The sequence below is a fragment of the Sciurus vulgaris genome, assembly GCF_902686455.1.
Source record: "Sciurus vulgaris genome assembly, chromosome: 4".
NCBI classification, from domain to species: domain Eukaryota; kingdom Metazoa; phylum Chordata; class Mammalia; order Rodentia; family Sciuridae; genus Sciurus; species Sciurus vulgaris.
The window spans coordinates 28,258,478-28,330,566 of NC_136464.1; positions in this window are offsets into that span (position 1 = coordinate 28,258,478).

Genomic DNA, 72,089 nt, shown 5'->3' on the forward strand with positions numbered 1-72,089 from the left:
GGAGACCAAGGCCCATGCTCACTAAAGGAGAAAGGAGGAAGCTCAGAAAGAAGCATTCTCCACCCAAAAAGGCCGCCCCTCGGCAATTTTAAAAAAGTAAAATTAAAAATAGAAGCCCTGAGCCTTTCCCAGCAGGTGTGCTGGGTGGGCAGGGCCTGTTAGCCAAGGGCACTTTCTCCCTGAGGCCTGGTTCCCACCTGCTTTCCTTGGGACCTCAGGTGCCTTGCCTGGTCAGCCCATCCAGAGCTGGGAGGTCCTGGTCACCAGGGACAGGGCCCTGCCCTTGATGTGGCTCTACCCTTGTCCAGTGAAGAATGGGTGAAAGACTTGAGGGGCTTGAAGCTGGAGATCGTGGGGACAGCAGATGTTGGGGCAAAGTGGGTAGACATGGGATCCAAGATAACTTGGTTACCCCTGGGGTGCCATGGCTATCCTAGCCCATACTGTGACTCAGTTTCCCCATATGGACAATGGGAACTCAGTCCCTGAACCTGCCCTCCACATGTTACCTGAGTGACAAACTGAAGTGTTCCAGGGAGTACAAAAGCTTAGTTGTCATACCATGGGCCTTTGTGACACTTGGGAAGTGTCACGCCTGGTTGTGTGGAAGGATTTGGAGTGTGTATGATCTTACACTTTGGTGTTCCAAGGTAAGTGCTTCATCATCCATGATGTCTGTAGCTGTGGCACCTCCTGGGGAGAATGACCAAGCAGGGGCAGGAAGCTCTCTGTCATTGGGAACCATTCTTTGCCTTCACACCTCCAACTAGAATCAGGGCTCAGTGAGGGGCCTGTGAGGGGGCAAAGGGGTTTAAGAAGTGGGGAGGTCATGGAGGGTTCAGTTGGGGACCAGTGGAGAGGTCGGTGGGAGGTCAAAGAGAGGGTCCTGGGACAGGAAGGACCCTTGGGGGAGGCAAAGTGTAGGGGTGGGTGAGGGGTCAGTGTGAACTGTTCTCATCTCCTGATTACCTCTCCCCTTGCGCCTCCCGGTCTTCCTGTGCATTTCCAGTTAAAATAAGTGGGTCATATTTCATGGTGAGGGGTGGAGAGCTCCCTGGGTTCTGGGCCAACTTGCCCAGGCTGTGGCTATGTGCCTCTGCATTCTGGTTTCACCCAGCTCCTAAGGACCACATGTCCCAGCTGGGGCTACACACCAGGGACCTCCATCAGTGTGTAACTGGGTGTAAACAACCATTCCATACTCACCAGCCCACACCACACCATAACATCTTCTAACATAGAAGCAAGACTATGAACTTGATACTACATTTGCTTGCATCCTCACATTCTTAGCCCCATACGAACCCATACTCTGAACTATGCATTCAGTGCACTCATGTGTGTACTCATTCAAACATAACCTTGCACACTCAGACAAACATCCAACATGACTCTTTTTCCCTTTTTCCCACCCTGACAATGTCCACCTCCAGTCCTCCAACTGACTCCAAGGAGAAAGGCAAAAGGGTATGTCTGTCTCTCTGGGTCACTGAGACCAGGTCCCAGTCTGGATGTAAATTTGTGTATGTGTGGGTTTTGTGTGTGACTGACAAAGAAAATGTGCATAAATTTTTGTGTCTTTGAAGGTGGACACGCACATGCATGCAAGGAAACTGTGTGTGTGTGTGTGTGTGTGTGTGTGTGTGTGTGTGTGTGTTGGAGGGTCGTGTGCCAGTGTGGTTGTGTGTGACTAAGAGTGTGTGGTGGGGGTGTGGGGGGGTGAGTGCTATTTAAATAAAAAAGAAAGGAAGTGAATCAGGGTCGTTTCCATTTTAATTGTAAAACAGATAAGCACTAAACACTTTGAAAAAGTAAATGACTTGAGAATAATTACTCTCTATTACCCAGCGTCCCAGGGGGGCAGTTGGAGGAGCCCAGATGGCTACAAAAATGGGATTTAGCAGAAAATTGAAGACATTATTCACCGTAACACATTATCAATTACCTTCATATCAATTACAATAACCTTACATTAGCGAGGGGCCCGGAGACCCTCAAGCCCCAAGACTGTAGAATCACTGCAGCCCCGTGGGGGAGGGGCAGGAGGAGGGGTAAGAGGATGGGAGGGGATTGGGAGGGTCCTGCTTCCTTCTCTCTCCTGGAGATGTTACCAGCCCAGGCCTCACACCCCATTCTGGGTCTCCACTCCCTGAATTTCTCCTGGCTCCAGCGCCCTGGACAGGGGATCCAATGGAAGAGGAATTGTGGGAACCGGAAGTGAGCTGAGGAGGTGAAGGGCTGAGTAACTGAGGGACAGAGTGAGGTGGAAGTGATGAGAGGCTAAGGCGGAGAGAGGTAAAGGGATGGGGTGAAAATGGAAGTCAGTCTAGATGGGTCCCAGAAATCTGAGGCTAAGGAGACTGAAGTTTGGAAGGATAAGGGGGCCAACATGCTGAAAAGTCACCTTCTAGAAATTCTGCCTTTAGTGGACATGATGGCGCATGCGCATAAACCCAGCAACACAGGAGGCATGTTTGAGGCCAGCCTCAGTCACTTAGCAGGACCCTGTCTCAAAATAGAAAATAAAAAGGGGGTTTGGGGATGAGGCTCAGTGGTTAAAAAAAGAAGAAGAAAAGAAAAGAAAGGGAGAGAGAGCACGAGCGCAGTGACTTCCTAGTCCACCTGCCCCCTCCAAACCCTCCCTGTCCCTCCTGAGCACTAGGGCTAGGACTCTTCTAGCCCTTCTCTCCCACTGGCCTTTCCCCCATCTCTCCCACTCCCCTGTCCACTTGAGTTTCTACATGATTCTCTGTTCCCACACCAAAGTCTCCTAGGTGAAGCGGGTGGGGGCCACTGATGAGAATAAATTGCCTACTAACTGGAGGGAAGAGCTGTCATCTGCAGTAGGAAACAAAGAAGTGAGACAATGGGAAGAACTTTCCAGAGTAATACTCCAAAACTGAATCCATATGTCTAGGCTGTGACAGTTGGGATGGGTGGTCAGTGGGGAAAGGAGCCTGAAGACTCTGTAAGGGCCAGATCTAAGATGGAGTGAGAACACAGAGTGCACAAAGTTCAACCTGAACTCCTCACCAATCTTGCTCCCCACCAACCTCTACTGACACTGCTTTGTGGGGGAACCATCCAGGCCATGTTCTAGATCTATCCTGCCTCATATGGTAGCCACTAGCCACATAAGACTCAAGCACTTGACATGTGGCTAGTCCAAGCAGAGATAGTGGGTAAATGAAATATGCACACTACTATTTACAGATAAATATGGAAAAAGAATGCAAAATGTCTCAATAATACTTTAAAAATATTGATTACTTGTTAACATGGTGTTATCTTGACTATATTGGTTTGAATAGAATAAATTATTAAAATTATTTTTACCTATTTCATTTTCCCTTTTCATACAAATTGCAGCCACTATAAAATTTTAAAGTGCATTCGTGGCTCACATTGTATTTCTACTGGACAGTGCTGGGCTAAAGTGCCTGGGAAGGAAAGGGTTGGGGGAGGAGGAGAAAATTATGAGTGATCTCCCTCCCCCAGGATTCACCCCAATGGGGTCCTAGTTTTCTATACCACAGAAGCGAGCTGGCTCCCCAAAGAACAGACCTCCTGAGATGGAACTCCAGGATCTGCCTGTTTCTTTTCTCTCTTGAAACCCAGCCCCTCTGTCCTCCATCTGGGCCAGGAGGTACCTGGACACTGGAGCCTCTGAGGAGAAGCCAGGTTCCTACACGCGGCTCGTCCCCACCCCGTGCCAACACGGGCACACATTTTCTAATGTTCACATACTCATTTATTCATTCACACATTCTCCCCCAGGGCATGCTTATAAACAGACCCCCTACAAGTGCACATACATGTCTTGCTCACTTGCACAATCTCACATTCCCAGGTGCATGCACACTTTTTGCCCTGTGACGTCTTCATGTCATTCATGAATCCACGTAGACTCATGCCTCCCACTCCATGCACAGAGCAGGGCTAGGAGGGCAGGCTTGGGCAAAGTTGTCAGCTTGATTCATTGTGTGTGGTGTGTGTCCAGGGGAGTGAGAGCTAATAGTGCCCCCTCCCCCAGGCTGGGCCCAGAGGACTAATTGCCAGTAATGAGCTAAAAGGAGCTCAGAGTTGGCCTGAGGCACCGGATGAAGATGTTTCCAGAGACCAGCCAGAATCTGTCCTGCTGTTTTGTTGATAGAAAATCCTTCTCCCCTGGTGTCCCCTCTCTGTCTCTGTCTCTCCTCCCATGGCTCCCTCTGGTTCCTGAAACCTCTGAGGAGTCCAGCCTTACTTCACCCTCTGTTCTCCCATCAGCCTCTCTTCCTCCTCTTCCCAATCGTCCTATCTCACCAAAGCATTTGTTTTCCCTCCTATCTTGTCTCTGCCTCCTGATGAGGACCTATGCTAAGCATGAGGCAGATACCGAGTGACTCCAGAGGCAACTCCAGGGTTGTTGGGGAAGGTTACAAGGAAGTTGGTTGAAACCGGATTTAAGAAAACCTTTCACTTGAGGACATGGACCCAATAATGGAATGGGACAGAGTTGAGCTCCCTACCACTGACATTTTCAAGCAGCACCATTGAGAAAGTTGTAGAAAAGATTGCCCCACGGGAAGAGAAGTTGCACAGGATCACCCATGAGGCCTCTTCCTGGGGTCATCATTATAGTTACTCATAAATTATTAATACAAGCATTTATTAGTATTAATTATTATAGCTACCACAGGTCAAGCACCTATAAAATGCCAGGTACTTTGCATTTTTAGTTATTTCCCTTCATCCTCACAGAACCCCTGCATAGTAGACATTATTTTCTGCATTTTACAGTTGAATAAACCAAGGCTCAGAGAGATTAAACCAGTTGCCATGTCACATAGCTAGTCAGTCACAGAGCCGAGATTTGAACCAAGTCTGACTATAATACCCATGCTGCCTTCATTAAAACTCATTCATTCATGCTCTCAACAAACATAAATTCATCAAATTGAGATCCTATGATATTGCAAGTAAAAACTCAAAGGGACAAGAGTCCTTAAACCTAAAGGAATTTAGAGGAAGTGTGGCAGAGGGAGTCAGTGTCTCAGTTTAGAGTAGGGAAAATCCTCTCAAGATCCTTCTGCCATCCACTGAGAGGCCCTGAATATCTGGTGGACACACTTGTGCATGTGTCTATGCAGGCAGGCCATGTGTATATGCATCTACTTGGGAACATTAAAAAGTCAGAGGGTTCTGGGGGAGACTTATGGGACATGAGAGCCTGCAGCCACTCCTTGGTGGTCAGTGGAAAAACCCTGTCTCTAGGGAAGCTCCCCACCTACATTTGTACTTTACAGTCATTTATCTTTAGGGCCAGGGCCAGGCCCAGGCTGGAGGAACTTTGGGAGCAGCAGGATTTGAGGGTCCTGAATGTACACCTTAGTTCCTTTACTCCACCTCATCCCTACATTTGGAGCTGGGAGTGGGTAGAAGGGAAGAATGGAAGGTGGGAGAGAAAAGGAAGCTAGGGTGGGTCAGGGCAGGGGTGGCACCCAGAGATTTGGAACTGTTTATGATGCAAATACGTATAAAAGCCCTGCATTGCCTCCCCAGGGAAAGGAGCCTAAAATTGAAGTCTAATTATAACGAATGATTGTTAATGAGTTGTCTAAACATAATAGATGGAAAGAATTAAACGCCCAGAAGAAACAGAGTTTCATTAACACACAATAAAGAAACCACAAGTGGGGTGTACAGATCTTTCCCCTGTCGTGGAAGACATCCCCTCTTTCCCATATATGGGCCTGGTCTTTGGGAACAAAGTAAGGCCCCACCAACAGGGAAACTTGGAATTTTCAGGTGACTGAATGTAGGGAGTATCCTTGGCAAGGGTGGGCATTGCCCAGGCCAACACCTGGTTGGGTGCCTCTGCAAGGGTGTCCACCTTAAGCACACACATCTGGCCCTGCAGGATTTTTGCCACAGTAAGCTAGTGTGGATATGAGTGGGTGTGTCTCTTGTAGTGGACTATCACGGATGGTGGTTTGGGGAATTTTATAAAGGCCTCCTCTTGTGAGTCATCTAGGTTAGAAGCAGCCTCTGGTCTTTGGAGGTGTTGTTACAGATAGTCACCTGCCTCCACACCTTGGTTTTCTGGGAGGGAAAAAAGCTGGAAGAGAACACACACATCCTCGTACACACGTGTACAATTCTGAAGTTCAAGAATCAGTCATGCTCACTCAGAAGGCCAAAAGGAAGGACAGCAAAAATATCTAGACCAAACCAGATCACCTAATGCAGATGAGGCCCCTGAGATCCAGTGAGGAAAAGTGACAAGTCCAAGGTCATACAACTCAGAGCCAGACCTCCTTGTACTAGTCCAGCATGCTCATTTTTAGATCACCCATTCTGCATACACACACATCTTGAAGCAAGTTTGCACACACAATAAGAAAATGTTCTACATACACACATACAACACATAGGCAACTCCAGACCATAAACCCTTCAAGGTAAAGTATGAATGTTTAGGGAGGCCACAAGAGCCATGTGTCTTTAGGCATATACTGAGCAATGCCAAGTGGCCCCAGGATGGCACAATGTACATGGGCACACACAGCAGGGGCTATTGCAGGGTAGTGCAAAAGAGCTGGAGAGAAGTAGGATTTGATTGACAGGTTAATGAAGCGCTTTATACTGGTGGAATAACTGCAGAGGTAGGCTACGAGAGAGTGCGCACACACACACACCCACAATCACATACAAACACACACACCCTGAGACACAAACGACACCCAGCAGGGCAGCAGCCAAGATGGCCAACCTCCAAAGTGGTCCCTCACACCCAGAAGGATGCCCTCTCCCCACTGCCACTCTTACTTCCCAGGCTCTTGTCCATATGATGCAATCCTGCAGTCATGATTTAGTCCACCGGTACTTGCGGTCTCTGAGCTCACTGTTGGGTGTCCTCACCCATAGAGTGAGGGAAGCCAACGCTGACTCCCTCCAAGAACAAGCCTAAACATCCAGGCAGCTTCTTTGGTAGGGATGAGGGGAGGGAGGTGAACTTGGGAATTAGATTCTGGAAAGACGTGAGGGTCTTCAGCCTATCTTGCCTTGACTCACCCCGGGGCCAGGCGGCCTACCCTCCCCCACCTTCGCCCTTCTTTTGACCCCGCCCCCCTTGGAGCCAACACTGATTGGCTGCCATGCAGGCAATACCGGCCAACCAGCCCCCGCAGCGCCAAGAAAAGTTAATTTGGAGTTCTGGTCTCCTCCCAGGATGCATTTGGGCGGCCGCCCGTAATGAGATGCATAATTGCGGAGGCCTGCCAACAAAAGCAGCCTGGATTTAATTGAGTCAACGCATAGCCATTAATAATCTGACGGCAGCCCACCCCACCCCACCCTACCCCATCCGCCATCATCTAATGTTTTGCAGCCCCCAATTTACTGGGCTCCCATCCCAGGTTGGTCTCTTGTTCCCTGGAAGCAGGTCGGAGCATTTCCCAGTCTGCCCCAGTGCACAGAGGCTGAGCAGAGAACCCAGACTACCCTAGAATGTCATAAATCTGCCCACCTTCCCTCTGTGACCATACCTTGGTGTTAACTGTACCGAAGCAACCCTTTTCTTCATTCAGTCACTACACAAATACACCCTAAGCTCCTATCATGTGCCATGCACTGAGCTTGGAACCTGGGAATACAGCAGCCCACACAGACATGTTCAGCATCTTGGAACTCCAGTGTCACCTCTCACCCATTCTCTCACACCCTTCTCACGTTCCTGATCTTCATATCTGTCCCTGTATACACACATCCACACCCACAACTCCACCTACCAGCCCTCAGGCCCCTTCTCCACTTGCCTGCCCCTACTTACATTTGTCCTCCAAAGGTTCCCACACCTATATCTTTTATATCTCATTCAGACACCTATCCACAATACACACGTCCCCATATCTATATCCCTATACACATCCCCAGCTCTTCTCCAGTCCTCTTACACAAGTCCCTTAGAGAACCCTGTCCACATCCCTTCCCCACGCTGGCTGCTCTCCAGGGAGCTCACAGTAGGAGAGACTTTCAGTGACCCTGTCTGCCTGCTTCACCACTGGTCTCTCCCTCTATCCCTCCCCTCTTCTCTACCTCACCCTCCCTTCATCAACCCAGTTACCTTCACAGGCCCACAAGCTTCACCCAAGTTCTTCAAGCAGTCTGTCTCCTGCAGCTGACCCTGTATCTGTAAAATGGGGATAATATTATTAAATACCTCATGGGGTTGTTGAATGCTAATTTTAGGAGATAGCCCAGGTAAAGGAATTGGCACAGAATCTGGCTCTCTAAGCACTCCCCAGTGCTAGCTGTTGATGTTTGCTGGGTGAGGGAAGGAAAAAAACAAAAACCAAACAAACAAACAAAAACAAAACAACAACAACAACAACAACAACAACAACAAACCCACCCCAAGCTCTGGATGCCTAAATGCCTGAGTTACCTCTTGGGATAATCTGTTTTCCATAAGATTAGCTCCAAGAGGGCCTGGTCTAACCAGGCTCAGATGATGGAAATCCAGTTTCTTTATCTCCCTGGGGAAAGTGTGCTTCTTTCCAAATCCTCATCTGTCCCACAAGTACCTGTTTGCCCATTATTCCCCTGGGGTAAGTGGAGAGACCTACCAACCCTCCAGGTGGGTATGAAGCCTAGGAGGAGGGAATGAATGGGGCGGGGCGGGGGGGGGGGGCATCATCTCCAGTCACTGGACTCCCTCCAGGAAATCCTTTGCAGGGTGGGAAGAGGTTAGTCTGACTTTAGAGTTGGGTGTGGGTGGCATCTTGGGGCACAGGGAGGCAAATTTTCTTATGGAAGGACAAGAAGGCCTCCCTCCCATTTATTCTTGTTTCTGCTGTAAAGTCAGGGGAGGCACAGAAGAAAGGAAAAGGGTCACTTGGGCAGAAGAGGTGGCACAAGGTAGAGCTGGATCCAAGCCCAAATGCCCACCCCACCCCAACCTGCCTGGTTGGGGGCGTGGGACGTCCTGGTGTGGGAGTTGGGAAAAGGAAGATGCCCTCTGCCTGTCCGATTCTTGAGCTTCTCCTTTCAAACCAGTGTCCAGCCGGCGGGCTTCCGGGAGGAGGTGTTGAGGCTGCGCTCTCTGGGGCAGACTGGCGAGCGCGCGCGGGCACGCGACTCCTCGGAGAATCCCCGTCACCGCCGAAATCGCCGAAATTGGCTGCAACTAGTAAAGATGCCAGGAATTTGCACCTTGCTCTGTGACCTAAAGCAAAAATGACATGAACATTGACAAATTTGACAAGGAAATTTGTGCAAAAAACAACTTCTATTTGGCTAGCCAAGCAGCAAATATGCCGGATGATACGCTTTATTAAGCAATCCATTTCTCAGCAATAGCGGCGCCATCTGCAAAGGTTACCGCGCATCAGGCTCGGCACAGAATTTCATCTGCGTCTGCAGTCGGGGCCGCACGCGGACACATTTTTCATGTACATGCGATTCCGGATGCAAATAGAATCCGTGATGAAGGAGGTGACCTTCCGGGCCGAGCCGCGCGCGCTAAAGTCACGCGCGGGCCCGCAGGGAGCGGGCGGGGCAGGGGAGCGCGAGGCTCAGCGTGGGACTGAGGTTGGGTCGCCAGGGGGTGAGGGAGGGGCTAGGGAGTGGGGGTCCTTGGGAGAGGAATCTCGCATCTTTGGTTCTTTGCGCTTTGGGTCTCCTTTGGGAGAGCATGATCCTCTCACTTTACAGATGTGAAAACTGAGGCCCCGACCGGCAAGGGTCTCAGCCAAGGTCATACAGTTGGTCGTGGTAGGACTGCAGCTAGGCCTTACCAGTAGTACCTTGACTCGCAGTCCATTGTTAGCACCGAGGACTCAGAGCTCCTGGGTTCAGTTCATTTCACCACTGCCAACTCTATAACTTTGAGCAAATCACTACAGTCCTCTCTGCCTCAGTTTCCTGTTCTGTAAAATGAAAATATTCTATTCTATTATCCACCTTATAACCTTGTTATAAGATTTGAATTGGATATGCAGAAAGTGCTTAGAACAGTGCCTTGCAGAGAGTAAGCTCATAAAAATATTTGTTGATTCAGTAGATTTCTTCCTCTGTCCCTCCTGGACTGAATAGAGGGTAGGGGGCAGGTACTGAATGGAAAACTCTAGTGGAGGCAGAATGGGTACAAGCAGGGAGAAATGGGTAAGCTAGCACCTTTCTCACAGCTGAGAAGGAGCAGATGCCTCATCCCTCTTAGTGGAAAGTCCCCTGTTCCCTCATCTCCTCCCTTCACCCACTCTTTCTATTGCCCTCTTTTACTGGCCTCTCCCCTCAATGCAAAGAAATAAATTTGCCTTTATTTCTTACTCCCAGTCTTGTTCAGTTATTCACATTTACCCCAATTAGGCTTGTGGTCCATTGAGATCCCCAACCCCATGGTCTGTTTGTCTTTTATGATCCCCTGTTCTACTTGGGCTCTCAGTTATTGCTCACTCCTTTTGGCTTTCTATTGGGTGAGGGGTCCCTAGGAGAGGATCTGTACTTTCACTGAAGCCACTCTGATGAAGTCCCTCTTTCCCACCATGAATGATTTTTTTTTTTTACCCCCACACCCTTGGTAGCATTTTCTTTGAGATAAAATCACTAGTGTACCTTTCTCACTTCCTATGATTTCTCCCTTTTCTGACCCCCCCTCCCTACAGGACTAATGCACTGATGGCATGAGTGAAAGCCCCCTCTATAGTTCTTACAACCCCTCCTTTGTAAGCACCAACCCTCACCCACCCCCACTCTTTTTGCAATTAATGAGGTTTACTGTCCATTAGATCTGGTTCTCTGTGCTTCTCATGCCCATTTCCCCATCTCCCTCTTTATCTGGATCTTTTACCCGCAGCAACTTCTCCCAAGGCTCCTGTGGGAGAGATTTGGAATATAACAGACCTGGCCTCAAAGCTAGGCTCCTGAACCTACCAACAGGGTAATATTAAATCAAATTTAACCTCTCGGAACCTCACTTTTCTCATCTGTATAATGGGCGACATTAATAATAACCTCCTTATGGCTTTGGAAGGATTCCATGAGATTAAGTACTTTAAATCAGTCATTAATCAATGGATTTCCTTCCTTCTCCATGTCCCTTAGGGTTCCCCCACACTCAGGGGCTGCTCAATCTCTCCATCCCTTTGCGACCCCCTCCATGAGTGTGTTTCTTCCAAAGAGCCAGATTTTTGACCAAAAGAATCCAGTCCTGTCCCAAATACTCATCCTGGGGTCTCTAAGCTTGGACTATGGAACTGAAGTTAGAAACTATGTTTGTTGGTTTGTTTAGATTTTATTGAGCACCTATGAAGCGCAAGCAGAGCTGCCTGAGGGCAGTCTGAAGAGGTTCTCATCTGTCCCCATCTCTGAGCAGCTGCAGGTACAGATCAGGCCCTCCAGGAGTGGTACTGGAATGCCCGGTTCCCCCTCAAGCTTGGTAGCCCACCCTCGTAAGAGATGATGCAGACAGGGAACCTGCATACAACATTCTCAAGGCGGGAGAGGCCCCATTCATGGCCTTTGCTCTCCTTTCCTTTCCATCTCTTCACCTCCCCTACGCGTCCCGATCTGCTGCGGGCGCTTCCCGCGCCGAGATTCCTTGATTGCCCAACACAGCCACCCCTAGGGTCAGAAGATCTAGGCTTGCCCCGCCGGGCTGGTCCTGGAGGAGGTGCCCGGCAGTGCAAAACTGCCTGTCTGAGACTCTCTTAGGTAAGAACCCTCCCCCTACCTCAGCCCCAGAACCCTACAGTTTCTTTCCAGGCCAGGAGGTCAGAGGGGCGGGGCCTGAGGGGGCGGGGTCACGTGCTCCGCCCGCCCCTCCATCCACCGCTCGGTCCCGCCCTTCTCGGCCCTGGCAGGCCGGCCCGCCCCTTCCCCAGGCCCGGGCACGCTACAGTAATCCAGAATGTGTATTTCTGCAGATGATTAAATCAATACAATCCTGACAGGACTTGTTGGAACATGCTTCTTTATTTTGCGCAATTCCTTCCCCGCGTCGCCGGCATTTATCACCCGCTCGCCTGTCAGCGCCGAGATTGTGCGGGGCGAGGGCGGGGTGGGGTGGGGGAGGGTCGCGCTGGGGGGGCCGGCCCTTCGGCAGGCGGAGCCCACGGGCCGCCACCCTACACTAACACAGACAAATAAACTTAGGGGTCGGGGTAGGCCCCCTCCCTCGCGCTCCAGTCTCCTACGGTTTGGGTTGTTGGGGGAGGGGAACCAAGATTTGGGATGAGGCCGTGAGGGAGGGGAGGCCTCAGAAACTGGGGGCGTAGGGCCGTACCCATATTTCCCTTTACACACTGAGCCCCCATTCGAGGTCACAGCCCCGGCCGACCTGGCTCCTGCGAATTCCCTCACCCTTCTCTGACCTTGGTCCTGGCAGCTGGAGACCCTCGGAGGTAGGGTGGGGGAGGGAAAAGATCAGGCTCTTCAGCCCAACAGAAAGGTGAACCTTGACATCGCTGGCCGGGAAAGAAGAATGGGGGCGAAGGGGAGGAGGAGGAGGAGGAAGAGGAGGAGGAAGGGGAGAAGGGGAGGGAGAGGGAGCCGGGAGGATGAGGAAGAGGAGGAGGGTAGGAGGGTAATGGGAGGAAGGAGAGGAGGAGGATGGGGATGAAGGCTCAGAGGCGGTGGCGGCCGGTGACAGGTGCCTCGGCGGTGGCGGCCCTCGGCAGACGTGATTGCCGCCGTGGCTGCGCGCCGGAGCGTGACTTTACAACTAATCCTGTTTGTAAGTTATTATTTATCTTCAGGAAAGTTTGTCAAACTTGGGCTTTGATTTTTCGCCCTGATTTCCCTCTTGTGGCGCGCTCTCGCACGCGCTCCCATATAATTTATGACTGCCTCTGGTCCTGATGACAGATTATTAAAAGTAGAATTAGTTTTTCGCGCAGAATTTTTCCACTGGGAATTGGGAAGGCAGCGCTCTCCGCGGAAGGTCTCCGGCGAGGTCTCCATTACTAATAGAAGTTTTTTGATGGGGTGAGGAGACTAATGATTTGAATTTACTGTGGCAGCAGTCACGTGGGCGGGAAGGCATCAGCCGAAGAGACAAGAGGTTAACTTTCTCCCTGTGGAGAGGTTTATTGGATTGTTTAGCAGCAGAAGGATAATGTTTTTGTCATAGACTGCTGGTGCCACGCTGCAGTGCGGTGGCCGCCAGCGCCGGGAGAGGGGAGAGGGGAGAGAGGGGGAGAGGGGGAGCCGGGGAGACCGCAAGAGGCGGACAGACCGACGGACGCAGCCTGGGAGAGCCAGAGAGTTAAAAAGGGGGACACACACAGTCACAGCGAGGCAGGGGAAAGCGAGAGACAGAGAAGGACTCGGGAGAGACGGAGACGCCGAATGACAGACAGAAAGACAAGGGCCCAAGAAACAAGACAGAGAAAGAGGGGAGGGATGGGGAGAGAGAACCAGGGGCCGAACCCAGCGAGACGGGAAAGAATGAGCGGCGGGAGGGGCGCCGCCTGCTCGCAGGGTCCACCCGGAAAACCCGGGAGGTGGGCGGCGTCTCGGGGGCGTCCAGTCCGGCCTCGGAGCCTGGGTGGGGGGCCACCGTGACCCCAGGGCCAAGCTGCCTCTACCCGGCGTCTATGTTTGGGTGTCTGGGAGGCTCAGGCCGCGCTGGCTTCCCCAGCCTGGCCCGGGTGGGCCTGGCGGGACCCGGGGGAGGGGGTGGGGGCGCGGCGACGGCGGCGGCGCGTTCACCTGGCCGTGCGCTCGGAACTTGTACTCCCAGCATGCCTCGACAACATGGGAACCGGAGGGGAGTCGCTGCGCAGCTGAGAGCCTCGGCTTAATCTTATGCACCATTAAGCACTCAGCAGCAAGCCCGTCCTGTTCATATACATCATCCACGCTTAATAAACATAATGATGACATAAGATGTAATTCTAGATGAATTTTCATTTTATAGGGAAATGGAGAATTCCTGTAGAAGGGAAAAAAAGTAAATTATCTGGGAAGTGCAAAATAAATGATGTTGCTCCCAGAGATGAATAGAGGTGTTAGAGGGAGAGAGGGAGAGAAGGAGGAAGGAGGGAGGGTGGGAGGGGAAGAGAGAGAGAGAGGAAGAGGGAGAGAGAGATAGGGAGACAGGGAGAGAGAGAGAGACAGGGAGAGATAGTCACACAGAGATAGAGACCGGGATTGAGAAAGCCACGCGGGCATGGGGGTGGGGCGGTCTGCTACGAGGTGGGGGAGGAACCCGAAGGGTTGGAGGCGGCGGGCTTCTGGGTGGGAGCTGTGGGGGGTCGGTGCCGGCGTTTGGTGGAGGGGCCGAGGGCTGGGGGCAGCAGCGGCCCGGGCCGAGGCGAGGGTGACGGTGACGGACGGGGCCGGGCCGGGCGGCTCATTCATCAAGGGAAGGATCAGGGGCCCGCGGAGTCACTTACGGGCGGAAATTGAATTCTGATGAAAGCGCGGAGAGGCGAGGGCGGGGGAGCGAGGACCAGGCTGGGGCCGAGTTCCCAGACTGGCTAAGGGGAGGGGGAAGGGCCCTGCGGAGACCTTCCAGATTGAAGTCCACGCCTCCTTCCTGTCTGGAACCCCCGACCCGGCACCCCGCCTGTCCTCCCGCCTCCCCAGCCTCAGGCACCTAGCTGATCTGTCCTGCTCCGCTTGGAGAAGTGGTGGGGCCTGGGGGTGTATCTAGAAATCCAGCCTGAACGCTCTCCCTCAGGTGCCCTGGTCTGGCCAGGGGCATGGGGAATGACATGACGTCAGAGTTTTCCTTTGACTTCAGTGAGAGAATCAAAGGGAAGGGGATTCAGGAAGGGTTAATGGAGATTTGGTGGTGGGACTTCAATGAGCCAAGGACTGAAAGGGTGGGCTAAATGGGGGTGGGGGTACAGAAGGTCAGGGTGGTTAATAGGGAAAATCAATGAGAGGGTCTGGAGGCTAGTGGGTTACAGTGAAGAGCTTGGCGAGGGGCTCAGGTGATCCCTGGTGGCAGGAATCTTGCACAAATACAGGCGGCAAGCCCGGGAGAGAAGTGGGGTCGTCAGCACAGTAACTGCAGAATTTCCACCCCCCTCTCCCACCGCCCCGCACTGCATGGAGGAGAGTCAGTTCCCTTCAGTCTCCTACATGGTTCTGGGTGCCTTGCAGCTGGCAGGAAGTCCCTAAGCCTCTCCTGCCAAGGGTCTTGTGGGCAGTTCCTGCTGTCCCCAACCCCAGGGGAAGGGATAGGTAAAGAAGAGAGCCAGGAGAACAGGGCTGAGGTTTGATTTTGCTGGACTGGGCCAGGGAGAGGAGCTCCAGACAGGAGTTCTACTCCCATCTCCAACACATGCACCCAAACCCACCCTAACTCTACATGATCTGCAGTCAACCATTATAAAGCCTTTGTGAGCTGCCCGCTTCCCTTGCTCTGTAGTGTTGGAAGCCTGGTGCCTGAAGAAACTGGAGTCTAGACAGTCTGGTCCCTAGAAGGCAAAGAGAGAGACGGGAAATCCCTATTGTGGAGGCAGAGAGACTGTGTTCAAGAACCACTGCTCTCACTAGTGCCAGTCATGGTGGGGACCAATGGGAAAGTCCTGGAAGAGGTGGCATCAAATCTGGCCTTGATGAACCTTAGGGCCCCAATAGTAGGAACTAGGTTGGGGTAATGCTAATGGTGGCATCTGAGTCAGGAGGGAAAATGTGGACAAAAGCCAGGGAGCAAGGAGGAGGATGGAGAAATATCTAGTTTCCCTAAGTTGCATCCAAGCACGTGGTGGGCATCATCCAGAGCCAAACCTCCAAAAGTGGGTAGAGGAGAGGGAGGGAGTGTGAAGGGTTGTCTTTGCCTGGTAGCAGAAGGAATGTGGACTTTATTCCTTGGGTAACTAGGAACCAATTTGCTTCTGTGCTTGGATGTCTCCTTTCCCTGAGGGCATGATAGAGGTGAGAGAGAAGCCCTTCCCAAGGAGGGTTCTCACTCTTAATGACTTGATCTCCTGAATTCTTTTCCTTCAAAATTTCACCTCAGAACAATTCTTCCCTGAAACCTTCAGCAAACAACTAGAAGCTCTGCCAGTTAGTTACCCTGTCAGTTTCCTGCAGTGGTGCATTGAGGAGAGGGCAGTGGCTTACTGTCTGTGGATGTGTGGATGATGGGATCGTTGTGACTTACTTGCTCCGTCCTGTCCAGGCTGCATGGTCAGCTGGAAGAGGTGGGCAGCAAGAGTGATAGATTGGTGAAGGTGGTTATATTCACAAAGACAGAAGACACCCAGCAATGCTCAAGGAAATTATACTACTGGGTCTTTTATATCTAGAACCCGAACTCTCAGAATCCTAAAACTCCAAGAGCCCTTAGTGGGGATTCCAGGGTCACGGGAGGCTCTGGTGGGTGGACCTGTCTTTCCCTGCCCTCTCCTCAACGCCACTTCACTCCATTCCCATCATTCTTCAAGCTAATCCAAATAAGGGCAATCTGCAATTATGTTCTGGGCTCTGTGCCAAAGTGACCCTCATGTAGTGGCCATTTGGCACTTGGAGAGGGTGGAGTTTTGAGGGAGTACAGCCTTGAGGGGCTCTTCTGCCAGCCCACCCAGGAGCATCTTTGTTCAAGTTCCATTTGAGGAGCTGGAGTTGTGGCAGGGTCAGTCATTCTGCAGGTCCGCTGAGGGTCAGAGGGCACGAGCAGGGATGGAGTGGTCCCTTTGCAGCTGTTGGAGAGGTACCGGGGACATGCATCCCTCAGGAAGGCATAGGTCTTACCAGTAGAGTACTGGACAACCAAGCCTACCCAAACACCTGCAGTGTCCTCTCTCCCCTTGCCCTCTTTATCCACATGGTCTATTTAACCATCCATCTTGAACATGTGTAGTATGCCCACACATCCTAGCTATGCACACAAACCCGCAGGCATACATAAAGGGACTCTTAAGTAAATACACACCCCATAGTCAATTGTGTTTGTCACTACAATGTGTGTCCGTGGGAATTGCGTTTCAGTTGTCACAGCGTATAATCATATATCATGACTTCACAAGTGTACAAATACACGAACATGTATGTAAGTGACTATAAAGGTGAATTTAAATATACCTGAACAATACTTCCTATTCCCTTTCTGCACCCCAGGGGCTCATTTAAAGAAAGGGGAAACAAAGGGGGACAAGAATATGACGGGGGCAATTGGGGGTGGACAACGCAGTGGGGGGAGCACTTGAAATTGCAAGTACTACATGGAAGTAATGAGCTGAAAAACTCGACCAGACTCCTGCCTGCCCCCACCCCTTCATGGGCCCTCTTAGATGGGTCCAATGGCGCAGTCCCCTCACCTCCCTTGGAGCCCGAGTTTTAATTTGGGCGGTGTAATTTTGGTGCGAACGGTTGGGCGCCTTTCGTTGGGAAATTGGGAGGAATGCAAACAAGATTTCACTTCATTAAACAGGGGCAAACAGTAGAGAAATTGCACTTACTTATGGAAATGACTTTTAAACATGCACAGCATTTACTGGCACTGCCCGAGCTGAAATTCTGCGAGGATTATACATGTGAATAATTCACTGCGGGCCAATTAGAGCTTGCTCTGTCCCTAACCCCCACCAGACCCCATCCCACCCTGTCTTGATTATGTGCTAGCCTCCTCCCTCCTCAGATTCCCCGCCCCATTCCTAGTCTTTCACTGTGGAACCCTGAGAAGTGGGTTATCACATTCACTTTAAGAGACACCTCAAATATGGTGTCGCCAAGTACTGTAACACCTCAAACCTGTTCACACATGCACAGACACAGTGTGCAGAGACTCAAGGGGCGAAAAAAAGGCTTCAACATGGCAACACACAAATATGCTTTGACAATCCATATGTGTTAATACACTCCACAGTTGTGACAGACTTTGTAAAACTTCCAAGCATGGCAATATACATTGTGACAACTTAAACATAATATTCACAGACATGCATTATAACACTGTAGCATAAATACAGATACATAGCTCATACATGATGATAGACACTCCTACAGTGTGACAATTGAAACACAATGATTCACCCAAGCACATATTGTAACAACATAAACATTTGATTACTCAAACATGATGGCATATATATTGTGCCAACTTGGAAAGAGATACACCATGTTAAAATGCAAATATGTTGTCACGCAAAGATAAACCCACAACAACTCAAAGTTGGAATGCCATTGTAGTTTGGGGACAATTCAAAAAAGGTGACATAGCTTACACATTGTGTCAACTCAAAATCGATTACATACTTGATATCCCTGATAATTCAAACATGGAAACATACATCCTTACATCATGACAGTGCAAATATACTCATGGTGACAGTTTGAACAAAATGACCAACTCACATTCTACCTACTGAAATGTGTGGCTCTCATGAACACACCTTGGGACCATTTAAACACAGTGAGATGACTTAGGCACACAGTATGTCAAGTGATACATCATTCCAGTGTGATGACGCATACATTTTGACAACTCAACTATGACAACACATGAAGAACACATTGTAAAATGTCCAACATGATGATATTCACGTTGTGACATGATTAAGTATTCACTTATTTGCATGTTATATGAGTTCAAACATAGGGATACACATTCTGTGACAACTCAAACATGTTGACATGCAGGGGAGGGAGAGATACATTCATAGAATATGACACACATCCAGACAATGTCAAAATAAAATATCTGGTATTAATACAGAAAGCATAAACAGAAACAGCACACAAAAACATACTCCAACTCACAGGCATGCAAATGACCCAATGACACCCAAATGAGAGGGGAAACTCTGAGACACGGTGACAGTCATGACAGGCATGTCATAACACTTACACAACAGTGCACTGTTTCTGCCACACCTCACTGGCAGACACGCCCTGACCCTGATCCCCCAATCTAACCGACTTCTAGTCCCTGTATCTACTGAACAGAACAGAAGCTGTCTCAGTAGGAATAGCTATCGCACTCCGAGCAGGAGAGGAGGGCTGAAACAGGAGTAGAGAGAATGGAGGCATCACCTGTGAATCCAAGAGAGAACTTACACAGAGAAGAAAAATAAGCAGAATCATTGGGGTGTCAGTCTGGGTGCAGTGGAGCATGTCTGTAATCCCGGCGACTTGGGAGACTGAGGTAGGAGGATTGCAAATTCTGGGCAATTTAACAAGACCCTCAGCAACTTAGTGAGACCCTGTTTCAAAATTAAAAAAAAAAATTAAAAAACTGGGGATGTAGCTCAGTGGTAAAGCATCCCTGGGTTCAATCCCCTCCCCCCAAAATCATAATGTGTATAGAGCGTTTGCCCTATACTCTTCAATAGAGTTCAGAGGATTCCTGCTGATGCTGTGGAGAAGGGACAGAACTTTCCTCTGCACCCACAGTTCAGGGAAGAGGAACCCATCTTGGTTCTGCCTAATTCCTGTGGACAGCTATCTGTGACAGCTTTAGTGGTAGGTGGGAATAGTGAAGGAAGTGAGGGTTTGTGGGGAATTGGTCCATACCTAGAGCCTTGGTGTAACTTCCTGACATGTCCCTTAGTGACTCTAACTAGCATCCAGGGCTTGAGAACAGTTATATGACCTGCGTGGTCTTTCTCATCACTTGGCTCAACTCTTCACTCTAGAGACGTCCCTTTAGGTCAGGATGTCATGATCTTTACCCTGCTCCAGACTGGATCTAAGGCAGGGCCCAATGTACAACCTGTCCAGTGAGGAGGGACAACCTTCCTGTGCCAGTGAGAAGCTTCTAGGCCACTGAGTGGTCTTCGAGAGTGAGGAAGGCTCATCAGAATCAGAGAACATACCTTGTGTATGTGCCAGTCGAGGTCAGCATGTATTTGGTCGTAAACTTCGGCATGTGTTGGGATTTAAATATAGAAAGAATCAATAGCTCTCAGGCCCAGATGTGTCCAGGTGTCTTTTTTTTTTGGGGTAGTGCAGGTCTCAAATCCAGGGTCTCACATGTCCTTGGCAAGCAAGCAGCATTTTGAATATTCATATATTGAAGAGTGCTCCTGAGTGTATCTATGTAGCCTCTTTCTTTCTTTCTTTCTTTTTTTTTTTTTTTTTAGTACTGGGGGGTTGAACCAGAAGGGTACTCTACTTCTGAGCTACATTCTTAGTCCTTTTTATTTTTTATTTTTAGGTAAAGTCTCTCTAAATTGCTCAGGCTGACCTCAAACTTGTCATCCTCCTGCCTTGGCCTCCTGAGTCTCTGGGATTCTAGGCCTGCACCACTGTGCCTGACTTGTATTTATGTAGTTTTCATTGGGTACCTGGAAAAAATGGATCCAAGTCTGATTGCCTTGCTGTGCATATTTATTCTGTTTTAACAGTAGTCATGTGGCTGTGTCATTTCAGATAAAAATACACATGTCAACATCTGTGAATTGTCGCCCTGTTAGGGTTGTCACACTATGTACCTGAGAAAGTCAGTAGATTTTTTGTTATCACATGGTATAATTCCTTTTGCTAGGACCTCAAGACATTAACAGTAAAAAAGATACCAGGCTGCATGCCTCTAATCCCGCAGCTCAGGAGGCTGAGACAAGAGGTTTGCAAATTTGAGGCCAGTCTCAGCAACTTGTCAAGGCCCTAAGTAACTTAGTGAAAAACCTGTCTCAAAATAAAAAAAAATAAAATGGGCTGGGGATGTGGCTCACTGGTAAAGTACCCCTGTCAATACCCAGTACCAAGAAGGGGGGGGGGGGAGAAAGAAAGAAAGGAAGGAAGGAAAAAAAAAAAAAAAACCCGACACCCTCTTCCCTATTGCCACGATGGGTCTCTCTGCAGTTGGGGATGAAGAGGCTTCTCCCTCAGAGGCCCAAGCTCTATCAGGAGCCTTGCTCCTTTGAGCAGTCAGCTTTCTGACCACTCCCATTTCACAGAAGGTGACATTGAGGACAAGTGGCCAACTAAGTCTTGCTGAGTTTGGGGAGAAGGAAGGAAGTAAAAGTCTGGAGGCAGAGAGGGGAGCCTGAGAAGGTAGAGGTGCCAGACTTCATCCCTTCCTACCCATGGTGGAGAGCCAGCCCCTGGGGCCACAGCTCTCTGCTGCCTTCCTCTCTCCTCAGTACCGGGTCCCAGCCCACCCCCACCCTGCTCACTCTCTTGGTCCCAGGCCTTTCCTCCCTTCTATGTCCCCTCCCCACTTTCTCCCCTGCTCTCTCTCTCTCCAACGGGCACATGTCAGAGAACATTATGTGCACCGCAGATTTGCATAATTCAAGAAGCATCAAATTAAATTTGCATAATTCCTTTGATTACACTTGTTATTAAATGTAAGTGACATTGATTTACAAAATGGCCCAATATAAGGTTAATAGCAAATGTCACCTTCCAACAGGGTGAGTGTGTGTGAGTGTGTGTGTGAGTGTGTGTGTGGCAGGGGCAGGGGATTGCAGGAAGATGGACCTGACTCCTAGCATTTCTTTTCTGCCAGGCTTAGCCACTATCAGCCTGCTCCTTCCAGTCCTTCCTCTCAGCTGCCCCAGACCCCCAGTCTCCTTTCCCCAGACTCTGAGTCCTGACATAAGGGACACGACTCACTGTACAGTCCCCTTTTTTTCTTTCTGCCAGGGCTACATCCACTGATGCTAGGTTGCAGATAGATCCTATAAATCAGGGGGAAAGGTCTTCAGAGCTGTGGGGATAATGGTTATGGGGTAGGAATCAGAAGTCATGTGGGGGTGCTTTGGAATTTGCCCCAAAGATGTTACTGCCACAGGGTGAGTCATGAAATGGATGTGGGTAGCTCCTGATCTGAGTGAGTCCCAGGAGACTCAGCAGAGGTGAGGTGGCAGAGCATGAGCGGACTGAGGCCCAGGCACAGGTCATGGAGGACCCACTGAGGGTAGTATGGACACATATCCTGAGCAAGGAGGAGGCGCAGGTTCAAGACCATGAGGACATAGAAGCCCAGGAGGGAGGGTCTCAGTACACCAAGACTAGAGATGGGGTTGGTGTCTGAGTTGCCAGGATCTGCCTGTGAGCCCAGAGAGAAGGGGAGGATGGCAGCTTCATTCAGGATCCAGAAAAAAGATGGGAATCCAGCCACCTTGACCACTATGAAGGGTAATCAGTACACGTAGCAGGACACAGGCACCCCACACCACACACACACGCCTGCACGCACATCTCCACACGGACTACCTATCCCCCGCATAAACACGTATGTAATTCACACATGGTTGCAGGCATATCCAGCTACATATGAACATGGACAGGCACAAAGACCCACCTGTACATGGATTGTGCTATACATTCAGGTATAGGGAGGCTAGTCACCAGGGCACATCACAATAGAAACTCACAAACACGGACACACAGACATGGACACACTTTTGAGTACTTGACGAATGTGGACAGGCGTGCTCTCCCACCTCAGGAAGGGCCTCTCCTTCCCAGAATCTGGAGGACTTGAAGAGGAGGAGCTGGGGAGGGCAGCTAGAGGGGGGTCATTCTGCCTGCAGGTCATACCCTTTGTGGGAACTGTTACAGTATCTGAAGGAGGGGCCCTTGTGATGGCCCTGAGGAGAGTCCTTTGGAGCTGGGCTCCTCCAGAACCCCTTGTTGAAGGGTCCCTTCTCTCATCTTTAATCTGCTGCAGTATGTGTGTGTGTGTCAGGGGCGGGGGCAGTGCCTCGCCATTCATCCTCTCCCTGGGTGAGAATATTGACAAGGCGGTAACTAATCATTAAACCCACTGGCCCCTTTAAACAAGGAAGGAGAATTATGGGCAGGACTGTGGGGGGCAGGGACCCCGTCGTGGACCCTTTGAGGGAGAGGTGGGCTTAGGGCTGAGCTCTGAACACACCTGAGAGCCAAACTCAACCATCATTGCCTCAAGCAGAGACAGATTGGAGAGCTCGGCCTTAGGTTTTGATGTGGAATAGCATCTGTACTCCCAAACCCACAAGGAGACACACTTGAATGTAGACACACTAATCACAAGGGGACACACACACAAGGATATACAAATGCATATACCTTGTGGACACTGCAAATAAAAGTATACAGAACAGACACAGATTATACCCCCTACTCTCTGTCTAGCAGCTTCACACATTATTGCAGAATAACAATGGTTAAGAAAGAACTGGACTAGGTGGCTTATGTCTCAGGGGGATCCCAAGTTCAAGGTCAGCCTGGGCAACTTAGTGAGATCCTGTCTCAAAATAAAAAAAATAAATAAATAAAAAGACTGGGATGTAGAGTTTCCCAAGTACTGCCAAAAAAAAAAAAAAAAAAAAAAAAAAAAAAAAAAAAAAGAGAGAGAGAGAGTTAGTTCTAGGGGTCATAGGGATCTGGGTTTAATTTTTACATCTATTTCTTAGCTGAGTGGTCTTGGGAAATTCAATAAATCATTCAGAACTCCTATTTCTTTATCCAAGTGGGGACAAAAATATTACCCACCCATGAAGTTTTGTATTAAATGAGATAATAAATGTAAAGTACTTGGTGTATAGCAGGTGCCAGGTGATCTTAGTTGGTGGTGGTAATGTTATTTCTGATCTTGACTGAGTACCTTTAGTCAAGGGGCCAGACATTGATTCAGGCCTGGGAGATACAATGATAAACAAGACAAGACAGTAGTGGGAACTCCATGTGAACTTAAGGGTTGAGGACAAGGGCTCACCCCTCACCCATTCCCCCGGAGAGGCAGGTGCAATAGACAGGCACCTCTGGGGCCTGAGGGCTGGTCATTGTTCTGGCACCTGCCTGGGACATTGCTGCCCTCCATCCTCCATTCTCCATGATTTGTGTGGCTCTACCAATGGCCCTCCCTTTCCCAAGCTGTCTGTCCTAGCCCTGTGCCTAGTCATTTCCCTACTTGCAATCCCTGAGTCCTGCCATGCACAGCTCCCATCCCAGCACCATGTTTTTCATTTTTGCTTTTTCTCTATTTCTCCTAGTCCATGCAGGACCACACAGGCACGGAGGGTGCAAAGTCACATGCATACACGTAGGTACACGCATTGCTTCTCTTCGTAGGTTCTTTGCCTGGAGTAGGCTCCCCTCATATCCTCCTGCCCTACCCTGGTGGGGACACTGCTGCCGGCCTCCTAATTAGCAAATCCACAGGCTCCTCTCAGTATTTCTTCTCTTCGACCTCTGAGCATTTGGCAGCAGCTCCACCCCTCCTCCTTGAAACTGTCTCCTTTCTTGATTTCCATGACATTGCACCTTCCTGCTTCCCCTCCTCCATCACCGAAGTGCCTTTTCTGGCCTCTAACCAGCTCCTGTGCTTTCTCCCACCCCTAAATGTAACTGTGCTCCAAGATTCTGCTCTCAAACCTCTTCTCCCCTCTCTGCCTTTTCACAAACTCTTATCAATCCCAACCTGACCTGTGATCACTCTGGAAATAAATAAACAATTGGAATTTCTAGCCCCAAACTCTGTCCCCCAAATAACAGGCTTGAGTTTCCACCTGCCTGTTTCAACTAGTATATGACGTTCTTCATGTGCAAAACTGAACGCATTCATTCATTTGACATTTCCCAAACACTCAGGATGTTTAGATACCATGCTATGCACAGAGCATACCATAGAGCACAGCTTTTGCCCTCAAAGAGCTTCAGGTCTAACAGATTCCCTTCCTCTTGCTCTCCCTCCTCTTTGCCTCTGGCTCCCATCCTTTTAGTGATAAAGCCTCTGAATAATCTGGACACCTTCTCCCCACGTCCCCTCATCCTATTAGTCAGAAGGTCCTAGAAAGTCTTCATCTTCCATTGCCACTGGCCCAAATCAGATCTCATTTCTTGCTTCTTGGGCAGTCTCAGTGACATCTATATCTCTAGGATGTAATTTGTCCCACTTACTCCTATTAATCAATCTATCCAAAACACAGATCTGTTTAGGGATTGAATTGTGCGCCCCTCATCACTCCCCCAAATTTGTTGAAGTCCTAGCCCTTGGCAGCTGTGAATGTGATCTTTTCTGGAAATAGTATCTTTGCAGATGTAATTAAGATATAGTTCAGGTGAGGTCACACTGGAGTAGGGTGAGCCACCTCCCTCACTGATCTTCTTCCAGAAAGTGACTCCTCTGTGATTCCTTTCTTGCCACACATAGCTCTGTTCTCTGACAGCCCCCAAACAGCTTGGCAATGCCTGGTATGTACTTGGCCAACTAGCAAGGTACTTCACAGGGATGTGGTGTTCCTTTCTTTGAAGAAATAAACATTACACATATCAAGAACATAGGCTTTGGAGTCAAACATACCTAGCTTTGGATCTATATACCCACCTGAGTTTCATCTGTTAAATGGGGGGATAACCATTCTTACCTGTGGACTTGTAAAGAATTGCCATATTGTAGTAAACATTTGTATTGTTGGCCAAGTCCCACTGAGAATGGTATTTTCCCCTTTTGGAAACCAACAGGTGGTCTCTGAGAGAGTCTCCTAATCTTACCCCAACCCTGGGGTAAGATCACCCCAGTCACCTGATTCTGAATTAACACTTCATTCATGGAGACCAATCTGGGTCCTTCTCTGTCTTCTTCACAAAGTAACTGAGAGGAGAGTTGATCTCTCCCTGGGTCTGGCGGCTGCAAGTGAAGTCCCAGAGACAGGACATCCTAGTCTCCAAACCTGTCTTGTTGCAAGTCTTCCCTGAAGCTTGGGAAGTCTGTTCTCCCCATTCTGAGCATATGAAACTATCTCCCACTGCCTGGGAATTCCCACCCCTTTCAGGAGATTCTTCTCTGCCTCAGCTAACTCAAATTATGTTCCTATTGCTCATAACAAAATGAGTTTTGAATGGTACGCAGGAAAGGATTGACACATTGTAGGTGCCCCCAAATTGCTAGTTCTTTCCCTTGAAAGAGACTGATAAGATCCTTAGTCCCAGAGAGGGTGTCCTTTGGGACAGTCCCAGTCAGGAGTCCAACCTCTGTTCAGATTTCACATCATGATTATGGTGAATAATCTGGCTGGGGCCTCCTGCTCAAAAGTCTCCAGGGCTTATGTCACCTGAAATTTAAAAAATCCCATTTATACCTTGTGATGAATAAATTACAAAAATAATTTATGGGCAAAACAACCCAAACTAAATTTTATTTTATTTTGTTGGTACTTGGGATTAAACTCAGGAGCACTTTACCACTGAGCTACGTTCTTAGTCCTTTTTATTTTCTTATTTTGAGATAGGTTCTTGCTAAGTTGTTGAGGCTGTTGCTGTCTTGGAACTTGTAATCCTCCTGCCTTAGCCTCCTGAGTTGCTGTGATTACAGGTGTGTGCTACTAGGCCCAGCTGAACTTAATTTTAAAGAGGGAGAAAATTATAAAACTAAGATTGGGCTTGGTATTAATAGGTAAAGAGAGAAGAAGATTTAAAAAAATTCTTGGAGGTGATAAACTTGGGTAGAAGGAATCATTATAGATGATCTAAAACGTGAGATCACTAGGGAGGCATTCCCCAGCTGGAACATAGTCAGGGAGGGCTGTGCTGGGGTCTCTGTCAGCTTAGCTGCCCCTCCAGGTGCTCTGCTCCAAGGAATGGGATGCCTAATATGAGCTAGCCATGGAGCTGCCTATGACTGATCCACTATGGACTCACCAAAGCGGCCTTTGCTTGAAGAATTGCCTCCAAAGAGGAAGGGGTGGAGTTGGCAACTCCAGGGGAATTTTCACATTTTACTCCACATACTTCTTTGTATAATTGTCATCTTTTACTTTGAGCCTCTATTATTGCACAATTTAAAACTATCTAGAAAAAGCAGAACGTAATCTTCCTGCATGTGTGCAAGTGAGTGCTGTGGTTGTGTGTTCCTAGCTCCGTGTCCAACTGCAGGGCGCCTTCGTGGGGATCTTGGTGAGCAGAGAGCTGCCTTTCCCCCACCCTTGTCCTGCCACAGCTCAGCGGGCTCATCTTCGTGGGTACAAGCTACCCAGGCCCAGGCTCCCAGGTTCCACTGAGAGTGCTGCCTGCTGCCGCAGGGCCCAGGACTGAGGGGGGCGGGGCGACTCCGTCTGCTTCCCATATGGGGACATTGTCTGTCCCTGCCTGAGGGCCACCTCCCTCCTGCTTCACATTGTCCCCTTGCTGTCTCCTGCTGGCCCAAGCCCAGGCCTGCATTTTCCCTTTTCATTAGCCTCCTAGTGGTAGCCCCGGGCAGGACACAGGGGGCTGGGATTCTGCTCCGTTCTTCTTCAGCCCTGGAGTCCCTGGCCAGCTCACCCTGGACTCTTCCCAGCCCTGCAGTGTCAGCCTCAGCACACACAGTGTGTATGTGGAGGGACGACATGCTGTGCAGGGCCTCCAGTTACACTGGTGCCTCTGCTGGCCCTGGCTCAGGCCCCCACCTCCACCAACCCCCCCCCCCCCCACACACTTTATGAAATGAGGCTGGGGTCCTCCATAGTCATTCTGGGGACATATTCAGGGAGCCTGATGATAAGAGGACATTCCCAGGTCTGATAAGGCTCTGATCCTACAGGGAAGGGTCACTACAGTTTGTCTTTAGAGATAAATCCCCCAAAGCCTCCCTCCAGATATTCAGAGAGAGATAATTTAACAGGGTACAGTGTCCAGGAGAGATCAAAAGACATGCACACACCAAGTGGTTCAGCTTAGCTCCCACCCCACTCCCAACCTGAAGCCTTACAGACTCCTCACTCATCTCTTCACAGGACCTTTATCCCCACTTCCTCAGTTTCTTCCTCCACCCAATATTCAAGGCCCAGGTCAAGTATGCTCTCTTATTTATTTTTTGTGGTGCTGGGGATTGAACCCAGGGCCTTGTGCATGCAAGGAAAGCACTCTACCAACTGAGCTATGTATATCCCCAGCCCCAAGCATGTTCTCTTACAGAAACTTCCCCCAGTCACCTGTTCTGAAGGTTTCCAGCACTCATTGCTGAGCCACGTCCTTACCATTTTTTGCTCAGTGGGTTAGGACAGTTTGCTTAGATACTTAAGGGGACAGGGGAAGGTGAAGGAGGGCAGAGAAACCTCCTTCGTAGACACAGCCACACACACTCAGGGTGTCTGGTGAGAAGGACATAGAACTTAAAGTTTGCAGGCCTGGGCTATCTACCACTCACTCAATAACTGCTAGGTTTGACACGAATCAGATCTCTTTCATTCTTGGTTTTCTCATCTGAAAATCCTGACCCAGAAGTTCTGGAGAAGAACCTAATAAGTACCATGCAAACTCTATGAGCTAGAATTTACTAGGTTATAGAATGTGTTTCCTACACGTCGTAGTATTTTAAGCACTTTATAAATATTTAAGTGATTTAATCTTCACAAATCCTATGAAGGAGCAACTATTATTATTATTACTCTCATTTTATGGATGGGAAAACTGAAATTAAGCAACTTGCTCGAAATCACACAGCTAGGACTGAGGTGTGGCTTGGTGGGAGAGTGCTTGCCTAGCATAACAAAGGCCCTGAGTTCCATCCCTGACACGAAAAAAAAAAAAAAAAAAAAAAAATCACACTCCTAGTAAATGGCAGAGCAGAGTTGAACTCCATCTGGCTCCAGAATGTACTTGTCGCCATCTATGCCATTTCTCTGTTTGATTATTCTTCTGTTAGTATGTACAGTTTTGCTTATGTGTGTGCACTAAGTTTATAAGAGATTCTAATCTGTGTAACTGCTTACAAGTATGTGTGCAAAGGATGAAAAATGAAATGATAATAGTAACAGAAATTAGTTACTACACACTCTATGCCAGGCACTGCCCTAACCATAGTTACCTTTGGCCTGTCACAGCCACACATGGTGGATACCATTATTGTGCTCATTTACCTGTTGAGGAATGCCAGGCAAGGTTAACTCAGCCATCCAAGGTCACACCTCATGAGGTGAGTGGAGCAGGGTGGTTTAAGTGGATGCCACCAGAGTCTTTACTTGTAAACCCTAAGCTACCCTGAATGTGTCTGTATGTCATTGTGGGAATATGTATGCAGGGGTGTGTTCGCATGTAAGCACCTGTCTGTCTCTGTCCATCTGTTTATCTATCTATCATCCCTACCTATCTACCAATGGCAACTGATGTCTCCGCCCTGGGTCAAATTTTAGGGGAACCAAGCTGTGGGGGCCTGTAGGCAAAGTAAGAGAGGAAGTCTTGGGCTCTTTCGGCTGACTCAACGTTGAGTCTAGAGGTTCTGAAAGGGGCAAAGCTCTATCCAGGTATACAGAGGGAGATCTCTCACCCTCCTCTTCCCATTCATACCACCCTAGCCCAGTGAGCAGGCACCCTGGGCATGGTGGGGTGTTATTGCTGTCCTCAGAAGGCAAAGGGGGAGCTGACTCTATGTCTGTGTTGGTGCTCACCCAGTGGGCCAGCATCGGTATGGGGATTCCAGATTCCTTCAGGTCTTCATAGGAGATTTCCCTTGTGTTTCTTCTTTATCTCTTTTGTAAGTGGAGGGCTAAATCTCGTTTTAAGCAGATAGAAAATAGGATGACTGAGCTAAGTTGATGCTTCAAGGAAGGTGAGATTGGTGGATAAAAGAATAAAAAGATTTGGGAGACGAGATGGAACAGGCCAATGTGACTAATAAGTTTCTTTTAGGAATGGGGGCAGAATTACTTGGATGTGATAGGGTAAGTATTACTTTCTATCTTGAAGAAAAATGTGTGATGTTTATACTGTCTCAGAACAAATAGGCCTGTGACTGATGGATAGTTTACCATTTATGTAGCTGGTTTCATGTACTTTTGACAGCTCAATCAGGATTCCAACAGTTATAAAAAATGATTTTTTTCTAGGAAGTTGCAGGAGGGGAGCCTGTGCCCTCACCCCTGCCCTGTGACCCCTGGGCACTGCACCTCTGCCTGAGGAAAAGATGAGGATTGCAGAGCAGGGTGGGGAGGTGGAAGAGACCCATGAGTGCCCCCTGAGTTGCCTGGGCTGGACATGGATATCTGACTTCTCAAAGGTTGCCTTGGGACTATTTGGCTGGACCGAGCCTTGGAGGGTACCTGGAAAGTCCATAAGCCCTCACTGTCCCTAGGACTGGGATAAAGGTGGGGACTGGGCATAAGGGAGAGGAGAAAAGTCCATCAGGGAGCCACACCAAGCCTGGCACGGAGACCATATGTAGGTGTTGAGGAGCATGGCTCCCCTATCCTGGATCCAGCCTGTGACCCAGTCAGTCTCTACTGACCCCCTGCCATGAGGATAAGCAGAAGAACTGTGGCCCTCAAGTGGTCACAGCAAAAATGACAGTAGCCAGAGCCGGAAGGTGGAAGGTAGGCAGTAGTATTTGGCCACCATGCATGTGCCCAGGAGCATTTTGGGCTTGGGATCATTCACTTTAAAAGTATTTCAATATAGAAAAGTCTAGATGGGTACCAAGATCAGTTAGAGACTGATGAGGTGGGAAAGCTGAAGGACAGATAGGTCTTGGCCAGTTTTGGAGGTTTTGTCCACACTGGGGCAGGTGACAGACCTGGTACTGTCCATTTGCCTGGCACAAACCTGCCACCAGAGATGTCTTCAAGACTCTGACCTATGATTTTCAGAGCATTTGGGGACCTTCAGGGTTACTTACCAGCAGGCAGCTTCCAGATTTAACTGCCTCTACCCTCTGGACACAGAAGGCCTCTTTAAGGACAAGGCTGTTCACATTTTTTTCCAGCATTACCCATAAAAGCCAAGCAGACTTTGGAGTCAGAGTACTTAGGAGTTCATATCCCATCTCCTCCACTTACTAGCTGTGTGACCTTTGGCAAGTCACTTAACTTCTCTGTGCCCCAGTTTCTTCATTTGCAAAATGGGTATATACTAGAACAACCTCATAGAATTGCTGAGAGGTTTCAATGAAATAGCATACTGTGTCTATTTAGCACAATGCTTGGCACATTGCAAACACTCAGTAAGTGGCAATTATTTCTCTTCCTCTCTCCTTTTCATAATTACCATTCTATTACTGTTGACTATGTGCTGGGCATAATATGTGTTTATTTAAAAATGTCCATCAAGGGTTGCAGTTGTAGCTCAGTGGTTCAGTGCTTGCTTGCCTCACATATGTGAGGCACTGGGTTCAATCCTCAGCACCACATAAAAATAAATAAATAAAATAAAGATATTGTGTCTACAGGGCTGGGGATATAGCTCTGTTGGTAGAGTGCTTGCCTAGCATGCACAAAGCCCTGGTTCAATTCCAGGCAACACCTCCCCTCCTCAAAAAAAGATATTGTGTCTACAACTAGAAAAATATTTTTTAGAATGTATATCAAACACCACAGTAACTGCTGAGGATAGCAGATGACAATTAAAATATTCCCTAGTATTTATTAAGCTCCTACTCTAGGCTGAAATTCTATTAAATCCTCAACATACATTATCTCATTCACAAAAATCCTTGCCTATGTGAAATTAAAAACAGCTTTACATATATTACATCAGCAGTCCTCACAAGGACCCCAAAAAAGAGATAGTGTTGTCCCCATTCTACAGATGAGGACACTAAGACTGAGAATGGTCAGATTGGAAATATTGGGGCTCTGATTCAAATTCGGCCCTGTGGTTCAAAGCCATGCTTCTTTCTGCCATGCTGCTGTCTCCTCCCCCCATTAACTGTCACCTCCATAGGTCCAGGGGCCTCTTGTCTAAGGTCCGTGAGCCTGTGTGCCTGGACGCCCAAGCCTGGATGCATTTCTATGACTGCATGCCTCCTATCATTGGTGTGGGTGATTTGTGTAATTGTACTTCTGAATCTTATGACCTTGAATGATTGTGTGGTTTGATTATGGGTCCGCGTGACTGTGCGTGGGGTCGCGCTACATCTGTTTAGATGACCGTGGGTTTGCATGGCTGCCAAAGGCTCAGGTTAGTGGTGGGTCATATTGGTATGTGGGCCTCTTCCAACTTCCCTTTCAAGGAAAGGAAGAGAGGTGCTGGGAGGTGGGAGGGGTGGCCTGCAAGATAGATGCTTCCAGGTCCAAGTGTCCACTGGGCCTGGACCCAGGTCTGGGCTTTGGCTGCCAGCTTCAGACAAGTGGGTTCAGGCTGAGATGGAGAAGCTCGTTTCCCCTTAAACACTGCAGATTAAGAGCCCGCAGTGGGCACGGGCGGGAGGGCGCAATGTCGCTCACGTTACAAATCAATTCATTACTGGCTCTTGCAGTCGCCTCCGATCTTCAAGGATCGGGGGTTTGATGAAGAGGATTCATTTCAAGAAATAAACCTTTTAAATTAACCACGAGATGAGGGAAATTTCTTTATTTAAAAAATGCTCAGGCCCGGCTGGCTTTGTTTTTTCTCTCTTATTAGCATTGTTATTAATAATCCCACCCTTTCTCTCCAGGGTATGGTCCACCCCTCCCTGGGAGGCAGAGTGAGCTGCTTGGACTTGGGACAGACCCAACACCCTCTGTACCTGTCTACTCCACCAGGTCCCCAAGACCCACAAGTGGAGCCTCACCCAGGTTCCTAGGCCTCAAACAGACTCTCAAGAAGGTGGCCACGAACCTGTCAAGTGACCTTGAGTAAGTCACTTGAACTCTCTTTCTTCAACAGCAAAATGAACATAGAATCGTCACTTTCTATAGCCAGAACTTAAAGTGAGGAGTTCAAGCCTTGAGAAGGCTTATCCAAGGTCACACAGGATCTTTTTACCAAAGGGAGTTTCAACAGCAGCTTAACTCCTGGTCTTGTCACTACTAAGACACAAAAATTTGGATTTGTGATCTATAAATTACACCTTGATATGCCTTATCCCACTGACTGTGTGTACAATAACCTGTCAGGTGTATATTATTGTCCTTGTTTTACAGATGAGGAAATTGAAGTGCTGTGGGAATGTACTTCTTAGGGTTTTGGCAAGAACATAGGATGTAGTATATTAGGTCATCTGAGAAGAATTTAATAGAGCAACTGTTTATAAAGGTATGGGTAGAAATTAAGAAAACTACAAGTGAAGTTGTGGGATCCTGGGGCTAGTAACAGTGGGAAACCGTTCCCAAGCCAGGTCTAAAGGGACAAAGATGAATGGAGAAACTATCAGAACATCTTGCCTAGGACCTCTTTTGGCCAGGTCCAAGGGAGCCACGTATGCAGACTGCGTATGCTGGCCTTCATTGCCCCAGAAGGCTGCAGAGGTGGGAAGGGGTCTAGAGGGACAGACATCAGCTCAGGGGAATGTGACCTGCCCATAAATGGCAGGGAAAGGATATACCCACAGGACTACTAAGAGTCTCCTAAGCCCAAGTCATGATATTTCCTCCCACCCTGCTCTGCCCCATTGGTACCTGGTCCCTGCCTCTCCGAAGTTTTGCACAACTCAAATGAAAGACTAGGTCTGGGGGTATAATCTAGTATGAAGAACTGCTGTTCCCCCTATAGTTGCCCAGGAAGAACCATATACTGGCATTAAGCAATGGCAATTAATAGCATCTTGCCTTCCAAGGGGTATGCCTGCATCAGAGCAAGAAACTTCTGGAAACCCAAGGCTTTTGTCCAGTAGAGGAACCCATGGGAAGATCTTGGACTTTCTTCCATGGGCCTGACATTCAGACAAAGGTCTGTCCTCAGTCTGAAGACCACAGAGTCAGCACAGGGATCAGACAGATGTCCCACCACAGACACAGGGAGGCAATCTTAGTCCATTAGGGTGGCTGTAACAAAATACCTTAGGCTGAGTAATTTATAAGCCACAGAAATTTATTGCTCACTTTGTTCTGGAGGCTGGGCAGTCTAAGATCAAGGCGCCAGTAGATTGGGTGTTTTGGCGCTTTCTCACTGAGTTCTCACATGGTGGGAATGGCTGGAGAGCTTTCAACCTAGACCACTAAGGCTTTACCACATGCTGCCATCTCTTCATATCATCACATTCAGTATTAGGTTCCAATGTGAATTTGTGGGAGGATGTCAACATTCGGGGCTTAGAAGAGGGAGAAGAGTAGGGCCTGGGGAAGACATCGCCCACCACTTCCTGTGGGGCTCACTCCCTACTTGCTGAAGGACTGTTTGGGAGAATCACAGGGGAAACCTAGACTAGGGCTTACCTTTGCTTGCTGATGTCCCCAAGGGGAATTTAGGCTGACAGACTAAGGTCACAGAGGAAACTGAGAGACAGTGGGACTCAGAAAGGTAGGGAGCAGAGCTCTAGAGCACCCAGAGCTTGGAGAACACCAGAGAATCTGGGATTTCTACATCCTGGGAGAAGAAGGGGATGAGAGTGTCAGGGGCATAACCAGCCTGTTTAAACCCACTTTCCAGGTCCCATCCTAAAATTTGATTTAGGGTCATTTCTCTGGAGGGTCTAGGGAATATCTCCAAAGCCAGGACTACATTAGTCCTCATCAGATGAGGGTTCCCTGGAAGTGGGAACTTAGGTCATCCTCTAGTGGCCTCCTAAATTCAGCCCAGGGCTGACCTCAGGTGGGGTTTCAGCTCAGACATGGCCTCCCCACCTAAGAGGATATAAACTGAAAAGGCTACCCCTGCCTTCCTAGGCCCCCTCCCAGACCCCTTGCCTGCAGATTGGGGGAAGGAAAGAGGGGAGGAGAAAAAGGCCTTTCCAGCTTAGGCGTAGACCTGCCCAGGTGTTGGGGGGGGCCCAGCTCACCATCTCATTAACGTGGAATTGTTTTTAGGTTAATAATCTTGCGTTAATTTTCCTTTAAAATATTGTCTTTGACCGTTAAATGCTCACACTGTTATAAAAAGAACGTAATAAATGATCTTGAAGCAAATTCTCCTGCCAAATGTCATAATTTATTTGCATAATTAGCTCTTAATTTTAATTCAATATGCAAATCCACGCTTCCTTTCCATTGCAGCCGCCTGTTTCCCAGCCAGGCGGCCATGAATTTACTGTGACGCTCTCTCTCCACGGTTGTCAGAGGCAGGGATGGGGAGGCAGGCCCTTCTGGGGCTGGTGCCTGGAGGAGGGGCTCAGACACACAGACTCAGATGGACAGACTCATGGGCCCCACTGTATAGATTCAGGCTACCACAGATGGACCTGTGAAGAGCCAGAATACCCACACAATGATGGGCTCATACAAAGTCACAGACACATAGACTGAGTCCCAGAGGTGAAGGCATATGAACCTGGACTTCTAGGCTGACACATTAAGAAACCCATAGGTACCCACTGAGGCACATTATACAGGCAGGAACAATCTAGAAATGGACACGTGAACACATGCTCATGAAGTTCCATGGCCTCATGGACACAGACATATGGGCTAATGTTCACAGACATGGTCATGCCCAGAGAGACTTTCAAATGCAGACAGGCACACACATGCCCAGCCAACAAGTGGAGATGCATGGACAGCCATAGATGTGGAGCAAGGCAGACCCGATCTTTCTAATAGAGATGCACGGCCTTGACAAGATGTGTAGTGCCACACTTACAGAGACACATAGCTACTGAGGCCACAAACCTAGATGTGCACATATATAAGACATGCTATCCTAAACAGAAACTTGACAACCCTCTAGAGAAGCCAGGATGCTATGTGGATATCCACACACATTGTAGGATTTGGCCTTAAGTTTCCACAGCAAGTTTTTTGAGGCATTGTAGGACTTAAGGAAAGAGTGTGAACTTAGAGTCCAGGGTTCTAGGGCCAGCTTCTCTTCTCGCTTGCTATGGAACTTCAAGTGAATCACTTCATTGTTTTTAAAAATTATAACTTTATTAGGATATAATTCACATACCATGCAATTCACCTATTTAAATTGTACAAGTCAATGGTTTGTAGTATACTCATAGGGTTGTGCAACCTTCCCCAAAAGAAACTTTACAACATCTCATTCACCCCCTAAAATCTGCTTGCCCATTAACAGTCACTCCTCTTTCTCCCGAGATCCCTCACACTGCCCCAACCCTGCACAACCCCTAATTTATTTACTGGTCTCTCACTTAACATAATGTTTCCTTCCTTCCTTCCTTCCTTCCTTCCTTCCTTCCTTCCTTCCTTCCTTCCTTCCTTCCTTCCTTCCTTCCTTCCTTCCTTCTTTCCTTCCTTCCTTCCCTTCTTCCTTCCTCCCTTCCTTTCCTTCCTTCCTTCCTTCCCCCCCTCCCTCCCTCCCTTCTTCCTTCCTTCCTTCCTCCCTCCCTCCCTCCCTCTCTCTCTCTCTCTCTCTCTCTCTCTTTCTTTCTTTCCTTTTTTTCCCTTTTAGTGGTGCTGGGAATTGGACCCAGGGACTCATGCATGCCAGAAAAGTGCTCTTCCACTGAGCTGTACCAGAAGCCCTAACATAATACTTTCAATATTCATATGTTGTAGCATAAATCAGTACTTCTCTCCTTTGTATGACCGAATAATATTCTATTGTATGGACAAAGCAAATTTTACCTGTGTTCATTGAGGACATTTGATTGGTTTCTACTTTTTTTTTTCAGTGCTGGGGATTGAACACTGGGCCTGGCACATGCTAAGCAGTGGCTTTTCCATTAACCTACACCCTCAGCCCTGTTACCACTTTTTGGCTACCATGAGCAATACTGCTATGAACTTTTTTGTACAAGTTTTTGTGTGAACCTGTTTTCACTGCTCTTGAGTTTTTTCCTAGGACTGGGATTTCATCTTAGAGTTTGGTTGTCCTGCTATAAAATATGAGGGCTCCTTCTGATGGGAACACCACAGACTTCTCTAGCTGCATTTCTTTATGATGAGCCAAGCACTCTCCAGCCGAGATCCTGGCTCTTCTCACACAGCCAGACCCACAGAGACACTCAGATACTTGGATGCATGTGCACAAACACACACACACAAAGTCACGTCTTACAGTCACACACTAAATTGCTAACATGGTCACCTGGACACATACCATAGCCCTGAAGATACAAGGCATATATACCCTAGGTGACCCAAACCCTAACAGGGACCTGAGGACAGGGACCTAGAGAAAAAGCTGGAAAAAAGAGATGGTGATAGCTACAGGGAAGAGTATCCTGACACAGGGAGGAGTTTGGGCACTGGGGAGTCAGCCAACAAGAGGGCTAAGAGTCTGGGTAAGGGGTGAGGTGTCAGAGAGGGGGCTCTCTGGGATGGAACTCTGTGGTTGGGGTCAGGGCTGGTCTGACAGTGGGTCCCCTTCCCCATCTGTGCCTGCCTTACCCTCTCCTGACCAGGGTGGCCTTTGTCTCCCTGCTCCCCCCACCAGAGGAAATGTGACCCCACCCCCACACACAAGCTAAGGAGACAAAAGGGATCCTTTTTCAGGATAATTAAGCCTCAAAGGCAGTGACTCCTCCCAGGAAACTGATCAGGTTTGCCCTAGGAGAGCCCTCAGCGTGGGAGGGGAGGGAAGGGGAGAAGGGGAGAAGCCGGGGTGACCGGGAGAGCAGAAAGTGAGCTCTGAGACTCCAGGCCTGAGATTCCTGTGATCAGACATTGCCTGTCACAAAAAAAGTTTGATCTCTGTGTCCCCTTCCTAAGAGAGGGGTTTATGAAGTTGGGGGCTTGAATAGTGACACCTTCCTCCCTTAATCACAGAGGTCCTGGGAGTGTGTGCACGTGCCGCTGCCACTGTTGTTATGGATGTGTGTGGATGTTGCCAATGCTCAGTGTGGAGTTGTGAGGGTACATGTGGCTGTCCCAAGCCTCTCTGGCCCCCACCCCCACCCAGTCCCCCCTGCAGAAGACTCACTGTGCGGCCTCAGCGGAGTTTCTAACCTGGAGTGATCGCTTTCCTGATTTGCCACTTTAGTACTCTTGTTAATGAATTTTTAATCTTCTTAATGACATTAAACACGGAAAGTAATTAAGGAAAACAAGTTTGAAACTGCTGACTTCAACCCTTTATTCACAACTATTTAATGTAGAATTAATTTGATTTTGCCCATTATTCAAATGAACGCGCTACCTTCTCCTCGGCCCCAGGCCTGTCCCCTTGCCCCCTCCCCCAAGTGCCCACAGACACCCTGTTGCGATCACCCAGTTACCACTGACCTGGGTGGGCACTGGGTGGGGGATGGTTTCTGTGTCATGTGTCCACACTAGGGGCCTGGATGTGATGCCTAAGCCAAGCCTGGGATGGTAAGGAAGGCAGAGCTGCCACTGCAAGTAGGAGAGTCCAAGGAAATCAGGAGGAAGCCGGAAGATAGAGGGACCGGAAGAGCCAGTCTCAATACACCTCCTTGTACACCCTCCTTTCACAGACACAGTCAATAACCCCAAGGTGCTCTGTCACCTGGACACTCAAATGCTAGGATGTTGAAAGTCTTGGGTGTTCAAATGTCTGGACATTTGGATTCATGGACATTTGGCATTAGACCATGTGAATTTGTAGACTGCAAAAAAATCCAGGGTTTGGGGGCTCAGATGCTAGATTGGGCACTGCAATGGTAGATTCTATGATGTCCATTTTCAGAATTGTAGACCAAGAGAAATAAGCTCTCCACACCCCAAACCTCAGGCCATTATTTGGCTGATCTGTAATGGGCAGCTCGAGTTGTTTGAAGCTGATCCAGATCCTTCCAACAGAAACTACACCCCAGGTCAGTTTTTCACTGAGCCTGAGATGTTGGTTGATACCTTCCAGAAGGGGTCCTTGGCCTGACTCTGAGCCCTGGATGAGAGGGAAACCAAAATCCAAAGAAGCCCTAGGCAGGTAGTCAGTGCCTGGCGCTGCCCCAGGACTGAGGCAGTGGGAGCAAGTCCCCAGGGCCCAACAGGTGGGACTCAGGAAACCAGCTGCAGGAGTCACCCAGTCACTGATGACACCACTCTGCTTTGGCTTTGGGCCCCCACATTTTGTTTTGTGTGAGTGCATATGTGTCTGTGCAGTGGCTAGGACAGGAGGTGTCAGGTGGATACCACCTTAGGAAGAACTAAAGGAAGAGGGACTATCTCAGCACCCGGCCCAGCACAGCCCTGCACAGCTGGGTCCCACTGAGATCCCAACTTTGAACATGTTCTTGACCTCTTGTTTCCTCTTGGCTGAAGTGGGGAGATGGACACTTGAGGAGTTGTAATGAGTAAAGGAGATGTCACAATCCTAGCGCAGTTCTGGCATGCAGCAGACCTTCCTATCAACTCCTGTCCCATTGCCCAGTCCTTCTTCACTCCATCCCCGCCCCGTGGGGAGAAAGGAGACACCAAGAATGTGCCAGAGAAAGAAATCTAGGGGCTTTGGGGGCAAGGGGCCCAAAAAGGGTGGTCTCAGCAGGAAGACATGGTCTTGCCCAGATCCCCTGAGGGTGGAGGGGGAGAGCTGCTGGAAAGGGTCAGATGGGAGAGTTTCCTCTGCTATCCTTGGACATCCCCTGAAATTTTCCTTCCTGTCATTCCCCTGAATTATTTCCTCAGGAGGGGGTTTCTCTCCCTCCTTCCCCCCACCCCGTCCCCTTTCCTCTTGCCTCTTTTCTCCAAACGAGCCTCCCCCAAGTCACTTCACTCATCTCAGCTCCTGAAAGAAAACCAGCCCTAACCCTGTGCCCCCCCTCACGCTGCACTGAGCCATGACTGGGCCTGAGCTGATGCGAGAGTCTCCCTCGCCCCTTCCTCCCATTCCAGGGACTTTATGGGCTGAGACGCGGCTGCTGGCTCTCTCACTTCTCCCTCTCTCCGCTCCTCTTCCCATCATTCTCCATGTCCCTTCCTCCCTCTTTCTTTCTTCCTGGCCATGGCCTGCCTGGCTCTTCCCTTCTGTCTTTCTCCATCCTTCTGTCTGTCTCTCCTCCTCTCAGTCTTTCTCACTCTCTTGAAAGATTATGGATTCTAGTGTGGGTTTCCAGCTACAGCTGTCCAGGTCACGTTCTCAGAAAAGGGGAAGAGGCTGCGCCCAGCAGAGAACATGGAAGAAACCCACCCTTGAGGGTCCCTGGGGGAGGGGGAGTCTTCAAACTCACTGTTCAGTCTAAGGAAGGCCAGAGCTGGCGTGACTGGAATCTCCTGACTACTGACTAGTCTACCTACTTCCCCTCCTTGCTGATATTCTGGGATGGCCAGGAGGGTTCAGAAGAAGAGGATTCGATCAATTCAGTACATCCACATTGCCCTCCACCCCTACACCCCAACTCACACTCAAAATCCTCTCACAAAGACTCACACTCAGAACAACACACATTCATGAAACAAACTTGCACCTCACACACAGACATAGCTACGCACAAGCACAGATATACAGGGTGCAGATGCGCACGCACAGATACACACAGCACTCCCCCCCCCCCCGCATCGTGCATGCACACACAGATGCAGACGCACACACACATATACACACAGAGATCCCACAGGCGCCCAAAAGCACAGGGCAATGATTAATGTCCCCTCAGAAAAAGAAATTATATCGAATAAATTAAACTACTGTGGCAGCAAATTGAAAAATAAGGATGTAAATGAGGTTTGAATACTTAATATCGAAGACAAGGGGGGAACGAGAAGGGATCGCTGGGTCCCCTGAGAGAGGAAAAGATGGTCCCTCCTGCCCCCCAGATTTGACTGGTTCCCATTCAGAGACCTCAGATCTGGAACAGGGACAGTGTAGGGACTTCAGTCAGTACCAGGACCCTCTCCCCAAAGGCCACTGCTAAGAAGGTCCCAGAACCTCTGGAAAGACTCACAGAGGGAGTACAGGAAGCGGGTGGCATGACACTTGACAGCACTCAAAAGCCACCCTGACAGTGCCCCACACACAGTGGACTCTTGCTTTCAGATCCAGCACATACTCCTTTGAAGCCCATCCTGACATACGGTGAGCTCACTACTCTTGTCTCCCTAGCCCACAACCCACACCAAGACCCTCGAAGGCATCTGCTCATACATGCTCACCCCCACAACTCAGCCCCAGAGCTATACACACCCATCTCCCCCTGCTCCCCAAATATATCCAAATCCTGACAGACCTCAACACCCTGAACACACTGTAGACATTCTGCCCATGCACCCAGACACGCGGGCCACTCAGACAGTTCCACCTCCCCCCAGTACCCCGGCTGCCCCAGCATGCACACACACACACACAAACACAGAGTCCTTCCTTGGATGACATCATCGCATGGCACACACTGGACATTCAAGCCATCACACACACATTGGGGAGCCTATGGCTGGGTCCCAGTCCCTTCAGAACTGCTGGGGGGCAGGGAGTGGCTTCTCTTCCTCCTCAAGCTGTAGTGGTGCACATGGCCCATGTGAGTCACCTCCATCTCTCTTTCTGCCTCTACCTCTGTTGCTATCTCAGTTTCCCTCACTCTGCCTGTCAACTGCTTTTCTCTGTTGCCTTTGTCTTGGGTACCCCAATATATTCCTGCCTCATCCTCTTCCCCAGTGGTCGCTGGGCTCTGGGCTGCCTCCCTGACTCCGTGCAGCCCCCCACCCTGGCCCCCTCCTCAGCTGGCTCGCTGTCGTCTCTGTTCATATATATTTAGTATTTATTTACAAGGCTGGGTTTTTTCCCTGGGCGGGAAGCCAGCCGTGCACAGAAATCCTTAAGATGCTATAAAGCTGGTGAGGTATAAAATGGAAAGTGGTTAGTGCGCTGTTTGGAGATATCTCACCGGCGGCCGGCCCGCGCCGCCCAGCCGCCCGCTGTAAATCTCCCGGAGTTTAGCGCGCTTGTTTGTATGTGGCCAGGAGGGGAGGCCGCGCAGGGAGGGGGCCGCCCCCAGCGCCCCGACCCTGCTGCACAGGCTGCTGGCCCGAGGAGTGCCACTCTCTCCTCGTAAGGCCAAGGGGCCAAGGGGGCTGGGAAGACTCCTTGCTGGGAAACAAAGGATCCTTCTCAACTTCTCCATATCTCCAAGGGGACCTAACCTTCAGCTCCATGGGTCCTCCATCAGTGTATTTATGGTTACAGGGACATTGCAGTGCTCCCTGCCCATCTGTGAATCTCCTTTGCAGGAGTCTACCCCATACCTACCTCAGTCTGGGAAGGGCTGGGGATAGGCAGAGGCAGGAGGACCCTGCCAGGAGGGCTCAGAGTGTAGAGGAGGCCTCATGTAGATTGTGCCTGCCACTGATGAGTTGGGTGTTCTTACCCAAGTCATTTTGCCTTCCTGAGTCTGGGTTTCCTCTTCCTCAATGGTGTTTTAACCGTCCCTGCTCATAGGACTGAAAGGAAGAGCAAATCAGCAGATGTGGGCAAAGGACTTGGTATGGTAGGTGCTCAATAAATGTTGGCCGGTGTTATTTGTGCCAACCTGCTCAGCACTTTGCTCATTTATTTGGTCAACTGTTCACAGCAGCCCTCTACCCATCTGGAAAGTGGTTTTAAGCTGTGTGATAGGGGCTCTGCTGTGGAGAATATGCAGAAGGCAACAGAGGAGCTCTGTCTGGAGGGGGCAGTAAGGTCTAACACCAAAGGGGTTAAAAGAGCCACTTTTGGACTAAGCAGCATTGCAGGGCAGCTGGGAGGAAAGGGCTTACCCTGTGCTTCAGCCTGCCCATCAATGACTGCCACGGTCCTTTGAGCCCCTGTGGTCTGAGAAGCACAGGAGGAGACACAGACCCTATCTTTAAGGAGCAACTAGACTGTGAACCCCCAGAGGGCAGCTCTCACCTCCACTTATAGCCCCACTCCAGCAAAACCCAGGGTTGGCACTGAGGAGCTGTCAGTAAGTGCCCTTTGATTGATGAGTGGGGAAGGCTGAACTCTGCCACGATCCCTCTTGCTCTGGAGGGATGATACACCTGTCATACAGCCTGCACACGCACATCCCAGCTCACCTGGATGCATGTCAGGAGGTCTAAGAGTAATGACAGGGAACTCTTAGGTGATCACCGTCCAAAACAGGAAGCTCAGAAGGGTCAAGTCTGTGTCATGTAGACCAATCCTAGTCAGTTTTGCTATATTGATTCATTTGTTCATTCATTCATTCATTCGTTTATTCATTCACTTATTGAACAAATGTTTACTGAGTCTCCTGGGATGGGGGCTGGGAGGGACACAAATGGACATTACTTCGTCATGGCTCTCAAGAAGTTTATAATCCAGAATAGCTGTAAGGAAGCCACACAAGTAATAATTGTGCCATGAAAGCCATGATTGGAGCCAGTAAAGCTGTAGAGAGGAGCTGTAAGTTTCCTAGGGAAGAGATACCCCTTGTGGTGATTGTTTTAGGGGAGTAACAATAACAACAACAATCATGGTGACAGTCAGCATGCACCCAGCTACAGGGAATATTCTGAGGATGACTTTAGTTGAATTGGGTCTTGCAGAGGAGTGGAATATTGACAGGCAGAGATGGGGTGTTGGAGAGGGGATCTATTCTAGAAGGAAACGTCAAAGGCAGAGGAAGAGCATGAAAGAGTACACAGAGGTGGGGAATCACTGGGTGGGGAGTATTCAGGGGAACCACTTCGAGTCTGATTTGGTTGGCAAATATGAACATGAAGGAGAGTGATGGGAAGGTTTGGAGAGAGGACTAGGCAGGGGCCAGATCACAAAGGGCCATGAATATCAGAGTAAGGAGTTTGTACTTTATTTAGTAGGCACTGGGGAGCCATTGAGGGTTTTTGAGCAGGGGAATGACATGATCAGAGCTGTGCTTTAGAAAAATTAATCTGGCAGCAGTGCGTAGAACAATTGGAAACAGTAGAACTTAAAGGCAGAGGAAGAGGTCTCACCTGGTGACTGGCACATGGGAGGTACTCAATAAGTTTTTTGGTTGAATTGAAGTGACCCAGGAAAGCTGTAATAAGGACTTTCATGGGGACAGGGTGATGGTGAGGCAAAGGCAGGTGCAGAGGACATCAGGAGCTATCTCTGAACTTGCTCATTGATTGAAGGTAGAGATCAGGAGGGAAAAGAGAGAGAGACCCCACATTTTCTGTGACAGAATGATGGTTAATACTTACAAAATTTTGTAAGTATACAAAATCAGCGAGTCACAAGCTGTGGCTAGCTTTTTTGAACAGATGAGCCATGTGCTGCATGCACCATGGGTGGTCTGGGATCTCGAGAGAAGCACCCTTGAGGGAGTGCATGGGAACCAGAAGAGCATTAGGAAGAGGGAGAGGTGGGAGGGGCGATGGCCAAGGAGTGCCTGGAGGAGTGAGTTTGAGAAGCGACAGTGTTCCCAACGGGTCCCATGGGATGGAGTCTTGGAGGGATGTATGCAGTTGGTCAGGAGGCTGGACACTGGGGTTGGGGGTGCAGACTGAGAAGGGAAGTACAGTGGAGTTGGGGCAGCTGATACCAGGTTGAAGGGAGTTCCTGAGCAGAGGGGACATCCGTGCACAGATGAGCCCCAGGGACGGTATGACAGACACCCCATTGCATGTCCACCGCTCAGACCAAGCCCCACACTTGCTGTTTCCTCCTCTTGTCCTCCTTTTAGATGGAGTGTCTGCCAAGCTGCCTGGGGAAGAAAGTGGGAATCCATGAGATGGACTGCTCCATGACCCGGCAGCCTCAAGACCCCCAGATCTCAGCACATCTGAGGGCCTGTTGGAGTCATGTTCTTTATTTGGCTGTAAACCATGACACCAAGCTGTGGTGTCTGATGTAGGCCACGCCCATGCTCAGTTGTCCCCTGGATGTGCTTGGCCAGCCTCTTCTCTGGTAATGGAGATCACTGGTCCCTAGCCTGCTGTTTCTGCCCTTGACCATACCCCATGCACTTGGGCTGGTGATGCCCAGGTCTCTCAGGACCTCCAGAACTCTGGGGTACAGGTAGTAACTGGGGACTGGGGGAGCAGAGCAGACAGGATGGGACTCAGAACCTTGCTTCCCATTTAGGAGGAGCAAGGGGAGGCGTCGTGGGCCCCCACCCTCCCGGAGGGGACCCGCAGTCCTAAATGCCCCCGCGCCTTCTCCATATTGTGGGAAAAGCTGCCGCATCCATCACTGTCAGGCACCGAGTTTGAATAAATTTGAATGCACTGAGCCGTGGGCTGCAGTTTCTATAATATCACTTTCCAGTTTGAATATTTCACTTACTTTTTTTTTTTCAAATTTCTTTTTATCCAACAGTTTCTCCTCCTTTTCATCCACCCCCACTGCAGCCAAGCTCTGGATGTAGAGAGAGGACAGTGCCTCGAGGGTGTCTGAGACAGGAAGAGGCCAGGCCTTTGCCAACTTTGGCATCTCTGTTCTCCCCCCACCAGGACCCTCACCCAGCACATGTGCTTCCTGGACCTGGAGCCTGATCCCCTGCTGCTTGTGTAGATGGGTCAGCAGCAGCCGAGCAGGAGCCACCCTCCTGCATGGGCAGACCATGTGTAGGGGGCCCTGCCTCTTCCAATAGGGGCCTGAGTCCCTCACCTACTGACCCTCCATCACATATGCCCACATAATCATCATCTGATATATTAATTTTTACCTAAATGTTAGTGGCAGATTGTAATTTCCTACTAGGGAGCTTGCTCCTAAGCAGTGCCACCTCACCCCACACCAGCCACTGTCCTGTCTTCCTCTATAAATAAGGACTCCTAGTTTGGGTCTCTCAGAGGAAAACTCCCAGCTCCCTCTGTCTCCCTGCAGTGCTTTCCTCTCCCTCTGTCAGTGTGGTTGGTACCCGGGCAGTTGTGCCTCCTGAATGAGGGCTGAAAATGGAAGAAAGAAGGACTCAAGTCCTGACCGTGCACTCCAGAAAAACTCCCTGGGCTCTGAGCCCCACGATGTGCTAGACCATGGCTGGGGCCACCTCCACTGCCCACCTGGAGTTCAGGGACCAGGAAAAGCAAGAGAGAGACAGGAAAGAAGATCATTCAGAAATAAAAGGAGTTGGGATTGCATTTGAAGTGTGATCCAGATAGGAATGGGAATGAGGAGATTGAGAAGTCTTCTGGGGACACTTTGAGTCATCTGGCCACATGCTCTTTAGCAGGTTCACCACACTGATAATTTCTAGATGGCAGTGACCATCCATAAGACTCATAATGACACTGACCATTAGTGAGGACAATGCTATACGGGGCACATGGACCAGCTATGTAGACCTTTGGTACCCCATCTAAAAAGGTCTCATGACATTGACTGTACAGGGATCATTGACCTGCCAAGGCTATCTCCCACAGAGACATTGTTCACAGACCACGTTCCCCTCCTCCTGCCAGAAGTGGTCTACACTTGTTCATAGCCACCCACACTGCCCATGTCTACCACACAGGGGTGTGTATGGTGGAGGGCAGGTGGTGAGGGGAAGCTGGAGGCAGGAAACCTTGGTGATCTGAGACTTTTCAGAGGTGATGATACAGCTTCTGCTGTGAGTCTGGTCTCCCTGTGCTCCCTGTGCTTTGCCTGTGCTCACAGTTAGGTGATAGAAAGACAGGAGGTAGGGAGGGATGGTCAGACTTGACTTTGGGGAGCTCCAGGTGTGGTTGGGGAGATGAATTTGTCAATAGGAGTAATTCTTTTCTAACACTTATTTCTGTGTAACTTTACATTTTGCTATATTCAAAGGGCTTGGGGGAGATTTAGGGAACATACACGCAAAGCAATTTAGAGAGAGAGGACAGTTGGAAGCCACTTAAAAGTGGGAAAGAGATATAAGGGCTGGGTGGCCTGATGGGAGGGCATGTGTGCAATTTGCCTGGCAGGTGCAGGCTGGACCTGTGCTGTGACTGGCCCAGCTCTCAGGGAGTTCATGCATCATGAGTTCAGGTATTCAGGGAAGGCTTTCTGGAGGAGGTGGAACCAGTCTGGGGACTTAACAGACTGTAGAGGCCCTAAGGAAGGCAGCACCCAGTGGAAGGACCAGAGTGAGCGAAGTCAGAGAAATGCAGCTGAATGTATGGCTGATACTGGGTTAGGGGACTTGGCAAAGAGAGCAGCAAGTTTGGGGTATGGTGGTAGTGGAGGGATACAGTGTTTGGGAACAGCGAAGAAACAGAAACCGTAGGCCATTGATGGAGAAGTGGCAGGGTGGTCAGTGTGCTGGGAGTATTTCGGAGGTGACTCAGGTTAGTTAGCCCCACCCCAATATCTCCTATTTTGAATTTAGGCCCATTAGGTCTGCTTCCTGCAGCCCCACCACCATGAACTCAAACTCAGCATCCTAGCAAAGACAGAGCTCACCAGGGGAGGGCGAGCCATACAAAACAGGGGGTTCCTGAAGGAGGAGGAGGCACACACCTCTGTGAGGGCGGGCCTCCCTGCCTCCCCCGTGTGCCCTGGCCAGGCCTGCGGCAGGAGGGAGCGTGGTGTGAAGGGAGGCTCGCCTGCCGCACCATGACAGATGATTGACTCGAAACAATATCTAAGGCGATCAGGATAAAGTGCTGGCCATTTCAAGGCTCAGCAGAATTCAGATTCTAATTAGACTTCTCACCACATTCCAAATAAAAATGGTTCCCCTGGTATCCTCTTTGCCTATCAGGTGTCTCTCCCTGATCGCTGGAACAAAACGCATAAAGAAAGTGATTAAAGCCATAACAAAGGCATAAAATTGGAATTATCGCTGCCACCACATCTGGGAGCATGGAGTGTCACCACACCGCCCCCTCCTCCCCAAACTCGTGCACACAGAGACGTGCTGCCCATCATGGCTCCTGGCTGGGCACCCTGCAATGACAGCCATCAGATGGGTGAGGAGTGCCTGGGTGGGGTCTTGGGCGGGGGCCTAGGATGGAACTAGGGGGTCCAGGGAACGGGACATCGGAGATTATGATCGGAGGTAAATGAGGGGGTGAGTGTATCAAGGAGTTAGGGGTGGGACCAGACATTGGTCACTGTCCTAAGTATCTAGATATTTACTAATTGGGAGGAGCCTTGGGGCTCTTGCCTTGACCTCACCACCCTGAGGACATACACACACATACACACGGTGCATCATTCACAACATGTTACAAATATTCTCACATAGTATCTGTCTCTGTTAGGAGACCCCTGTGCTGCTAATAGACAAAAGTCCCCAACTGACCCATTGCTCAGGTCACTGGACTCAGTGTTCATTTTTAATCCCCTTTCCCAGTGTACTTCCAACAGGGGGCGCCTGTCTCTGGAGACCACCAAGACCCTGTTTGTCCCCTGCCCATGCATGTACTGCCAGACCTCAGTCCCCTACAACACACATTTGCATACATGCACATACATGTATGTACACACCAGGCCTATAACAATACCCTCACACAGTGCACACCAATATAGCAAAGGTCCCCCATCTCAGGCGGGTGCCTTGACCAGAGGGGTCTTTCTGGCCTTTCCAGCTCTCCTGCTTTCCTGCTGCAACCCGCATCGGCCCCCACAGCTAGCCTGGTACCTGGTACCAGGCAGCCTTGTTCCCTGTGTGGGGTGGGTAGGCGGGCGGGAGGTCCAGAGGAGGGTGAAGGAGTGGGAGCAGGGCTCTGAGCGGGGACGATATAAAATTAAAAGGTAAAAAGCAGGAACGCAAATGGAGGGTGCTTTCAGCTTTCACATTATTAATGACTCTTCAAAAAATCGGCGAGTTTTCCAATCTTCTCTGAGAAGCGCTTGAAGGAGCTCACAGATGAAACTGACCTTCAAAATGTTCTTTGGTCTTTAGTTAAGAAATTCGCTCGCCATTATGGCATCATTAGGGAAACAAGGATAAAATTACTCCATGGTTAATGACCTATAGTATCTCCCCACCAAAATTTGTTTCAGATCTAATAAAACTGTGCTTAACACACTCGGATGAGTTATGAGGACTGTTCTGCAGGGTATTAAAATGTGGAAAATAGATTTTCCGAAGCTGGGGGGACTGGACTTTTTGAATCAGATAGCAGAATGGAATTTTCTGGGCAATAAATTCTTCCATGTCTCAATTTCATCTCGCGCTCTCTCTCTCCTGCCTGCCTCTGCCCCTCTCTCTCTTTCTCTCTCTCTCTCTCCCTCACACACACACACACTCTCTCTCTCTCTCTCTCTCTCTCTCTCTTTTTCTCTCGCCCACTCTCCCTCTTCTCTCTGTCTCCCTCTGTCTTTCTTTTCCTAACATCCTGAAACAACATAGAAACCTTCAGAATTCGAAGCCTACATAAACTTTGCAAAAAGCAGAGTGCCAAAGGCCATCTGTGTGTGACAGTGACAGGCTGCGTGTGTGCATACCCGTGTTTGTGAACCCACCTGTCTCATGAGAGTGGAGTCAAGGCAGTGACCTCCTCTCCTGCCTTACTCTGGTGACTCTGTACATACCCAATGTGGGAGTGACACCCTCCCTCTCTCTATTGCTGGCTAAGCTGGCAGGTCTCACCCTCTACCCCACAAACACAGGACACACCCATGCTAGTGACCCTTCCTAGCACATTCCTCCCATGCCTCCCATGACTTCAACACACACCCATGCCAGGTGTCAGCTTGTAGGAGAGTATACCTGTTCCTGTCCACCCCAAACTTCGTGGTGATGGGAAGTGGGCAGCTACACTGGCCTTGTGAAGGGTCAGAGCTGCCCTGTTTTGCTCACATGCATGCACATGAGCACATGCTAACGCTAGTGACGGGGCACACCCAGATGCCCCAGCCAGCCAGGCCGGAGGCTGAGACCTGAGCCCTGGGCCCAAGCAGTGGCCGGAGGTTTTCGGGGGCTGGATACTGCCGCGGAGAGAGGTGGCTGGCGAGGTAATGGCATTTTGCTCTCTTTAAACTTTAATCTTTCCTATTAATTCCCTGCAACTGGAGAATGTGTGAGAGTTAATGTTCCGTGAACGTGTTTCGCACTCGGCAGTCTCTTCGAGCTAATTACCTTCAGGTGCTAAATGGAGGGAAATTGCAATCCATTTGGATGTGAAAAAATTTCGCCTTCCCGTCCCCTGTGAGACATCCTTTTTCCTGAGTGCTGCAGAAAGAATGCTCTCTGGGTGGGAGTTTTTTTCCTAATGTTTTTTTTCTTCGGCCCTCTCCCCCGCCCCCTTTCTCCAAGAGTCTGGGTTTTGCGGGACGATGTGGTTGGAGACTGGAGGAGGCTGGGTCTGGGTACAAGGTCTGATTCTGGGTGGAGGCCAGGTGGGAAGGGGCTTGCATGTAGGGGAGACACCCCGGCTGAGAATCTGGCCCCCGCCCCTTGGAGGCCCTGGAGTGGAAGTGTATTTACACGCTTAATAACACGCTTATTACCAGTGTTTCTCAGCTGCTAGGTTTTGAATACAGATATAATAGAATTTTACAAGTCACATAAAAGCTGTCCTTCTCTTGGACCCTGATCTGGGGTGGCTGGTAGGGTAGAGGGCAAGGAATGGAGGATAGATATGAGGGGGGTCTTGAGGAGAGAAGGAACGAAACGGGCCAGAGAACGACAGGAGAGGAAGAAGATCAGGGCGGGAGGAAGACCGGTCTAGGTGTGGGGCTGTATGAAGATGACGGGGAGGTGGGTTCAGACCTCTGTCTCCATGCCACAGAACCGGAGTGCCAAGGATGAAGGGGCTAAGACTATTGGAGTCTCCTCTTGGAGTCCTTTGGGTCTCAAGAGAGTATGCCTGCCTTCCCTTCAGCCCCACCCTTGACCTCTGAAGTGGGAACCTCAACTTGAACACAGCCTCAAACAAAAGGACATCTCATCTGACCACTTCCCTCAGCCCCAGTCCGACCCACTAGCCTTTGTGAACCTATTCCTTGACCTAAATTGGCTTCTCCCACCCAACAAGGAACAGTGTGGTTTAAAAAAATATTAAATCCCTCCCAGGTAAGTGGCACTGCACTTGAAAGAGGATTTGGACCTTTATGGTGACCCTGCGTTTCACCCTCCTCTTGGTGTTTTCTCTCTGACCTTGCATGTGCCCTATTTCTGAGGGGACTGTCACACAATAAAGAGGCTTTATTATTTCCAGCAATAAAAAGGCTATTTCTAAAGAATGTATTAGGAAAATATTGAAGGGGCTTGGGTTTATTTATTTTTAAAAGTATTTTACTCTAAATTTCAAATATACATATTTTTAAAAATCCTGTTGTCCTAACACCTAACTTTAGTAATTATCAACATGTGACAGATTTTTATTTCTTCTACTAACTGTACTTCCTCTTCCAGATTTATTTGGAGGCAAATGACAGGCATTGAATCTGTTCACCAATAAATATTTAATATATTTCTAAAATTTAAGACTTTCAACCACAAATAATATCATCTTACCTAGTGAAAATTAACTATAATTCCTTACTCTCATCAAATAGCTGTTTGGGGTTCTAATTTCCCTAAATCGAGTTCTAATCAAGGTCTACCCACTGTATATGATTGATGTAGCTAAGTTTCTTTTATAAGCTAGGTTGTACCTTTCTTCTTTTCTCCTTCTTCCTTCTTCCTCCTCCTTTTTAATTTTTTTTAAATTTCAATTTAAAAATTTTTTTGACGAGGTATATTCTTGTTTTTTTGCTCAGGTTGACCTTGAATTTCTGAACTCCTGGACTCAATGCTCCTGCCCAAGCATTCCAAGCAGCTGGGGCTATAGCCCACCTTGCCCACCTCCTTTCTTTTTTCTTGGAATTTATTGAAGAAAGTGTGGGCCATTTGTCCTGTGGAATTTCCTTCATTATCAATTTTGCCAGTGGCATCCCTGTGGTATATTTAATGTTTCTCTGTCCCTTCAAATTGACAGATTCTAGAATTGCTTGGCTTTAGGTTTGATATTTTGGCAAAAATATTTTACGGTGTTGTAAGCTTCCTATTTCATCACCTCAGGACCACTGAATTTTTCGTTGTCTTTCTTTTTATCATATTAGGATTAATCAGTGATTCAGCGTGATCTATCCATTATAAAGTTCCCTTCAGTTTTTTCCCTCCATCAGCTTTTCACCTAATGATTTGAACACCCATTTACTATCATTGACTCCTAGATCTATTATTATTTCATTATGGGTTGTTGAATTTCCTTTAAAACTGTTTATTTTCCCTAACTTATTATTTTGAGAAACTTTAAGCCTACAGAACAGCTCATTGCTTAATGAACACCTGTGTACTCTGCTATGATTCACTAATTTATACCTATTGCCCATATTAGCTTTATTTCTCCTTTTCTGTTTCTGAAACATTCCTGTGTTAATTGCTGACAAAATGACATTTCACCTCTAAATACGTTAGCATTTATCTTTTAAGAACAAGGACATTCTTCTATGCTGCATAATGCAATTATCACTTTCAGGGAATTAACATTTATCAAATATAGAGTTCATATTCAAGACCCCTTGATTGTTGCAGTAATATCCTTTATAGCTACCCCAACCCTATTCCAAGATGTTACACTGCATTTAGTTATGTTGTCTCTTTAAACTCCTTTATTCTGAAATAGTTCTTTAGCTTTTTTTTTTTTTTTTTCAGTCTTTCATGAATCTGGTAATTTTAGAAAGTCCAGGCAGAATGTCCCCCAGTTTGGACTTGTCTGATATTTCCTCATGAATAAATTCAGGCTAAACATTTTGGGTAGGACTATCATCACATCAATGGTGTGTCCTTCTTAGCTATAACACTGAGGGCACATGATGTCAGTTTCTGCCACTATTGGTGAAGATAAGTTTGATAATTTTTAAGATGGTATCGACTAGATGTCTCCATTGTAAAGGTACTTTTACCCCTTTCTGGTTAACCATAAAGATGTATGGTTAATACATCTGTGGGGGCAGGATTTGAACGATGTGGGAATACCCTATTCTCTAAGCATCTTTCATCTAGTGGGTTTTAGCATCATCCATTGATGATCTTGCCTGGATGAGTTATGATTCCAGTGTTTACAAATTTTCTAATTCTATAATTGCTTCTACTTTCATTGGTTGACACTTTTTTTGTATTGGTGTTTATTTTTAATAAGGGAGACTGGTTCCATGTAGGAAGACTTGATAAGATTGGGGAAGCTGTGCTAGTAAGTCCCAGGCATAACCATGGATCGTGAGGATATCATGGCCACAGAAATAATGCCACCAACCAATAGCCGAGGTATACCTGTGGCCCCCAGGGACACCTCCCCACAAGGCCAAGTATACCTATGGTCTACAGGGGACCCCACACAATATAGCCTCATGGTTTCTGGTTTCTTGCAAAACAACTTGCAGGATTTGATATATCCAGGGCCACTGACAATACCATGCCCCCAAACAGGTAAACTCATGCTCCATACAGGTAGAATGCAGGATCAGATACACCAAAAGTACATAAGGAACACAGCTGCACAGAATTGAGTATAGCCCGTGTCCTCAGACAGCACTCACTGCCCCTGGATGCAGCTTCAGAATGTATAAAAATCATTATGCTCTTGCCCTGATTCCTCAGTTAGTTCTTTCAACATATTTTAAATCTTGAAGTGGTTACTAGTTGCCTGGCCTGATGCTATTAATGGGACACTTTGGTGAACCTACTGCCTCTGTTTAGGAGTTCAGACTGCCTACTAGGCAGGGAAAGCTCAGGTCAGAGCCTTCCTGTTTACTGCTCCTGGGATGAGGCAATATAGTCCTACTCAATGGATGATGGGAAGACTCAGTATCTGCCTTGGGGTGGGCTGTCTTGTCGCCATATTGGAGCCCTTAGTTCACAATGAACCAGAGCTTCTGAATGGTAGCTGTTTGAATCAACAGGTGAGACACTTACTGAAGAGGAGATCTCTTTTTTAATTAAGCCATGTTAATAAAACTGTAAATGGTCAAAAGTAACTTGAGCTATCTTAAGCATGAAGGGATATTTACTGACACTACCTACAAATATTTTACACATCCAGACTTGGGAAGAACAGAAACCATGACCACACCGCATCCTTAGAAACTAAGTCCCATTGACTTCTCCTTCATGATGCTGTTAATGTGACTCTGCTTGTAAGTGTCCAGGTCTCTGTCTTCATCAATTTAAATTTCCAACTCCCCAGAGTGGCAATCTGATTGGTTCACTTTGTATGAAGTATCTGACCTTGATTCAATCAACTGTGACCAGATGTGGTTCCAGGGAATCCACCTCTGTGGGTGGGGAGAGTAGTTCCCAAAGATACTGGGCAGAAACCCCAAAAGGTGCATGTCATAGAAATAAACTCACAAATTCTCCAAAGGAGTGTAGATAGAAGCTCTTGAGAAAAACAGCTCCATCAACAAGAGCAAGGCCTTGGCCCTGCTGGGGCCTAGGGTGTTTTGGCCAGAGTTGAAAGATGAGGCCAATAAGGCCATATTGCCAAGTCCCATGTACAAATCACAGGGTAATAGTCCCAGGACAAAGATATACAAAGGGAGATGTGTTCAGAAGGTACACATCTGTGTGGTTCGATAGAGGTTAGGATATAAGGTTATGATCCATCTTCACAAATAGGGGCTTTTGTGAATAGTAAGCCTCATCTGGTTCCTGCCACCTTGCTTTCCCGTCACCTGATCCAATGAAAGGTATACACTAAACTCTCCACTTTGGTTTAAATCCCAGGGATCCTTAAGTCTCTCCTACTCACAGAAGTGAGTTTGAGAAAAATACCAGACCACGTCAGTGGTATTGGAAATTTTTGAGCCCCACAGAAGATTCAGTTCTTTCCCAACCCAGGTTGTTACCTTTACCCACTATTGGGGTCCTCTGGATGGTAGTTTTAACTTCTTACCCCTAGACTTTACATAATCCAAATATTAAAGATGTGTAATAAACGTGTACTTAAACCACACAAGTACAAGCTGTACATGAGAAAAATAGCGTGTTCACTCCAGCAGTGCACTGTCTTGGTGCTCACAAGATGGGCTGGCCATGCTCTGCTCCAACAGGTACAAGCCAATGTCAATGCAATCAGGATGGAAAGCTGTCCCTCAGCTCTGCAGCCATGACAGAGGCACCTGCCCTGACAGTTCTCAAGCTACTGGGACAGGATCTCCCCATTTTGCTGACAGGTAAATCTCCTCATTGAATTGTTCCTTTTATCAATAAGAAATGTCCCACTTTATCCTTATTAATGTTTTTGCTCTTACATTGTTGCCTGATATCAATATTGCTAGTCCAACTTCCTCTATTTAACATTTGCTGAGCATATCTTGATTTTTATCTTCGTTTTGTCCTTTTCTATTATTTTATGTTTTATGCAAGCCTTTTGTGAACAGCCTAGACCTGAATTTTTAAATTCCAATTTGAAAGTCTCCTGTAATGAGAAAGTTCCATATGTCTATATTTATTATGATTAATGCATTTGGACTTAACTTCTATCATGTTTTTTTGTGTGTGTGTTTTCCATTTATCATGCTTTTTATTTTGCTTTTCTTCTTTCCCCTCTGATTTGTTTTCTGTAGCACTGATAAGATTTTCTTTATTATCTCTCTCTTTATCTTCTTGTCTACTAGTTTGAAAGTTAGGCACATTACTTCTAGAGAAATGGGTTACCTTTAACTTTTTAAAACATGCATATTTTACTTAACAAAGAATTGTCAATTTGTATTTCTGTTCTTCTTTTAAATAGTAGAAGGATCTTTCCATCTTTTTGTTATTTATTGGTTAGTATTTTAATTCCATATTAATAGTCTGTCAAAACAGTCATAATCATTATTATTATTCAGATGTATGTACATATTTACCAATTTTTTTGCTTATGGTTGTTTCTAGTAGCCCAATTTTTCTATTTAGACTCAGTTTTCCTTTTGCTGAAGTATGTGTGTTAGAAATTCTTTAAACAAAGATCTGTGAATAGTAAGCTCTACTTCATCAGTGTTTGGAATTGCTTTTACTCCACCTTTCCTATGAATTAATAATTATCTTGGTTTTGGACTTTAAATTAGTAGTTATTTTTCTTTAGCATTCTGCGGCTATAATCATGTATCTTCTGGTTTCCCTGGCTCCTAATGGAAGGCCTGCTGCCTGATTGTCATTATGCAGTAGCTACGAGTCTTTTGTCTTTATGTCTGCAGTCTCACTACAAGGTGTCTAGGTGTAAGTCTATCATTATTTATTTTGTTCAGATACCTAATTGGGCTCCTTCTTATTGAGGATTCGCTTCTGCTTTCAGTTCCGGAAAATTCTCCCCCAATTTGTCTTCACGTATTTCTTCTCTCTGTGTTCTGTTTCTGGAACTTATGCCTCCTTATTTTATGCTTCATGTCTCTTAACTTCTTCATGTTTTCCATGACTTTAACTTTTTTCCATGAGTTGTATTTTGGGTACTTTCCAATATATCTTCCAATTTCCTAATTTTCTCTAAGTAGTATGGTCAGCTGTTAAATCCTTCCAGTAAGTTGTTTTATTTAAAACCTCTGTTTTATTTGAGAAATTTTATTTGGTTCTTTTTCACCTCTGCTTTTTCTCCCCCATTATGTATTATTCTTGCCTTTTGGATTTATTCTTTCCTTTGTTTTGGGGGAACACTTTTAATACATTTATTTTGAACCAGCAATCTCATTGCTGAGTATGCATGCAAAAGAAATAAAATCAAAATATCAAAGAGATAAGGGTAGTCCATGTTTATTGCAGCACTATTGATAATAGCTAAGATATGGGATTAACATAAGTGTCCATCAACAAATGAATGGATAAAGAAAATATGGGATAGATACACAATAAATACAATTCAGCCACCAAAAAGAAGGAAATCTTGTTATCTGCAACAACATGGATGAACCTGGGAACAAAGTGAAATAAGCCAGACACAGGAAGACAAATACCTCATGATCTCACACAAAAGTGGAATATAAAAAAAAAAATTGATCTCATAGAAGCAGAGAGTAGAATAGTGGTCATTAGAGGCTAAGGTGAAGAGTGCGGAGTGGGTTGTGGGGAGAAGTTGGTCAACAGGCACCAAGTTACAGTTAGATAGGAGGAATAGTTCTAGTGTTTTATTGCACAGCAGGTGATTACAGTTAACAACAATGTATTGTATAAGTTAAAATAGCTAGATAAGAGTGTTTTTCCCCATATTTTTAAATTGGTGCGTTATAGCTGTGCGTAATGGTGGGATTTGTTGTTACATATTCATACATGCACATAATATAACCATATAATTTGCAGATGAGAGGGTTTTAAAATGTTCTTACCACAAAGAAATGATAAATGTTTGAGGTGATGGATATGCTGATTACCCTGATTTGATCATGACACAATGTATACATGCTTCAACACATTACATTGTGCTCCATAGATATGTACAATTATTACTTGTCCAAAATAAAACTTAAAAATACATGCACATATTTGTTTTCACCTACATAGCAACTTGAATTCTCCAGTATATTGTTTTTTTGTTTGTTTGTTTGTCTTCTTTTTTGGTACCAGGGATTGAACCCAGGGGCACTTAACCACAGAGTCACATCCCCAGCACTTTTTATTTTTTATTTTGAGACAGGGTCTCACTGAGTTGTCTAGGCCCTTGGTAAGTTGTTGAGGCTGGCTTTGAACTCATGATCCTCCTGCCTCAGCCTCCCAAGATGCTGGGATTATAGTCGTGCACCACCGAGCCTGGCTCAGTATGTTGTTTTTGCAGACTGTCTCTCATACTGGGGCATTTCCTCTTGTAGTTTTCAGCATTCAGTTGTGAATACATCTCCAGCAGGACTTGTTTTTTGGGAGACTTGCACGCCATTGGCCATTGGAGGAGGCCTTGTGTTCAGCAGTTTGGCGTCTGCTGAGCCCTATGGGTTTAACCGTTGCTGGACCAGTGTATTTTCTATTTTCTTGAATTGAGGTTCCCACACCTTGTGAGTAGTGCAAATTTTCACTCATGCTTGGTGCTCACAGGCCTGGGGCTCAAGAATGACTTTTCCACTCTCAGGCCCAGAAAGATGACTAACTTCTCTATTGGATTCCATTGGTGAGTAGTTTTCTGGTTCCTTTGCATGTACAGGTAACACTCCATGGCTCTAGTTTTATGAAGGGAGCTGGGTTCTAATCCCTCTACATGAAGACCCCTGGGGCTCATTCTTCGGTCCTCATCACTGTTAAACTCAAGATCTTATGACATATTATTGACTCCTAGGCCTGTAAATGCCCCTTAAGCACTTTGTCTTTTAGTTTTCTTTTCATTTCTGGGACTTAAAAACTTTCACTTATTGCTTTAGAATGTGGTTATATGGTTTCAATTGTTGTATTATTTATTTTTAAAATTTATCATATAATTATTTAAAGTTTATCTTTCTAGAGGGGGATGTCATCCTGTATCAGCTAAGTCTGCTACAATACCTGAAATCACCTCATACTTTTGGATTTATGATCTAGTCCATCTTTCCCACTAGATTATAAACTGTAAGGACAGAATGTTTTCTATTCATTTTTCAAAAATTCCAAACAAGCACCTAAACCAGTTCTCTGCACTAACTAGGTTCTTAGTAAATGTTGTTGCTAATCCTCACATTGTTTTGTTTTTACTGATTCCAACCTTAGTGTTCAGAGGTGACAGGAAATCAGATTCTGGATCTGCTGGGAGCTTTTAAAGAATACAGTCAGGCTGTTCAGCCTTTGGCATTACTCATCTGAATTTCATTATTCATGAACAACATCTTCCTCAATCACCTTCAAGGACAAGTCATCATCTATTAGACCAATGTTTCTCAAAGTACAGGTTGCAATCCATTAGCAGGTCCTGAAATCAATTTAATGAAATAGAATAAAATAGAAAATAAAATGCCAGTCTGCAACACATATATAAGTATAGGTACTATTCAATTAAACTTTGTTTCAGGTGTGTGTGTGCGTGCATGTGCATGTGTGTGTGTGTGTGCGCGTGCGCGCAACATGATTTTAGGCTGTGGGCCCAGGTAAAAAGGTTTGAGAGTCACTGATTAGACATTAGCCCACTTTCCCCTGAGATCCCCATTCAACCCACCACCCATTTCTAGCAACTTATCTTTATGATCAAAGGTTACTTTGAAAACCAGGAAAACTAAAGGTTTATCTCTTCCATGAGAAGTTCTTAGAGTACATTTAAGCCCCAGAGCAGATAGAGAGTCCCACAAAGGTCCACACTACCTTGTCTTGGAAATCCACAAGTGGTTCAAGGATGCTCAGTGAGTCCCGGGATTCACGGACATTCCTGTACTCTGGGATTCTATATTTCACCCTAATACTCCTCCCTAAAATCTCCTAGGACAAGCCTTCCAGCTGATGTCTAGCCTTTGAGGCTCTTAAATGCTGCTTCCCCAGGGTCTTGGCCTCTAGACAGCTCCTTGAATGTGACTCTCAAGACTGCCATATAATACCCAGTGGGAGGACACCCCGGCAGTCACTCCCTTGCTCTTATATTCTGGGAAGTTATCTCCTTCGGAACTCCCCTACACAGTCTGGAAGGTAGAAGTGTCAGCTTTAAAGACTTCATTTTAAGCATGAGCATTGTTATTGAGAAGAACCCTGGCACTTGTCCTCCTCTAAACTGTCTTGAATGTCTGCAAATTGCACAGGGATGTGACACATTTCATATATAATGAACCCTGGTATGAACGGATTTGAGCCTCATTTAACTCCCACCTTCAGTGTATCCCAAGTTTCCAAAATAAAAGAAAGCTTATTGTCTCTCTTTAAAAATTAAAATATATTTACCAGGCACGCCTGTAGTCCCGGCAGCTTAGGAGGCTGAGGCAGGAAGATCACAAGCTCAAAGCCAGCCTCAGCAACTTAGTGAGGCTTTATGCAACATAGCAAGACCCTCTCTCAAAATAAAAAATAAAAAAGGACTGGGGATGTGGCTTAATGGTAAGACACCTCTAGATTCAATCCCTGGTACAAAAAAAAAAAAAAAAAAAAAAAAATTGAAAGGTTTTTGTTGAGTTCCTACTATGAGTCGGGCACTTTCACATACATTATCTTGTTTAATCATCAGCAATTGTGTGAAGTTAGTATGATGGTGCCGTTTCACAAACAAGGAGTGAGAAGGGCAAAGAGGTTAAGTAACCTGCTGAGAGTCACCTCACTGGTAAGTGGTTGCCAGGCTAGGATTTGAACTTCAGTTTGGCAGGCTCTTGACCTGGGCATTTAACCACTATCCCACACAATCGGTGTGTTCTCTGCGTGACGGGCATAAGCAGTGAAACTGTCATGGTGGAGATGCCTGCTTCCTGACTGGCTTGCCCCGAGGCTTTGGTAGCAAGTCCTGAGCCTCAGATTATCCATATGTACCAATAATTGGGTCCTCAGAGGGTACTGCAAGGGAGACACAGGATAATGATGAAGTATTTTGTAAAGTATGAAGCGCTATGTCAATGAAATAGCTTATAAAAACCCACAATTGATTAGATGACAGTGCCTCCATTTCCCTTGTTAGATTGGGAGTTCCTTCACTTGCTCCCCTTGTTCTTAGGATAAAACTTAAAATGTCAGCTGGGCGTGGTGGTGCACGCCTGTAATCACAGAGGCTTGGGAGGCTGAGGCAGGAAGACTACGAGTTCAAAACCAGCCTCAGCAAAAGTGAGGTGCTAAGCAACTCAGTGAGACCCTGTCTCTAAATAAAATACAAAATTCGGCTGGGGATGTGGCTCAGTGGCTGAGTGTCCCTGAGTTCAATCCTTGGTATTCCCCCAACCCCCCAAAAAAACAACCTTAAAATATCAACTTGACCAGCAAGTCCAGAATGATATGGCTTTTGTTCACTGCCTTTTCCTCCTTGTGTTCCAACTTTATTGGCTCCTCTGTTCCTGCCACAGGACCTTTGCTTATGCTGTTTTCTTTGCCTGAGACATTTACCATCTCTACCACAGCCCCCACTCTTTAACCCTACTTTGTCTGATTAATTTCTGATTCTGTGAGTGGCAGATTAATTTCCGCAGAGTGACCTTTCATGACTAGGTTAGGTCACCTTATTATATACTCTTGTAGCCTACCTTGTGCTTCTCTTCCATAGCACTTTATAATACATTTACTTTGTATGTGTAGTGGGGATGGCTTTATAATTTAATGTGTCTTTCCAACCTTCAGCACCCAGGAAGAGCACTTGGCACAAAATAAGGGTTCCACAGACATTTAACGCATTTTTTAAAAAATCAGTAACTGTGAGACTGCTTTACTTATGTTTTATCGCTTATTAATGTGCCACAAAAGCATGCTATGCTATCACTAACTCCAAACTGGCATTTCTGAGCATGAGACTTGCTGTGGTTTGAATGTGTCCCCCAAAGTTCATGTGTTGGAAACTTTTTTCTAGTATGGTGATGTTGGGAAATGGGGCCTGATGGGAGATCTTGGGTCCTGGGAGTACCGCCCTAATGAATGGATTAGTGCTTCTCCAGCACGGGTAGGTTCATTACTGCCCTCTCCCCTGCTGCCTCACCCCTCCCCTCCCCTCCCCTCCCCTCCCCTCCCCTTCCCTTCCCTTCCCTTCCCTTCCCTTCCCTTCCCTTCTCTTCTCTTCTCTTCTCTCTCTCTCTCTCTCACACACACACACACACACATACACACACACAAACACACACACCCCTTCTCTTTGCCCTTCCACCATGGAATGGCAAAGCAAGATGGCCCTGGCAGATGTTGGCCCCTTCATCTTAGACTTCCCTGCCTTCAGAATCATAAGCCAATAAATTTCTGTTCACTATCAATTACCTGGTCTGTGGTCTTCTGCTACAGAAGCTTAAAATGGACCAAGACAAGGCCCCAAGGATGAGCTGTGGTCTGAATGAGTGTATGCCTCCAAACTCATGTATGTTGAAACCTAAACCCCCAATGCAACTATGTTCAGAGGCAGGGCTTCGGGGGAGCGATGGGGTAGGAGGGCTCCTCCTGGTGAACACGGTTAGTGTCCTTATAAAAGAAGTTTAAGGGGCTGCCTTGATCCTTCTGCCATGCAAGGACGTAGCAACAAGGCATGATCTGGAAGCGCAGAGAGAGGTTCTCTCTCATTCACAGACTCTGTTGGCACATTGTTCTTGGACTCCTTCACTTCCAGAACTATGAGTAATAAATTTCTATTGTTTATAAATTACCCAAACTAAGGTATTTTTTTTTCTTTCTAGCAACCTGGGTGGACTAAGGCGAAATATAAATAATGATTACATAAGAAAAGTGTTCAGTGGTCAAATAATTGGGGAAACAGGAGGTTAAACAAATGTGAACAGGTTTTTAACTTTATTTTTAAACCAAAGGACTTCCTGAGTAATGTCTGGGTCTCTGAGAGATGACAATGCAAAGAAGCCCAACCATGTGGGAGATAAACATTCTTTGCCTTAAACCACCGAGATTGGAGGTTGTTACAGCTACAACCCTACCTGTCCAGATGTGTACATTGTCTACATGGAGTATGTTTGATAAATAATATATTTCAAACCAGAAGAAGTATAATCATTGGTTGGTTAATATATGAAAAATTTAAAAATTATTTAGCACCTACCACATGGTAAACACTGTTAAGTGCTGGGGACAAATTAGTGAACAAGACATAGGTTCTCAGAGTTCAGAGCCCAGAGGTGGGAGACATATCAGTAAGGAGTTAATTTCGGTATAGAGTTTTAAGAACTAAAAAGACATCCAACACATGTGAGATTGGAGAGCTTCCCTGGAAGAGGTTACATCTAAACTGAGACCCAGAGGATAATTGAAATAGTGGAGTAAGGAAGGTAAGGAAGAAAATTTTGGATAGAAAGAACAACTTACAGGTGATGAGGCCCTTGGAGGCCATTCCAGGCCCTTGGAGGGACCTAGCAGGATATTGTGAAGCTCCAGAGAACATAGTGCCATACACGAGAGACAGGACAGAGGAAACTACCCAAATCTCAGGGACCAGAGAGAGCAAGTTGAGCTCTCCTAGAAACCCAGCATAAACTTTGGTAAGTAGGTATGCTTCAGGTAACGGGGTTTGATAGGGCAGGGGAAAATGGACCCGCGGGGGAGAGCATGGCTTCTTCTATGGCTAAGAGTCACCCAGGAAGCACGGGAAGTGAAATGAGGCTGGACTGGGAGGAGGGGAGGCACTGTGAATCCCACACAGGATGACTCAGCCCCTGACCAGCCCCTGACCATCCTCACCCGGCAGCTCTGAAGTGTAGCTACCCAGAGGGCAGACGTGAGAAAGGGCAGTTCAGAAGGAGGTCTGGGGACAGAGGTTCCCCCAACCCAGCCATGGTGCCAGACTGAGTCTACCGTGCTCCATCCACTCAGGGTTGAGGCGAGAAACTGAAATGGGAAGGTTGGGCCCTAAGCACTGGCCGTCCATCTGCATCCTGTTCAGCAGTTACTGTGTGGAGCCATTAGCCCAGACATTCCAAGTGTCTCTTCGCTGTTTCCCCTTTATTTTGTAATTATTATTTAAAAATTCCAACTAGGGCCAGGCGTGGGGGTGCACACCTGTAATCCCAGTGACTCAGGAGGCTTGCGGCAGGAGGGTCACAAGTTCAAGGTCAACCTGGGCAATTTAGTGAGACCCTGTTTCAAAATGAACAAAATAAAAATGGTTGGGGATGTAGCTCAGTAGTAGAGCACCCCCGGGTTCAGCACCCCCACCGCCCCGCAATCCAACCAGATTCAGTTGAAATGAAAGAAGATGGGACTGAACTACAGGAGGACACCAGTGATTGTGATCAGAAGTCTGGGATAGGTGTAAGAGGTGGAGTGACTTGTCCCAGCAGCAGGTATGGGCTTCCTCCATGCCTTCTTTAGGCACCCCACCCCTCCAAGCCCCTCTAAGAACATCCAACTGTCTCCTTGGCCACTTCTTTCACCTCAGGAAACTGCTGAGAATGAACCAGATGGACCTCACTTTCAAGCCTTTCCACATCCTCAGAATACTTGCCTATATTCATTTGTAGATAGGATACAGTGTAGTGCATAAAAGGACAGATTTGGGAATCAGTCAGAAACTTGGCTCTACTGTCTAGTAACTCTGAGACCTTGGGAAAGGTACAGAGTTGTGTTGAGCTTCAGTTTCCTTACCTATAAAATGGGGATGATGATGTCTTCTTCAGTGATTCATTGAGATATGTACAGAAGCGTTTAGCATGGTGCCTGGCACAAAGCAAGCACTCAGTAAGTTTCAGTCATTATCACTGATATTAAGACAGAACTTTTAAAACAACTTGCACTTACCTGGCTCGCTGGCTTAAGTGACACCATCAATCCTTTGTAAAACATACTGACTCACACTCATGGCTCATCAAATGTTCACTGCTAGGATGCCATGCACCCGTGCTCACCCCATTTGGTTGAATTGCATGCTTACCAGGAGACATTTGTTTTTAACTCAGTCTGTTTATGCCAGTTGCACATATTATTCTTATATGATTTAACTAAATGTTACATAAACCAATAAAATATGAGTGAAAAACTAATGTTGCTGTTTGGAAAGATTCCATGACAGTAAGTTGCTTACAAATTTTGTTATCAGGTTATGTGTTGGTGAGATGACTAGAAAATAAGAGGGGGCAATCACAGACACTCTAGGACTCTACACTCAAATTGTTTCTTAAATACATGGCAGTTCTCAATCCAAGGTAAGGAAATCAAAGCTACAAACAGAGTCAAGGCATTCTGCGTCTAGTTCTTGAAAGAAAGATGATGGTAGAATACCACCAACCTATACATAAAAGAGGTTCCTTTCATTTCATAACAATGTTTTAAAAATTCCAACCAAATCCAGTTGAAATAAAAGATGATAGAAATGAACTAAAGGGAGATCACTGGTGATCAGGACCAGAAGTGTGAAATAGATTTGGGCCATGGAGCAACATGTCCTAGCACCAATTTGGGAGGACCTATGCCAAGAAAGGTCTTGGCCCTAAAACGTGAAGAATAAACATTGCTTTATCTTTTTTAAGCTAAAACAAAAAATATTTGTGGGGACAGGATATAATTCAGTGGCAGAGGCTTTGTTTAGCATGGGCCAAGCCCTGGGTTCAATCCCCTGCATCAAAACTAAATCAAAACAAAAAACCAGCCAAACATTTGTGGCATAGAAAGACAAGCTTAGAAGTGATTTTGGTCCTCCAGAAACATAAAAAGTTGAGAGAGGAAGAGAGTGAGCTATTCATCCTGTGGATTATAATGGGATTTAACAGGACAGATAGGAGTACGTGCCAAACTTATCCAACTGGGCAGAGTGTTTCCAAAGTGTGCGGTTCCTGAACTGGCTCAGCCGCCCCTCAAGTATGTCCCGCAACTCCTTTCACACCTTCTTCTAGCATAAAAATCTGAGACCTAGTTGAGGTTCCTCTTCTGCTTGTTTTTTGTTTTGCTCATGGATATTCACTTGTTCCAGTACCAACTGTTGAAAAGACCATCTTTTTGCTGGGTGTGGTGGTGCACGTCTATAATCCCAGTGACTCGGGAGGCTAAGTCAGGAGGATCCTGAGTTTGAGGTCAGCCTCAGCAACTCAGGGAGACCCTTCTCATAATAAAATATAGAAAGGGTTGTGGATGTAACTCAGTGGTAAAGCTCTCCTGGGTTCAATTCTCAGTATCCACCCCACCCAGCCCCCACCCAAAAAATGAAAGAAAAGATTATCTTTTATGTACTTTTGTCAAAAATTAATTGGCACTATTTGTGTGGGTCTACTTCTGAGTTCTGTATTCTGTTCCATTAATCTATACATCTATATCTCTACTGATATTGTACAATCTTAGTTACTATGATAAAATAAATCTTAAAATTGTATGGACTGATTCCTTCCACTTTATCCATCTTTTTCAAAATTGCTTTTAGTTATTCTTACTCCTTTGCCTTTACACATAAGTTTACAATATTACCTATATATTTACGAAAAAATCTTGCTGACATTTTCATAGGATTTTTTAAAACCTGCATGTTATGATTTAGATCTGAAATGTTTTCCCAAAGCCTCATGTGTTATAAGCATGATCCCCAAGGCTCATTAGGTTCAAAGGTGGAGCTTTTACGCAATGATTAGGGCTCTGACCTCATCAATGGATTCATCCATTTACTGGGTTAATCCATGGACAGTTGAACTACTGGGTGGTAATTACAGGTAGATGGGGTGTGACTAGAGGAAGCAGATCATTGGGGGCATGGCCTTGGGAACTATGTCTGTCCCTGGCCCCTTCCTCAGTCTCTCTCTGTACTTCCTGGGTGCCACCAACTGAGCAGCTTTCCTCCTCCACACTCTTCTACCAAGACGTTCTGCCTCATTCAGGCACAGAGAAATGGTCTTGGTCAACAATGGGCTGAGACTTCTGGAAAAGTGAATCCCAAATAAAATTTTCCTCTTCTAAGTTGTTCTTGTCAGGTATTTTGGTCACAGAGACAAAAAGCTAACTAACACACTGTATACCACCTTGAGAAGAATTGACATCTTTATTATATATTTTTTAAACAAACAGTAGCTTTTAAAAATACTTTTTATTGGTTGTTGATGAATCTTTATTTTATCTACTTATTGATATGTGGTGCTGAGACTCAAACCCAGTGCCTCACACATGCTAGGTAAGCACTCTACAACTGAGCCACAACCCCAGCACTCTTTATTATATTGAGACTTCTGATTTTTGAACATGGTATGTCTCTTTTTTATATTTATTCAATAACTTATTATGTCTTCTTTGATTTCTTTCATCAGAATTTTATAGTTTTCAGCATACAAGTCCTGCATATGTCTTGTTAAATTTATACCTGAGTATTTTATTTTTGAATATTTGTAAATGGTATTTAACTTTTAATTTGAGTGTCCATGTATTCAATGCTAGTATATAGAAATAAAATTGATGATATAATTGATGCTTCTATATATTTATATTGCAGCCTTCAACCTTGCTCAATTCACTTATTAGCTATTTATTTCGTTCACTTGTTTTTATTTTTAGATATCTTGGAATTTTCCCTCCTTCCTTCCTCCCTCTTCTTCCTTCCTTCCTTCTTTCTTTAGTCTCCCCGCTCCCGACCCCCGTATCTGAGATGAGGATTGAACCCAGGGTGCTCTACCACTGAGTTACATCCTTACCCCCTTTTTTATTTTTATTTTTTTTATTTTGAGACAGGATCTCACTAAGTTGCTGAGGCTGGCCTTGAACTTTTGATCCTCCTGCCTCAGTCTCCTGAGTAGCTGGGATTATATGTGTGCACTGCCATGCCTGGCTAAATTCCCTGGAATTTTCTATATAGAAAATAATGTCTTCCTTTCTGATTTGTTTGCCTTTTATTTTCCTTTTTCATCTTATGACCCTGGCTAGAACTTCCAGTTGAATTTCTTTATATGCTTTTTTTTGCACCAACTGATAAGATCATATGGTTCTACTTTAGTCTACTAATTGGCTAAAATACATTGGTTGATTTTAAAATATTGAGGGCTGGGGATGTGGCTCAGTTGGTAGAGTGCTGCCTCGTAAGTACAAGGCCCTGGGTTCAATCCCCAGTACTGCAAATAAATAAATAAATAAATAAATAAAATAAAAAAATAAATAAAATAAAGTAAAATATTGAACCAGTCTTTCATTGCTAGAAAAAACTCTTGATTGATGATATTACTCTTTTTATATATTGCTGAATTGGTTTTACAAACATTTTATTGAGGATTTCTACATCTATAGTCATCGGCCTGTAGCATTTTTGTTTTTTGTTTTTTTTTTGGGGGGTTGCATACTATGTTTGTCTGATGGCATCTGAATAATATCAATTCATAAAATTGATTGGGAAGTGTTCCCTCCTCTTCTATTTTCTGAAAGAGTTTGTGTAACACTGCTGTTCCTTCTTCTTTCGACGTTTGGTAGAGTTCTTCCATAAAACCATCTGGTCCTGCAAATCTGAAAATGATTTTCATTTTGAAAGTTTTGAAATTTTCTTAATAGTTAAAGTGTTATTCAAATTATCTAATTCATATGGGTAAGTCATGGTAGTTCATGTTTTTCAGGGAATTTGTTAATTTCATTTAAACTGTTAAATTTATGTGTGTAGTTTTTCATAGCATACTCTTACCCATTTGGTGTCTTCAAGGTCTGTAGTGATAGTCCCTGTTTCAATCCTGATATTAGGATTTGGTTTTTTCTCTTTTTCTTTGTCAATTTGCCTAGAGCATTGTCAATTTTGTTGATCTTTCAAAAAACCAATATTTTTTTCACTGATTTTCTCAATTGTTTTTATTTCCAGTTCCATAGATTTTTTTGCTCTTTTCTTTATTCTTTCCTCTGCTTGCTTTGGATTTATTTTACTCTTTCTAAATTCTTGAGTAATAGTTTAGATTTTTGATTTGAGATTTTCTTCTTTTTTAATGCATGAATTTAGTGCTATAAATTTCCCTGTCACCACTGCTTTAGCTGTGGCCCCCAGATTTTGATATGTTGTATTATCAATTTTATCTAGTGCAGTGTATTTTAAAATTTGCTTTGCAACTTTCCCTTTGACCCATGAATTATTTACAAAAATGTTATTTTGTTTCCAAGTATTTAAAGATTTTCCTGTTATCTTTCTGTTATCAATTCCATGTTTAAAAAAATCATGTTTAGTGAAATAAGCCAATCCCAAAAACCAAGGGCCAAATGTTTTCCCTGATAAGTGTATGATGATATATAATGGGGGTGGGGGGTGGGGAGTGAGAGAAGAATGGAGGAACTTCAGATTATGTAGAGGGAAATGAGAGGGAGTGGGGTATGAAAAATGGTGGAATGAGACAGACATCATTACCCTATGTACACGTATGATTACACAAATGGTATGGATCTACATCGTGTACAACCATAGAAATGAAATGATGTACCCCATTTGTGTACAATGAATCAAAATGCAGTCTGTAAAAATAAAAAAAATAAATAATTAAAAAAATTCCATTTGTGGCTGGAAAATATGCTCTATATGATTTCGATTCTTTTACAATTTGTTGAGTTTGCTTAATGGCCCAGGGTATGTTCTATCTTGGTATATGTTCTCGAGGACACTGAAAACAATGCACAGCCAGCTGTTGTTGGATGGAGTGCTCTACAAACGCCGATTAGATCTTGTTGGTCGAGGGTATTGTTGAATTCGAGTTTTCTGTCTAGTTCTTCTATCAGTTGTTGAGAGGGGGTGTTGAAGTTGTCAATTATAATTATATATTTGTCTGTTTCTGCTTTCAGTTCCATCAGGTTTTGCTTTACATATTTTGCTTGGTACATAGACCCTTAAGGATTGTTATGTCTTTTTGGTGGGTAGACACTTTCATTATTATATCATGTCCCTCTCTGTCTCTGGTAATTTTCTTTGTTTCTGAAGTCTATTTTATCTGATATTAAAGTAGTCACTTTTGTCCTGTTTTTACTCATGTTTGTATGATGTATATTTTCCCATTCTTTTGCTTTTAGCCTGACTATATTTTTATATTTGAAGTGAGTTTGTTGTAGATATCTTACAGTTGGATCATAATTTTACTTTATTTTGTTTTTAGTTTTGCAGTGCTAGTGATTGAACCCAGGGCCTTGTACATATTAGGCAAGTACTCTACCACTGAGCTATATCCTCAGCTCCTGGGTGATAATTTTTAATAAATTCTGCCAAACACTGTTTTTTAACTTATGTATATGGACTACTGACTACTTACATTTAAAGTAATTATTGATATGAAGGACTAAGTCTCCTGTTTTATTTTTTTGTTTTGTTTACATGTTCTTTGTTTTTCATTTGCTTTCTTTTTCCTGATACTCTGTAGGTTATTTGCATATTTTTAAGAATTCTGCTCATTTTTCTATAGTGTTTTTGAATGTCTTTTTAAAGCTTTTTTTTTTTTTTTTTTTTTTAATGGAAATGAAACTCAGGGTAAGGGCACTCTACCATTAAGCCCTATCCCTTTTTATTTTTATTTTTTTTTATTTTGAGACAGGATCTTGCTAATTTCTCCAGGGTAGCTTTGAACTTTTGATTCTCCTACCTCAGCCTCCTAAGTAGCTGATATTATTACAGATATGTGCCATCTTGCCCAGCTGTATAACTGTATAACTTTTTTATTTCTTCCTTTATGTATCTCTCTCTCTCTATATATATGTATGTGTGTGTATATATATATATACACACACACACACTTCTATATACACACATATATATGTATATATGTATATATGATATATATCATAAATGATATATAACATAAATATATAATTTGCCATATAAATGATATATAATATATATCTTATCATGGCCTACTGGTCACAATAATTTTACCAGTTAAAGTGAAATATATCTTACATTACATCCCTTTATTCTTGTCCATTTATAATTGTCTTAAATATTGCCTCTGCATACATCAGACAGTGTTATAACTTTTGCTTCAATAGTCAAACAATATGAAATCCTTCCAAGTTTTGGCAACTAAGATTGAAGGTATTATAAACATTTGATGTAAGTTTTTGTGTGGCCTTAAGTTTTCAACTCCTCTGGGTAAATAGAAGAGTGTAATTGTTATAACATACAGTAACAGTATGTTTAGTATTGTAAGAAACTTCAAAACTGTTTTCCGTAGTTTTTCTGTATATTCGTTTTGACTCTGTTGCTCTTTCTTGACTTTCTTTGAGTTTACTCTTTTGGGGGTTTATTTGATTTCTTGAATCTATAGATTTATATCTTTTGCCAAATATGGGAAGTTTGGGCTATTCTTTCTTTGAGAACTTTTTCAGTCCTGCTCTTTCTTCTTTGCTTCTGAAACTCCACGAATGTTAGATCTTTTATTATAGCACTATAGTCTATTTTCAGTGTATTTTCTCTCTGTTGTTCAGATTGGATAATTTCTATCTTCTGGTTCACTGATTCCTTCCTCTATCCTCTCCACTCCACTTTTGAGCTCATTCATTAAATCTTTTACTTCTGTTATTGCATTTCATTATTTCAATTTTTTCATTTGATTTCTCTTTATGTTTTCATTTCTTTGTTGAGACTCTCCTTATTTTCCTTCTTGTTTCAAGTGTGTTCATAATTTTTGAAGCATTTTTGTGATGATGGCTTTAAAATCATTGCTGGATAATTCTAACATCTTTGTCATGTCAGTGTTGGCATCTGTTGATTGTCTTTTTTCATTCAATTTGAGATCTTTCTGGTTCTGGGCGTGAAGAGTGATTCTCAATTGAAACTTGGATATCTTGGGGATTCTGTTATGAGACTTCGAATCTTATTTAAACTTTCCTTTTTAGCTGAGTTCTTTTAACACAGCTCTGTCAAACCAAGGGGTAGATCACCATCTGATTATTGCAAAGTGAGGTAGAAATTCAGGTTTCCCATTTGGTCTTTCACCAGCTACTGCTAAACAGGGGTGTGAGTTCCAGTTCCTTACTAGACCTCAGTGACACCACCCTAGCTGTAAGGGGTATCAGTGCTTGGTTACTGATACCCACATGATCTCCACAGGAACCACCGAGGGAGTGTAAAATTCCTGACTCTCTGCTAGGCCTCCTCTGACATCTCAGTACAAAGAAGGAGGGGTGCCTCATTACTGCTGGTTGGGAGTGGAGTCCAGCTTTACCACATAATCTCCATTGACAGTTTTCCCCCCGCATCAGCAGAGATGGACATCCAGGCTCTCTACTTGATTTTCTCTAACTACCCTGTAGGGTAGCCTCATTACAACCTAGTGAAGGTAGAAGTTTGGCTCACTCTGAGCCTTTGCTACAGTTTTTTTCTGTAGTGTTAGCTGGAATATAGCAATTATTGTCTAAAAGTTGTCTTTTTAGGCTACTTATTTCCTAATTTTTTAGAAAGAGAGAGAAGGTTTTGTTTTATTTGTTTTGGTGCTGGGGATTGAACCTGGGGGTGCTTAACCACTGAGCCACATTCCCCAGCCTTCTTTTTGTATTTGATTTTTAATTTTGAGACAGGGTCTCTCTGAGTTGCTTAGGTCCTTGCTAACTTGTTGAGACTGGCTTTGAACTCACAATCCTCCTGCCTCAGCCTCTTGAGCCATTGGGATTACAGGTGTGTACCACCATGCCCAGCTGAGAGGTTTTTTAGAGAGGCTGGGTTTTGTTTGTGTTTTATTTTGGTCTGCACTTGGTATTACCAGGGGTTGGCTTCTTTAGCTCCAAATTTGGGGTATTGAGGCTAAGACAAAAATAAAACTTAGTTAACTCACCATCATATTGTTTCTTGGGTTCCAGTGTCTCTAGGTGTTCTGCAATCTTCTGTCCATGTTTTAAAGTCTTAATGTCTGTTTTATGTATAATGTCCAGGGGGTTTAGTTGTAATTTGTAGAAAGTCTAGAGAAAAGCATGTCTTCTCTATATCTACAGGATGGAAATCTCTTTTATAAAATTATTATTTTGGTGCCAACATTCTGCTGAGCCTTCAGGATATAGCAGGCACTGTGTAGGTTCTGCAGGGTGAGAAGAAACAAAGAGATCATGGTTTTTATTTATTTATGCCAGGACTTCATCACTTCGTGGGACAGACAGCCATGTCTCATATAGCCTGGCACATGATTAAGAACATGACTTGGAATCAGACAAGACTGATTTCCAATTCCAGCTCTGCCTCTTTCAAGCTCTGTGACCCTGGATAAGTTAGTTAAGCCCTCTGAATCTCAGCATTCTCATTTGTAAAATAGGGGAAAGATTAGTACCAATCTTATAAGCTGCTGGTGGATTAAATGAA